Source organism: Esox lucius, chromosome 24 (assembly GCF_011004845.1).
Source record: "Esox lucius isolate fEsoLuc1 chromosome 24, fEsoLuc1.pri, whole genome shotgun sequence".
NCBI classification, from domain to species: Eukaryota; Metazoa; Chordata; class Actinopteri; order Esociformes; family Esocidae; genus Esox; species Esox lucius.
In genome coordinates this window covers 4,050,693-4,122,781 of record NC_047592.1, presented here as the reverse complement: position 1 = coordinate 4,122,781, position 72,089 = coordinate 4,050,693, and the positions used below count along the sequence as shown (strand labels likewise).

Sequence of the window (72,089 nt, the reverse complement as noted above, 5' to 3'; positions counted from 1 at the left end):
TGTGCACTGATAGTACACATTTAGGGAGATTACACAGAAGAATCATTCATTGGATAATAATGTGTGACTTAAAGGAAAACACGGGCCGGTTAGAAATGATAAACTCTGTTCCCAGTGTATATGGGAGCATTTGTTTCGGGCACTTCAATCCTAGGAGGACAAAAGGGCAGGAGATCTGGCACCCCAACATACCTGTGAACACACTTAAGTTTGGCAGTTTGTTTCTGACATTTCACCAACCCCTCATGGATTACTGCAAAACATGGATTTCCTAATTACTCAGCAATCACTGTGGTATAGTGAATTACTCTGCCATCTAAATGGCTTTATTCGTTACAACGGACAATATAATTTTTGCAGCTGAAATTGAAAGTCATAGATGAATGTGCTGTTGCTGTAGTTCAGTACATACACTAGGTGGGAGCACTTTCTAGATATCACCATTAAACATGGCGTTACGGTCACTGCTGTGGTGCAAAATGTCCAACATATTCATTATACTAACTCTCCTTGGTTGTGGAGCCTCGACTAATGAGCAAAACCTCAGACACATCAGCAACCTCTGTCAGTGTAATGTTTCCATTGCATATGTGAGTAAAATTATCAAGACATTATTTAAATGTCCTTGAAAATGTATTGTTGCGCTGGTAACTCTTGTTAACGTGGCAGCTGAAGATATCAGGTATCTGCAACACAACCAGGAGGACTTTGGACAGGGACAGCAACGGGTCTTACAAGCCTGGTCCTTCTCAGGTGAGGGTTTTAAAAAGTAAAAAATGGCAGGAGACGAGGAAAATTTAGACAATGCAATACATGTGGAAAAGGAGAACTGACCCTACTCAGTTCTCCTTCTCATTAAAATATAGGCATCACTTTCTGATAACCATGCTTTTGGCAATAATTCTCCTGTTGATAAGCTTTTCATCTAAGTATCAAACTAGGGTTTTAAATTGTTTTAATTTTAATTAATGTTGAGGTTTTTTTATATACATATATATATATATATTAATTTTTTTTTCAGATTTTATGTGTTTTCATTTCAGGCAGCAAAATGTGAAAATTTTGAAAGGGGGTGGTGACAATTCGATACCCACTGTATTCAGCTGCTAAAGCCATTGTAAATACATTATTTCTGCTGTTCCTCATGCTAGATAAGAGGGAGGAACTTACCAATTCTTTAAAGGTATTGTAGCAAAAGGTGCCTTAACCAGACATTAATGTTGAGAGGGTACATTTAGTTTTATTTTTCTCATAAAAATATTTCCTTACATAAAACCAAAGTACTCTTACCTTAATTAATTTAGAATTTTGTTTAAAAATTATAATGATAATAATATCAACCAGAACGATGTCTCAATGTTTCTTATGCAAATCAATAATTTGAGAGCATTGGTCTTCAAGGGACTGTACAGTTTCTGAGTCAACATTATTGACAACGTGACAACTGCTTTTCTCAAGTACTTAATGTGCAACCGAAAAATGTACTTCCCTGCTTCAAAACTGCGTATGTCGGATCAATGAGTTAGAAATATTCATTACCTTTAGTGCAAATCATATTTTGCAGTAAATATATACATGGTAAATTTGGAAAGTAAATAGACCCTTGAAAATAGTCTGTTTCTGTTTTTCATACGGCCATATTCTAAAATGAATACATTCATTTTCTCTCATCAATCTACACAGCAAAGGATTTGTTTAGTGTTTGCAAGTTTATTAATGTCACCAAACATTATAAACACTGAAAAGTTGGCTTAATTGGTAGAAGAATATCATGAGTAAGTATTTCTTTGAAATCAATTCATTATAATTTTGAAGAAAAATAGTAGCAACTTTGTGCTAAAAAGACAGACACAAGTCTCTTTTGTTTGATGCACAATTAAAAATATTTTGAAATTATTAATGCAATTGAGGTATTTTTGTTTTGCAATGAATAATTTTTTGACAAAAACAATAATAATCCAATACAAGGAAAAATATGAATATTAAATTATATATACAAATATAAATCGAATAGAAATTAGACATTTTTATAAAGTTGTGTGTACAGCTTGTGTGTCAATAATAACCAGCACAACAAACTAACAGCATTTGTATGACCATCTGGACCAGAGGGTTTCCAGAACCTCTCTTGGCCAGCAGACCACTCTTGAAACCTGGTTCTGATCTTGGAGAGAACCACTAACCAAAAAGCAACATGTTTTTTGTTATTTTATTCCAAGTTCAACATTACAATGCATCGTGGAATGTCTTGTTAAATCTAGATTTGTTCCAGGAAGAACAACTGTAGGATGTCCTTGGACCTTTCTACCACACAAAGAGCACAGGAGGAGGGAGAGTTTGGAGGAGAGCAGAGAGAAGGTTCAACAGCACCATGACGATAACTAGCTGATACCAGTTAGGAAGGTACTGACCTGACTGCTTCTCCACTCGTTTTTCTGACCGTGTGGATAGATAAAAAGTTTGAATTAATTTTAATTAGATAACAATGCAAATTAATAAAATAGAAATGTGGCTTTGTTAGAGATAGAATTATCTACAGAACTGTGCAAATGTCTTAGGCTACCTGAGAAATTAGTTTTAAGCTATCTGGCTAGTAAGTGTGTATTTGCTCATAAAAATAACACAACTCAGTTGATCTCTCTAAACACAGCCCAGTTGATCTCCTTGAACACAGCCCAGTTGATCGCCTTGATGACAGCCCAGTTGATCTCCTTGAACACAGCCCAGTTGATCTCCCTAAATGCAGCCTGGCTAAATCAAACCAGGTTTTTACAGGAACATCAGCTGGCTGAAGCAAAATGGAAAAATGATTTGGCTGCCACAGTGAAACCCCCCTTTTACTCATATAATCCCAAACGTAACCTTCAAAACCTCAATTTATCCCTAACCATAACCCAAGCAAATGGTTATGAAATGCTTTATTATAACATGGAATTGGTCTTTGCTGATTATTACAACCATTCATTGCCACTTCACCATGAATGGAATGCAGTTAAAACTGAATGATTTTGCCCTCTGATGGGTACAGGGATTTGATCTCTAAACCTTCAAAACCACTTCCAGCAACATCTGAGACACATGGGGAGCTATGGCTCTGGTATATTTAAACAGTGATGACATGGGGTGTGTTATTATTCTGACATATTTAAACAGTGAGACACGGGGGGAGCTATGGTTCTGGTATATTTAAACAGTGATGACACGGTTTGAATAACGTTTAATTACCGTTGAATAATAGACGATGCAACCCTGCATAAACCCAGGTCAGGCCTGTTGGTTCTGTTGTCAGGTGTTGTCACATACAAGGTCACTGTAGGTCAACAGGTCATCCCTAGGGTCTCAAGTCAGAAGACCAGAAACGTGAAAGATAGAATCCATGAAGACCATAGATCTTAACTGCATTCTATGTACGGTAACCTGGTAATGAACGGTTATAATAAAGAGCAAGGATGATTTCCATGCACATTTAATTGTACAGGACTCTGGAAGAAAAGTATGGTAGCTGATTTTAAAATGATTAATTGCTTTTGACCTTTGACTCTTGAGTCCTGTGACCACGGGTTCGGTCGGGGTTATGGAAATAGTTTTTAAAAGCGGTTCATTTCCGGCAACCTAATATTTCAACAGTGGTTTTTCAGTGAGATACATTTCAGGGTGGGATGGATTTATGACTTCCAGGGTGTCAGATGTATACATATTTCATACTTAAGTGTTTATTCATACTGTGATTGTTCATACTGTAAGTGTTTTTTCATACTGTAAGTGATTGTTCATACTGTAAGTGTTTTTTCATACTGTAAGTAATTGTTCATACTGTAAGTGTTTGTTCATACTGTAAGTGTTTGTTCATACTATAAGTGATTGTGTGTATGTTTAACTAGTGACGTCCATTCAAGCCTCGTTGGCCCGTCACTATGTTTACCAGATGTTCCAATGCTGAATAAGAAGCCTAGAGATGTTACCTCCAAGGAGGGTGGTGGATTTTAGCTCCTCCCATGGAGCGTGTTACAACCTCTGTGTCTCGTCTGAATCTGTATGGAACAGTCCAGTGTTTGGGCGGAGCTAAATATGTCATCTAAATTACATGATCCATTCAGTCCAACATTGCTGAGAAAAATATAGATAATCATTTTAAAAACAGACAAATACTTAGAGCATGAAATTCAGTGAAAATATCCTGTAATATATCTCTGATCCAGTAAACTCATAATCAGCATCCTCAGACCATATCGACCAAAGGGACACATATCGACCAAAGGGAAGCTTATCAAACAGGGGCTCTTCAGACCCCAACTGAGGTTATACGAGTGGCTTCAGATGTTCAAGGCTGTATTCATAATTAGTTTTTTGGATTTCACTGTTGAGGCAGAAGTTAACGGTGCTAACAGTGTTTTCTGAGAGTTTTGGTTCAAAAACTAGATTATGGATATTAGTGTGTGTAGACTTCAGGGTTAGTAAAGCACATTTCCCTGCATTAAGGCCTGAGATTAATGCCCTAAATGAACGGCCTGAGATATAGGAAGACACACACCAGGGGACTATTTTTAGGTGTACTATATTTTTTATTTGACTTAATCTCAATCTGTTTGTCATTAACAGGGGCGGACTGGCCATCTGGCAATTCTGGCAAATGGGGGGCCGGACCATCTTTTTTTGGGTGGGCTGGTCAATGTAAAACATCTAAATAAATAACTTTTACAAGCCGGTGGTACAAAAGACAGGTTTTTATGACTTGCTCAATTTCACTGTGTTTGTAATAATCCATATTAGCATTTGTCCCAGTGGGCAGCGGCCAGCCTGTTCCCAAGATGGACCGACCCGATCAGAGGTTCCTCAAATTGGGACTTTCATTCAAAATCAAAGGCCTCATGAGAGAGTGCAACACGAGCTGACAGTCAGTAAAGCTAGGTCAATATTGTCTGAACAGATAACGATAGCTAGATAAACTGACGGTAAAAAAAGGAAAGGCGGTGCTGAAAAAGTTTGAGAAAGCAAAAAAAGAGCGCTTAAATCCAACGCAGCCAAAAGTGTAACATTTACGTTTTAAAAGGTTTAAGTTTGTCTGTTTGAGTGCTGTGTCTGAGACTGAGACAGATGAAAGATGAGTTGCTGTTGAAGCTGCAGCGACATTAGTGCAGAGTTTGGAAGAATACAGCGAATAGCCAGATAGCACAAGTAATTTTCAAGCATTTCAAGCTACTTCTTCCATTTAGCCCCAGTATTTGTATTATTCTGCTTAGGCAAATTAATGTAAAGCTCCCGTTTATCAACATTTCATTGTTTTGTGATAATTGGTTACTTGGTTAGCTAGCATGTTACTGAATCCAATGACTGAAATATCAGCAAATAAGGCAGCATTTGGAGTAAACAAACTAGAAAACTATCAATATATTCCAACACATTGAAAATGTAACCTTGAGCAATAGCTGTCCACTACTGTAAACATTTATACAGAACTATACATTGCACACAAGTATCTAGTCTTAAAATAAAACATTGTTTAAATAATAAAACACTAATAGGGTGGAACATGGAACATGGGCTTCCACGAAAGGCACTCATTTGTAATAGTTGTTGTATAGCCTGTTAGAAAAGGTGTTATAAACCACTGGATTCCTTCTCCTTTGGTCTGAATGGTGTGTTCATCTATTCACTACTAGAATGTTGCTGGGCCCAGTGCAGACAGCCCAGCTTCTGCACCAGAGACAAGAGCAGTGGAGGTAGGAAGACAACATGGAGAGACACACTGACACACATGCTGCCAGTTTCTTAATATTGTGGCTCAAAATAACCCTTAATTAAAAAATGTAATGTCCTCTGCCTCAAAGGTGTTCCAAATTGTGTTAAATTAATTCATTATTGATGTGTAATGGAAACTCATTGCCATGACAATTGCTTTTTTCAAGTACTTAATGTGCAACCGAAAAAAACAACTTCTCTGCCTTAAAACGGCGTATGTGGCATCAATGAGTTAGAAATATTTAACACCTTTAGTGCAAATAAGATTTTGTGGATATAAAAAGTCTACACACCCTTGTTAAAATGCCAGGTTTTTGTGATGTAATATAATTAAACAAAAATAAATCATGTCAGAACTTTTTTCACCTTTAATGTGACCTATAACATGAAAAATTTAATTAAAAAACCAAATGAAATTTTTGAGGGGGAAAAATAAAAAAACTCACAATAACCTGGTTGCATAAGTGTGCACACCATTAAACTAATACTTTATTGAAGCACCTTTTGGTTTTATTGTAGCACTCAGTCTTTTTGGGTAGGAATCTATTAGCATGGCACATCTTGACATGGCAATATTTGCCCACTCTTCTTTGCAAAAGCACTCTAAATCTGTCAGATTGCGAGGACATCTCCTGTGCACAGGCCTCTTCAGATCACCCCACATATGTTCAATTGAATTCAGGTCTGGGCTCTGGCTGGGCCATTCCAAAATGTTAATCCTCTTCTGGTGAAGCAATGCTTTTGTGGATTTGGATGTGTGCTTTGGGTCGTTCCTCTTCATCTTCAGCTTTCTAATGGACGCCTGAAGGTTTTGTGCCAAAATTGCCTGGTATTTGGGACTGTTCATAATTTCCTCCACCCTGAGTAAGGCCCCGGTTCCAGCTGAAGAAAAACAGCCCCAAAGCATGATGCTGCCACCACCATGCTTCACTGTGGGTATGGTGTTATTTTGGTGATGTGCAGTGTTGTTTTTGCGGCAGACATATCTTTTGGAATTATGGCCAAAAAGTTCAACCTTGGTTTCATCAGACCATAACACATTTTCCCACATGCTTGATGTTTGTTTTTGCAAACTTCAGCCAAGCTTGGATGTTTTTCTTTGTAAAAAAAGGCTTCCATCTTGCCACCGTACCCCATAGCCCATTCATATGAAGAATACAGGGGATTGTTGTCACGTGTAGCACACAGCCAGTATTTGCCAGAAATTTCTGCAGTTCCTTTAATGTTGCAGTAGGCCTCTTGGAAGCCTCCCTGACCAGTTTCGTCTCGTCTTTTGGAGGGACGTCCAGTTCTTGGTAATGTCTCTGTTGTGCTATATTTTCTCCACTTGATGATGACTGTCTTCACTGTGTTCCATGGTATATCTAATGCTTTGGAAATTGTTTTGTACCCTTCTCCTGACTGATGTCTTTCAACAATGAGATCCCTGTGATGCTTTGGAAGCTCTCTGCGGACCATCGCTTTTGTTCTGAGATGCAATGAAGAAAATTTCAGGAAAATCCTACTAGAACAGCCGAAGTTTATTTTGTGATTAATCAGAGTCACTATAAACGATGGCAGGTGTGTAATGACTTCTATTTAACATGAGTTTGAATGTGATTGGTTAATTCTGAACTCAGCCACATCCCCAGTTATGAGAGGGTGTGCACATGTAGGCAAACAGGTTATTGTAAGGTTTTTATTTTTCATTATTCCCCCTCCAAGATTTCAGTTTGTTTTTCAATTGATTTGTTCACATTATAGGTCACATAAAAAACATTTAAAAAAACTTTGTCTCATTCTTTTATATCACAAAAACCTTTTAACAGGGGTGTGTAGACTTTTTATATCCACTGTATATTTATATATATATATAATATGGTGAATTTGTATATACACATATATATATGGTGAATTTGAATATATATACATATATATGGTTAATTTGGAAAGAAAATAGACCCTAATAAATCGTTTCAAATGTTTTTGTAATATCTAGTTCATTCTTATAATAAAATTAATTAAATATTTTTTCCCTCTTCAATCTACACACAAAAGAAAAGGATTTATTTAGGTTTTGCAAGTTTATTAATGTCACCAAACGTTATAAATACAGAAAAGTTGGCTTAACTGTTAGAATTATATTATAAGTATTCCTTTGGAATCTATTCTTTATTATTTTGATGAAAAATAGCAAATTTGGGCTATAAAGAGAGACACAAGCCTCTTTTGTTTGATGCACAGTTAATGAGATTTGGAAATTATTTTCTAGATTTAATCCAGGAAGAACCACTCTGGGGTGTCCTTGAACCTCTCCACCGCACAAAGAGCAGCGAAGGAGGTTGAGTTTTGAGGAGAGCAGAGCAGTCTTCTACAGCACCATGACAATAACTAGCAGATACCAGTGAGGAGACTGTTTCTTCACTCCTTTTTCTGACCATGTGAACAGATAAAAGGTTTGAATTAATTTTAATTAGATAACAATGCTAATGAATGAAATATAAATGTATTTTTGTTAGAGATAGCATTATCTACAGTACTGTGCAAATGTCTTAGGCTAACTGAGAACTTTGTTTAAAGCTATCTGGCTAGTAAGTGTGTATTTGCTCATAGAAATTACGTTTGAATAAATACAATAAAAAGTTACAGTAATAAAAAGTAATACAATAAAATGTCTGGTTTTGTCTGAAAAGTAATTGATATCTTGTTAGATGGCTAGACAACATCAAAAATACAGAGGACTAAAATCTGTTAACATCGAGTGATCAGTAGAGTGACAATGTGAAATGTAAAATGCATTCAGCCAGTGTAATATGGGAAAAACAAAGTTGGCTTGAAAAGGACAAATCTTTTTAACAGTAAGGGCTAGAATTAAGCTGTTTTCACGGATTACTGAGAGCCTTAACCAGGCTATGAGATGACTATGTGTATGACTGGAACAGAGTCTGTCTGTCTTTCTTTCTCCTCGGAGCTCAGCGAGCGATGTTGTGTAGTTCTGTTTTAACAAAACAAAACAAAACCATCCATTTCATAATTTCTAGAATGTTCTCATGTCAGTTGCATCACTGACTATGGCCAAACATCATAATAATATTTATTGCCTATGATGGTTATCTTAGATGAATGTTGTTTTACAAAAGGCTTGTACACACAACTCATTATTTTTGCCGGACTGCATAAGCGGAGCCGACCAAGAAAAGAGAATGTCTCTTACTGACTGACTGAGTATCCTTTAAATATGTAATGATGTATGGTGCAGTGTTGCAGGAGCAAGGAACCAGGTGCAGGCAGGGATAGTCTGTGGTGATATTTTAATTGAATAAACAAACACTGAGCAAACAAAACAACAAAAGAAAAGGGCTGACTAAAGCAGCAAAACATAGGTAGGCCACAGGTATAACGTACTTACAATTAACAGCAACATACACGACAGCAAACATGACAATGACAATGACCCACACTGTGGGGAGCAGAGGGGAACATTTAAACACATACAAAGTAGTAGATAGGGACCTGGTGTGCGTGATTAAGACGTGACAAAACAAGTCCAGGATGTGATCAAATGTGTAATGGGAAACCGAAGGTACACGGAACGGTGGCGCTGCTGCTCACCTTACCGTGACAAAATAGCTGTTAAACAGCGTTGTGGTTCGAGAAATGGACATGTAAACTATAGGTCCCGCGTTTGGATCTCCTCTCAGGTAAAGCGAAGTACGCATTGTGAATTATTCTATATAGTAAAAACCTTCGCTGGCTAAAATCTCCAGTGACTACATTATAGTAAGCCTGAAATAAAACAGTTAACGATTATATTGCGACTGTTTCTGGTAGATTTTCGCATCCATGCATGTGTTTTGGGTCAGGATAGACAAACACATTTGCTGCCTACAACATACAGTAGTTACGTTATTTTATGCCTTAACTAAATCTCTATAGGGCTATATTGCGACTGTTTCTGGCATGGAAAAGTTAATCTTCAGTCTCGCTAGAAACTGCTCAATTCGTATGATTATTCCCAGGAAGTTAGTAGATACTGGTAAAGCCTATTACTGACTAATAAGCCTTTCAAACGGCCAGTGACAAACGCCATACAGTTCATAGATGCTATTTGTGGTGGAGGTAAACTTAATAAGAAACGTTAGTCAGTTTAATTGTATCAATGTCATTCACGAATGGCCAATTAGCTGTTAAAACGGCCAGTGGCAAAAGAAGATTTGTTCAGGCAAGACAAGAGGCTATTTTGACACACAAAATGTACAGCACTTTAATGAAGTGGTTAACAACACAACATACCACTTGGGCGACCCGAGTTCAAATCTTGAAAGGGCAACACTTTCTAATTCAGGCCGGCTGAACTAGGCTTGCCTGGTTTCTTGTTTACCTAAAGGTATTTTCTGGGAATATAAAATGCATTATATTGGGTAAATACTTTATTTATGCATATTCATGTTGAAGTCAGAGTGCATGATTGAATGAGTAAAAGACATGGGGCATTTGTGTGTGTTTTAAGTAAACAATGAATGTTCATTGAACTCAATTCTGCTTTTAACTTTTGTAACTTGCCAGTGAAGAGGGGGACGGTGCTTTTATAACCAGACAGTTCAATCTGGAATTGAAACCAAAAACAATCAGGTAGTTTTGTTGCGAATTGTCAATCCTCATCTAAAGGACATTTATATAATCTGATCCAATCTGGTACCAAAGTGTTGTGTCGATTTAGACTTACAGAAAATCTTGAGGTTTTTTAAAGCCTCAGTCAGCAGACCCTTTAATCCAATGAGACTCTCGCAACAGACCCTCTAATCCAATGAGACTCACTCAGCAGACCCTCTAATCCAATGAGACTCACTCAGCAGACCCTCTAATCCAATGAGACTCACTCAGCAGACCCTCTAATCCAATGAGACTCACTCAGCAGACCCTCTAATCCAATGAGACTCACTCAGCAGACCCTCTAATCCAATGAGACTCAGTCAGCAGACCCTGTAATCCAATGAGATTAAAAGGTGGTGTATTCATTTTTTTTTTTACTTCTATTGGTCACCTGTTGGAATATAAACCACAATCCTGGTGCTGTAAAAGCCATACTGGTCCAACTGACCTACCAGGGACCAAATCTAACTGTTTATCAGACATCTGTCAGACAGTTTGAGATGACATTTGGTTTCCCATTATTTGTACCAGTCTGTTAGAGTGCAACAATGTTTTCACAAGTGACTGTTATTTATGAGGGGCCGTATAAGACATTATTCATTCTGGTACTCTCACATACATACATTCTCCTTTCACACGCATATATTTCCACTCTCACACATACATACATACATTTTACTTTCACATACAAACATTTTCACCCTCACATATGTACATTCTCCTTTCACATACATATATTTTCACTCTAACATACATACAGTTTTTTCTCTCATAAGAATATATTTTTAACTCACACATTCATACATTTTACTCTTATATTTCTATATTTTAACTCACACACAAATATATTTTTCTCTCATATTTTAAAATTTAACATACATATTCATACATTTTTGATCTCATGCACATGCAGTCACAATTTTAAATAATATATGTATATAAGCAGAAAATGTATGCATGTGTAAAGAAAATATATGTATGTGAGAGAAGAATGTATGTGTGTGAGAGACATAGTTTAGTGGAAACGGAAGGAGTATAGTTGAAACGGATGGCAGAACATTTCTCGCGCTGTGATTGGCTGTCAACCTCACCCTGTGATTGGCTGAGAAACTCGAGCAGAGTCTTGTTCAGGTCGCGACCAGCATGGACGGAGATGAGACGAACGCTTTGCAGCGAGCCATTGGAGTTTTAAGAACTATTTTAACATGCTCTGATACTATTTCTTCCATTGAGCAGCAAAGGACATGCTCATCTGCACCTAACGTTGTTCACAGCATGGAAGAAAGTGAAATGAGACTACTTTTCAGACCAGGGGGCAACTCATCCTATATGGAAAATAAATATATTGAAAGGAGAATGTATGTATGTGAGAGTGAGAATATATGAATGTGAAAGGAGAATGTATGTATTTGAGAGTGAAAATATATGAATGTGAAAGTAGAATGTATGTATGTGAAAAGAGAATGTATGTATGTGAGAGTGAAAATATATGTATGTGAAAGTAGAATGTATGTATGTGAAAGGACAATGTATGTATGTGAGAGTGAAAATATATGTATGTGAAAGTAGAATGTATGTATGTGAAAGGACAATGTATGTATGTGAGAGTACCAGAATGAATAATGTCTTATACGGCCCCTCATATCTATGCAATAGGGAAGTCTAAGGGAAACAGAACCAACATCAATACATGGCTCGCAACCAGTATCTGCACTTGGTCTGGGACTTTCATAAATCAGGAACTGGATGTACATATCTATACATTTATGAAATAGGCCTTAGTACAGTACAATGAATAAATAACACTTTATGGTAAAGGTGTATAGGCCTTAGTAAAGTACGATGAATGACCATATAAAGCATTATAATAGATACTGATGAAGTTGATGAAGAGGAGAGAGATGATTGTGTGGAGGAAGTAGGTTAGCAGGGTAGTAGGATGGAATCATGAATGAAGTGATTGAAATAACCGGTATGACAGTATTTTGTTGATGACGTCTGTGATAGGGCGCAGATGTATACTGTAGTCCATATCTTTTCTCTAAAACCAAATTATAACAAATATTACAATCAAATTCAGTGCACATGGAAAGCCATATTTATTTTTTTACTTAACTTTAAGGAATGGTTACCCTCTGTGTATTGGTTCCCCCTGCAGGTGTCCTGTGTCCTGAGAACACACATGCATTCCAACTTTGTGGAAAACACTTTGTAAAGGCCTATGAACCCTACTGGTTAACATCAAATATGACAAAACAAAACAGGCACTTTTCTTGGATGCCTAATAAAACATGTTATATACCATGTGATGGTAATTCCATCGATCAACACTCTTAAAGGAGTAAGAAACAGAGAACAAATTCTCTTGGCACAATTCAACAGTTTATTAATTATTATTTGCAAATAAGAGAGACGCGTCAAACGCCTACAAACATAATCGTCCGAGGAGTCTCTGACTCCATACATGCACAATCCGTATTTATTTCAAATGTTAGAAGGGGTGTGGTAAGTTGTTGCCCATCTGTCTTGTGTAACATTTACCCAAAGGGCGGGCTGTCCCCCCACCTTATCCTTCTCAACTCCTGAGGAGACACAATGTCTGGACAATCAACAGAGGCACTAAAGGCTTATACAGATTTATGAGTACCCCTCTAATCCGCTGGTGCCGGTCAAGGATGTCTCCTGATCAAACACCAGATCCCTCTCGGCATCTTTAACTAGTAACTCATTCATACATGTATAGGACCAAGAATACATCAGTTCAAGAATTTCCACAACAACCAATAAAGTGCTTTTTCAAATACGTTTTCAATTAGATAAGCCTGGTCATTAACAAAAAACATCCTATTATTTGGGGGGGGGTGGCTTATGGGGGTTTGGAAAAGAAGCACTAAAAGGATGTTTTCCCTAAACTCTGTGGCTGCGTCCTGCCTCCTCGACCGTGACATTTGCACATCACTGCTTTGTATTTCTTTACGTTTTACACAACGTTTTTAGAAACGGGATGTGAGACGCGAGGGTAGCGAGAGGGTAAAAAGGAAAACAACAAGAACAACAGCAACATGTAGATCAGTTTCCCTTTTCTTTATCAGCACAAACAAACAATGACAGCACCACACGCTCACACACGAATAAGTTACGATGATCCATGTGGTGCTTTGAGAACAAGGAACTTAAATACACAACTGGGGATGAGGAGCAGGTGTCTTTGAGGAGCGCTGCTGCCATCGTCTCCTGCCGACGGTTAGTACACCATCTAGGTGGAGCGCCGGAGAGGGAGAGGGCACGCAGCGCCACGCAGCGCAACCGTCACACGTGGTTGTATATTAAAAGGTAAGATAGGTCAGTCTTGTAGTAAATGCCAAGGAAGATATGGTTCAAACAAGGTATGAAAAATGTGAAAGCTATTGTTTGAATATTTGCAATGTGCAATTCACATTAACAAGTTATCTGCACAACATTTACAGTTTAATGACATTTAAATAATACTTTGATAAACTTTTCTATTCACATTTGCATTGGAAAAGTGTTCCACTGACATGGGTTGCTGATGTGTCTGTGATATTGCTCATTTGTCGAGCTTCTGCAACCAAAGAGACCCATTGAGACCCATTTGGACCCATTGTAGTGAACTCGTATGACATTTTGCATCACAGGGGATGTCTGTTGGTCATCAGAAGGACTACCAGCAAGAACCGTGAGGTCCAGTGAATTATTGTACCATCTAAATTGCTTTTTTGTTATATCCAACAGTATAATTTATGCAGCGTTTATAAGCTGGTCTAATGAAAGTGGAAGTAAAGTAATAGATGAATGCACTGTTGCTGTAGTTCAAGTGGTGGGATTACTTTCAGGATATCACCTTAAACATTACCCAGATGTCTCCTGTGGTGCCAAATGAATGATTCATCTGTGTAATCTGCCTGAAGATGCACTAAAAGTGGACATGGACAGCATATCTGGCATTTATGGCCTGACCTCTATGATGGTGCTTTTTAAAAGCCCTTTATCAGGGAAATGTATGCAAATTCAAATGGTTATTTAAACTGAAAGGAAGTCTCTGTAAATCTATATAATGTCACCTGTTCTGACTAGGCTCATCAGTCTACCAACTGGTCTCTGTTACTTCATCTTTGTCTCTGAGGTGTTCAGTCTTCAGTCTACCAACTGGTCTCTGTTACTTCATCTTTGTCTCTGAGGTGTTCAGTCTCCAGTCTACCAACTGGTCTCTGTTACTTCATCTTTGTCTCTGAGGTGTTCAGTCTCCAGTCTACCAACTGGTCTGTTACTTCATCTTTGTCTCTGAGGTGTTCAGTCTTCAGGTGATGATGGGGGTGTTAAAGCTTCTCTCTGTTCTCTTTCTTCTTTCTCTCCTACGTCCTGGACTCTCTCATGTGGTGGAAAAGTTCAGCTCTGTCCCTCAATGTGAGGATTTCTTTCTGGAGAAGACGACTCCCAATATTCCAGATATTTTGGTTAATGGGGAGGTCCCAGACAAGGAAAGATACAAACCAATCTGCCAGACCTTCAAAAACAGCTACAGGTTTGCGACTCTCTACGACACGACCAACAGGATCCCTGTGTTCTCAGCCTACAAGTTCACTGGTGATAGAGGAAAGAGACCAGTTCCATCACCATGGATGATAGAGCCCCAGGTAGGTCTCCTTCAAATCACATTTGAATGTGTTCACTGTTGCATTACACACATTTAAATGGTGCACCTTGAATGTTGTTATATTTACAGATTATCAGGAGTATAGAGACGAGTGTTTTAATGTGACTTTTAAATTGCTTAATGAAACCAAAAGAGAAGGGTTTATAATACGTGTTGTTAACTGATTAATCAATGGATGTATGGTTGTGGTTTCTGTAGCTTGACGAGCAGTGTGGTACATACTATAAAACATGTATCTGTTTATTTTACTGAACATCAGCCCAGTTTTACAGAGGCAGAGGTGAGACTTCATAGTGAATTAATGTATTATTGTTATTTCAGCTCAAAGGTGAGAATGCAGATAAATCAATGTCTAAGGAGTCTCAGGGTGTCCAATATAAAGATCAGGCTACAAACCAGGACTACATTAAATTATTTGAAAATAAAGGTGTGAATAGAGGTCACCTGTTCCCTAGTATGCACGCTGATGGTAATGATGCCAAGGAGTCCACCTTCACCCTGACCAACATCGTACCCCAAGTAGAGTCCTTCAATGGAATGTAATGGAGGAAAACGTACATAATATTATGCAAAAATCTTGTAAGGGTGATAAAAAACAAATAGAGGCCTATGTGGTGACCGGAGCAGTGCCCAGTAAGGACACAGAGGAGAAACTGGTGAACATCCCAACTCTCATGTGGACCGCCTACTGCTGTGAAAACCCGCCCAATCAGTGGCATTCTGGAGCACACTGGGGTGAGAACACAAAGAATGCTGAAACCAACTGTTTACCAGTGGCTGATCTGCATAGCATGCTTACAAAAATCTACAAAGGTGATGTCCAGGTGTTTCCACAAAAATGTCTAAAACCGACTGAGTCTATTTTACAGAGAGTGTATAACTTAGTACGTGCCTCAGCATGGGATATTTATAGGGACATTGCAGATACAGTTAGATTAGGATAGCCCACTCAGGAGTAGGCTGAGAGAATGGGTTATGGTTATAATGGTTAAAGGATGGCTACTGATTTGTACTTGTTTTATGTTTTGTTCAATACAAAATGCTAGCAATCATGCCTGCATTCAAATACAAGTTGTTTTCATAGTGTGGAGTGATGTAGTTGTCTTATGTGTGAGACAACTACATCAACAAAAACGTTTAGGGAATTTGCTTCATTGTCTTTTACAAAATTGTTCAATATTTTCCACTGAAAATTTCCATCACTCAAATTTCATCTCTGTTAACAACATGATCCCATGTTCCAAATGTGATTCCATCGCTGTAACCAACATGATGCCATTATGTTCTAAATGTAATTCCATCCCTGTAACCAACATGATGCCATTATGTTCTAAATGTAATTCCATCCCTGTAACCAACATGATGCCATTATGTTCTAAATGTAATTCCATCCCTGTAACCAACATGATGCCATTATGTTCTAAATGTAATTCCATCCCTGTAACCAACATGATGCCATTATGTTCTAAATGTAATTCCATCCCTGTAACCAACATGATGCCATTATGTTCTAAATGTAATTCCATCCCTGTAACCAACATGATGCCATTATGTTCTAAATGTAATTCCATCCCTGTAACCAACATGATGCCATTATGTTCTAAATGTAATTCCATCCCTGTAACCAACATGATGCCATTATGTTCTAAATGTAATTCCATCCCTGTAACCAACATGATGCCATTATGTTCTAAATGTAATTCCATCCCTGTAACCAACATGATGCCATTATGTTCTAAATGTAATTCCATCCCTGTAACCAACATGATGCCATTATGTTCTAAATGTAATTCCATCCCTGTAACCAACATGATGCCATTATGTTCTAAATGTAATTCCATCCCTGTAACCAACAGGATTCCATTATGTTCTAAATGTAATTCCATCCCTGTAACCAACATGATCCCATTATGTTCTCAATGCAGTTTAATCAATGAAGCAATAAAGCCATCATTAATGAAGTCTGACTGTGATGTTGTGTCAGTAGGGTGTGAATGTGGCCAGAGGCAGTGTGTATACAACCACACACAGACGTTTGTTACAAGTATTTAAATTTCACAATGTACAAAACACAAAATTACTCTGAATATTTTACAACACAACTTATTATTCAGCAGGATGCATGTGAAGCCCTGGACCAGAGCTACTCATTATACTGTAGTACAACAATTACAGTTAAGATGTCCCAAATCACATCCAATATTAGATTGGGCTAGTACTGTAAACACCCATTGGGTGTTTAAACAAGTCAACTAGAGCCCATTGATATCTATTTAATCCAGTACACTTTGAGCCCATTGGACTCTGTTTAAACTAGTGCACTAGAGCCCATTGGTCTCTGTTGAAACTAGTGCACTAGAGCCCATTGGTCTCTGTTGAAACTAGTTCATTAGAGCCCATTGGCCTCTCTAAACTAGTGCACAATGCCATTGAGGATTATTACAGCCACAAGCCACAGGGGGCAACAGACAAAACAACAAAAAGATCAATCACATTAATAATGCCAATCTTGTGCGTGTTGGTTTCATTGTCTACCCCAGTCAATGAAAATGAAAATCCCAGTGTTTAAAGACAACTTATGAAATGGTTTTGGATCCATCAGCAGACTTCCTTGGTGTGATGGTGGGTAGAGGGTTTTCCAGGTTCAGTGGCCTTAAAGGGATATGAAAGGCGTGTCCCAAATGAAACCCTTCTCCCTATGTAGTGCAGAAAGGAAGGGGCTAGAACCCATTTATTCTACTGCATGGAGTTTGCATGTTACCAGCCCAAGTGTCTAGGGCCCATCACTGAGGACGTCTTCACTCAAGAACCATAGGGACAGAGGGGGCTAATGTAGGAAACAGAGTGTCATTTGGGACCAGTCTTTGTGGTTAAGGTGAACCTGACAGGGGAATGTTTGTACAGTCAGGTGTCCAAAAAGCACCCTACTATTTCTGACCTCTATATGTTCCTATACACCCCCCCCCCCCCCCCCCCCCCCAAAATAAAATAGAATTAGACGTGATCATGTTAGGAAATATAGACAATCTCCTTTTTAGGCCTTATTGGTGATGAGTTGTGATTAGTTTTAATTCAACAATAACGTATATATCTGGTTTAATCATGTTCTGGCCTTCAGACATCGTACACCTATAAAAAACACCTGCTGGTATCAAAGGGCTACATAGGGAATGACTGCTGGTATCAAAGGGCTACATAGGGAATGACTGCTGGTATCAAAGGGCTGCATAGGGAATGACTGCTGGTATCAAAGGGCTGCATAGGGAATGACTGCTGGTATCAAAGGGCTGCATAGGGAATGACTGCTGGTATCAAAGGGCTGCATAGGGAATGACTGCTGGTATCAAAGGGCTGCATAGGGAATGACTGCTGGTATCAAAGGGCTGCATAGGGAATGACTGCTGGTATCAAAGGGCTGCATAGGGAATGACTGCTGGTATCAAAGGGCTGCATAGGGAATGACTGCTGGTATCAAAGGGCTGCATAGGGAATGCCTGCTGATTGTTTGAACAGATTGTCATTTTGGACACAGGCACTAAGAAGGATTAGTTATTCCAGACAGAGAGTCTGGGCATTTCACTGGTCTGTTAATATAAAAGCGATGTTCCTTCCTTCTCTCTCACACACTTTTCTCCCTCCTTTCTTCATGTGACATGTGGTAGAGGCTGACTGATCTTCAGGCAACCCCAGTAGATCATTCTGCACATGCTCAGAAGAGACAGAAGAATCAGGATGACCCAGGCAGCATAGATCTCTCTGCGCAGCTGAGCCGGCTTCCATGTTCCCACCTGGAGGGAAAGGAAGAGAGACAGAGGGACGGAGAGACAGAGAATTAGAGAGAAGAAGAGATAGAGAGTCAGAGACAGGGGTTAAAATAATACACATTGAAACATACCTAAAACACAGAAAGGTTTCTTTCTATTCTTGTGAGGACCTGAATCTGAAATCACATAATACATACTACAACTACACACTAGATAGCATTGACATCATGCCAACTTTGAATATTTAGCTAGATAGCATTAAGCACTGTGTTAAACTGCCCGTGTGTCTCTGTTACACCACTTACATCCAGTGTGTCTCTGTTACACCACTTACCTCCCGTGTGTCTCTGTTACACCACTTTCCTCCCGTGTGTCTCTGTTACACCAATTACATCCCGTGTGTCTCTGTTACACCACTTACCTCCCGTGTGTCTCTGTTACACCACTTACATCCCGTGTGTCTCTGTTACACCACTTACCTCCCGTGTGTCTCTGTTACACCACTTACCTCCCGTGTGTCTCTGTTACACCACTTACCTCCCGTGTGTTTCTGTTACACCACTTACCTCCCGTGTGTCTCTGTTACACCACTTACCTCCCGTGTGTCTCTGTTACACCAATTACATCCCGTGTGTCTCTGTTACACCACTTACCTCCCGTGTGTCTCTGTTACACCACTTACATCCCGTGTGTCTCTGTTACACCACTTACCTCCCGTGTGTCTCTGTTACACCAATTACATCCCGTGTGTCTCTGTTACACCAATTACATCCCGTGTGTCTCTGTTACACCACTTACCTCTCGTGTGTCTCTGTTACACCACTTACCTCCCGTGTGTCTCTGTTACACCACTTACATCCCGTGTCTTTTCCTCTTCTGTCTCGTGTGGTAGAGAGGTTCAAGGATCTCCCAGAGTGTGATTGGTTCTTCCTGGATCTAGTATAGATGTCTAGATTTAACAATACATTCTATGATGCATTGTAATGCTGAACATTGAATAAAAGATCAAAAAAATATTTATATTTAATTAATTAGTTGTTTTGGTTGGTGCTCCTGTCCAAGCCCTGAACTAGGTTTCAAGAGCGGCCTGCTGGCCCAGAGAGGTTCTGGAAAACCTCTGGTCCGGATGATCATACAAATGCTGTAAGTTTGTTGTGTTGGTTATTTTTTTAAATAATTATATATTTTGTTTTCTGTAAGGTTTTACCTGGTATTGGGTTATTACTGTTATTACTGTGAGTATATTGACCCCTGTGGGTCCTTGCTTTTGTGTATGTCTGTCAGGTGGAGTTTGTTTCCCCAGGAGTACACATTTTCTGGAGTTTGTTTTTCTCTGTCCTCTTGGTGACACCGTAACCTTTTTATATTCAAACCTGTTTATATTCACGTCTTTTTCCATAATTTACTATAAGACTTTGTGGTCCAATGGTTAGCTGTGTGCATTGCATAGTGGAATTAAAATGTGGGTTTGTTTCCCGAGCTCAGGAGGTCTACGCTTTCTGTAGAGGACAGAGAATACTATGACAAAGTTAAGGCTACTGTGCTTTGTGCCTGTGAACTAGTGCCTGAGGTGTATAGACAGACATTAAGGAATCACACCAAGTCTCTGAATCATACTTCTGTGGAGATTTCTAGGGAAAATTTAAACTCTATTTGACAGACGGTGCAACGCCAGTAAGACACCAGCGTTGTCTCACTGTGCCAGTTGAGGTTACTAAAATTGTTCAAAGTCTGTCAACCATTGACCAGAGTAACGTTAAATGAACAAAAGGTGGCGTTGATAACACAACCGGCAGTGTTGTGTTAAAAAACATAAACATGTTTTTGGTTTCTCCAGTATGAAATGGTTAACAGCTCCTTCCGTTGCTTGTCCTCTGGGATGTCGTGTGACACTGGGCGTCTCATGCACAAGAGTTTCTGTTTACACAGGTTTGGTTATAAGGTGTTCTCAGCGCTCAGCCCCAAACGTTAAGGGATGTGGTTGGCATCTCTGATTCTGTTCCTGCCCCATTAGTTGCTTACAATGACTGGGGTCTCACAAATTCTTTCATAATCAATCTCCTAATGAGAAAATGTGGGCCCAGGCTGAAACCAGTGTCAAGGCCTTACAGTTAAATATTAGCCGAGGACCTGATTGCCTGTTGCCTGGTGGATTCCAGCCTTGACAAGTGTTTCTCTGTTGCTGTTGTTCCAGAGGGAGTTTATCAAAAGAACATGGCTTATTTTGTTGAAAGCGGACGTCTTATTGAGTCCTCACTCAGAGTGTGGTTGAAGTGTTGTCTACTGAGTAGTTGTTCCAAACGCCTTTCACCAGAACATTCTGACTAAATGTGCCTCTTAACCACCCGTTGCGTCACCTCTTCTTTTAACGACACTCTGTCAGCGTTTGGGGACTGAGGAGACCAACTGCTACTTTCACAGTCCATTTATTACACTGGATTTTGCATAGCAGTTATGCAAGTTTCTAATCAATAGCCAATTGGTCTTGGTTTAAATAAAAACAGAATACAATTCATACAGTAGATTATTTTATTTTCCATGAGGCATACTTTATTATCCAATGAATGGGTAATCCATGAATATAATCTCCCAAAGATGGACTAAAAGTGGACATCATATCTGGCATTTATAGCCTGACCTCTATGATGGTAGTTTTTAAAAGCCCTGTACCAGAGAAATGTATGCAAATTCAAAAGGTTATTTACACTAGAAGGAAGTCTCTGTAAATCTATATAAAGTGTCAGTGTCCTGACTTGGCTTATCAGTCTTCAGTCTACCAACTGGTCACTGTTACTTCATCTTTGTGTCTTAGGTGTTCAGTCTTCAGTCTACCATCTGGTCTCTGTTACTTCATCTTTGTCTCTGAGGTGTTCAGTCTTCAGTCTACCAACTGGTCTCTGTTACTTCATCTTTGTCTCTGAGGTGTTCAGTCTTCAGTCTACCAACTGGTCTCTGTTACTTCATCTTTGTGTCTGAGGTGTTCAGTCTCCAGTCTACCATCTGGTCTCTGTTACTTCATCTTTGTCTCTTTGGAGTTCAGTCTTCAGTCTACCAACTGGTCTCTGTTACTTCATCTTTGTCTCTTTGGAGTTCAGTCTTCAGTCTACCAACTGGTCTCTGTTACTTCATCTTTGTCTCTGAGGTGTTCAGTTTTCAGTCTACCAACTGGTCTCTGTTATTTCATCTTTGTCTCTGAGGTGTTCAGTCTTCAGGTGATGATGATCGTGTTTAAGCTTCTCAAAAGCTTCTTTTTCTTCTCTCTCTCCTCACTCTTGGAGTCTCTCATGTGGTGAACCATTTCTCTCAGTGTAAAGAATTCTTTCTGAAAAAGGAGACTCCTGATATTCGATATATATTGAAGGATGGGAATGTCCAAGACCCGAACCTCTACAAGTTAATCTGCTAGAAGTACAAAAACGACTACAGGTTTGCGACTCTCTACGACACGACCAACAGGATCCCTGTGTTCTCAGCCTACAAGTTCACTGGTGCTGTGAAAGGGAGACCAGGTCAAGCCTGGATGATTGAGCCTGACGTAGGCCTCATTTGTATACATTCAAATTCTGCATTTGGTAACATACCTCTGATATTTAAAAAAATATATAATATTTAACCTTTATTTTTACTGGGGAGGTCATATTGAGAACCGATGTCTCTTTTGCGGATGAGACCTGCAGTTTTTAATATGAAGTGTTGGGAGCACCCCCCCACCATGAAGAAAACAGGAACACACAATTCATAAGACACAAACACTTTCTTCATGGAAGGATTCCTCTATTATCATTTTGAATTGCCATTGAGACACCAATTAATTCTGTTTAAAAGTATTTTAAGTAAAAAAATGCATATATTCAAATTATGTTTATGTATTCCAAATGTAAGATGCACAAAATGTAAAGGCTGATATACCTAACTCAGTGGAGATTTAGCAGAGAAGTAATGTATGGTGTTAATTTCTGTTAGAGAGCCTTAAAAACAGAATGTGGGAAATGTATGAATGTACTAGACTTCAAAGAGGGCCAACCTACTTTCCAATATGAGTGCAATGATGTGTACAGAAACAATCACTTGTAATAAAGTGTAAACCACTATGATAAACTATGTAGAAAGGTTTAAAATCAGAACTAGAAACATTCATATCAATAATGTCAGCATAATCAATAACCTGCACCAAAGACAACTAAACAATTTGTTTTCTGCTAGATAATGTAAGTCATGACCTATTTCTATATAGAAAGACTATTTTCATCCTCAATATTCTAACAGGTTTATGTAAATGTGTCACGGTAAGGTGAGCAGCAGCGCCACCGTTCCGTGCCCCTTCGGTTTCCCAACACATTTGATCACATCCCGGACTTGTTTTGTCACATGTCTTAATCACACACACCAGGTCCCTATCTACTACTTTGTATGTGTTTAAATGTTCCCCTCTGCTCTCCACAGTGTGGATCATTGTTATTGTCATGTTTGCTGTCGTGTGTGTTGCTGTTAATTGTAAGTATTACCTCTGCCTGCACCTGGTTCCTTGCTCCCGCAACACTGCTCAGTCATTACAAAATGTTTCCCAATAAGTAATATGTTCATCGGTCCATAAGCCCAGGTATTTGTATGCAGGGAAACGGTCAGTATGAGCACCATCGAGAGTAATCAAATCGGAACCTTTTTAGATTTAGAAAATAACATTCATTTGTTTTGTTTTTTTAGAATGTAACACCAACTTCAAGGCAAAAATATATTTAATGCACTTATTTCAAGTGTGGATGGAATGTAAACATATTTCTAAATAAGTTCATACATGACATTAGGAATTAATTACATCATGATCTTGTTTTGGAATTTTCTAGCTAGCTTGAAGGGAAGAACAGTAATGAGAACATGAAGGTCACAAACATCCAATCAACAAACCAGGCTGTGGACGCAGACAATGAAAAAAACACATTGCATATGGACAGAGGTCACCTTCTTCCATGTTCATATACTCCTGATATAGATGCCAAGAAGTCCACGTTCACCCTGACCAACGCTGTTCCCCAGGCAAGTTCCTTCAACCAAGTCAGCTGGAGGAAGATGGAATGCAGTGTCAGGAAATTCCTTGAGAACAACTGTATAGATGCCAACAGAAACTTACAAGCCTACCTGGTGACCGGAGCGGTTCCTGGGAATAACTATCTGAACAACAAAGTGAACATTCCGTCTTCCATGTGGAACGCCTTCTGCTGTTACAACAGCAATAAAAAGGAGTGGATCGCCCAAGGATACTGGGGTGAAAATGACCAGAGTGTCAATCCTTCACTGATAACCTTAAAAGATCTTGAGGAAGAATTGGCAACGGGCTACAGTACAAATCCAAACCCTGTCAAAGTGTTTCCAGACGAGTGTCCCAGAAATGTAAAAGACATTAAGAGGAAGAGACGACAAGTGAAGGAGGACGAAGGAGAGAAAGGTGGAAAAGAGCCAAGAACAGAGATGGATGATTGTTGTGAGGAGGATGAATGTGACTGTGACTGTGATGAAATGTGATTGTGACTGTGATGACATGTGATTGTGACTGTGATGACATGTGATTGTGACTGTGATGACATGTGATTGTGACTGTGATGACATGTGATTGTGACTGTGAGGACATGTGATGAGGTTTCTGTCTGTTTCTCTCTGTAGAGATCACAGAATTCTGTGAGTCACAGTTGATTCCTATTTTAAGAGTGGTTTAGATAAATAATAAGAGTTGTAATGGTTAATTAACATTGTATTTTATAGTTGAGAAAAAAAAAATCTATACTGCCAAATTAAATAAGGGAAAAGGGTCTCTCAGTACAGTGGAAATCTGCCTTTGCTGCATTTATGTTTCATTGTTTCATACTTATTAAACTGATTGATTATTGAAGACTAAAACATAAATAAATGTGGATTGTGTCTTTATATCTCTGTAATGGTCACATATCATTCTATGAGCCAGTTTTGTCAAGAAACAATTAAGTAAACGTTCTTCAACGAGATCTGAGTTCCACTCCTGAGTCAAACATCCTAAATTTATACACCTCTCTCCTCTGCTGACCAAACTTCTCATTTCACATCTTTCACACAAGTCAAGCAAGTAGAAAATAAACATTTCAAATAGATATTTCAATTCACTATATATATGACACCAGTACTCAAATTAATATTCAGCATGTCAGGGTCTGATTATATTGTAGTAAAAGCAAAACCAGGTGGTTTGAACACTGAATGCTGATTGGCTGAATGTTGTAACACACAAGATCGTAACTGTTTGTACAGTTTTTTGGTCTCTTTGGTACAATTCACACAACTATCATTGTATCCATCAACATTGTATTGTGTCCTAAATGTTATTCAATCACAGCATGTTTCCAAATCCATTCCATCGAAAAAAATGAAAAACTGTTGTGCTGATTAAAGAAGAATATAAACTGTAGTAACTGTTTGTGTGTTTAATTACAGGCTCAAAATGACCAGAAACAAAGAACATTCTTCTGAAAATCATCAGTCTATTCTTGTTTATGTGAGAAACGTACAACGTACAATGTTGTGTAGAAGTGAATAAATGAACGCTTGTTAGTAGTTAGTGTAGGGTATATTGTGTCAGAATGGTGATTTATGGCCCTGGGGGGGCGGGACTTCCATATTGATGTGACAGGTGGGCGGGACATCCGGTTTGTAGGGTGGGACTTCCGTTATGACGTATGCTAGGGTGGGACTTCCTGTATGACGTATGTTAGGGTGGGACTTCCGGTATGACGTATGTTAGGGTGGGACTTCCTGTATGACGTATGTTAGGGTGGGACTTCCAGTATGACGTATGTTAGGGTGGGACTTCCTGTATGACGTATGTTAGGGTGGGACTTCAGGAGTGACGTATGCATGTCCGGTGACTTTGTGATTTATGATTACATTGATGTGTCAGTGTTTGACGTTTTACAACGCTTGATGAGCAAACCAGATTAGTGTTATAACAGGTGGGCTATGTTTGATGATTAACAAATTGGGCTTAGGGTTCCGGAATGTTAAATTCCCAGGCAGTAAATAAGTTTTGTGTATGGTGTTTGGTGCTAAACAAAAGGGGGCCAGGGTTCCAATGCCTTGTGGTACAGATGTAAACTTCCATGTTTTGCAATATGGTGTTTTTCCACAAACACGGAGAGACGTGTTTTTCTGTAAGATATAAAAAAGGGGATGGGAATGGACTTACGAGTTTGGATAGTTTTCAGCCCAACATTGATTTTAACAAGAAATGGGCTTCAAGGTTATATCTGCCCAGAAGTAATGGTCCCTAAATAACCACCAACACAAACTGTAGTATATGCAAGTCAGAAACCATCCCGTGTCTCACGGTTTGTAGTCCAACACAGCATTACAGCAAACTAACATCGCATGAGCAATGCTATTATTTTGAAGGAGTCTCCACGGCCCAGGGCCAAACACACATTTCGCAAAGGTGGATTGTGTAGCGGTTGGGTTTTAAAATATTGTTATAAATAAAAACAAGTGTATGTATGAGCAATTGTGAGTTTTGTAATACAAATGGTTAAGTCAGCATTAACTTCTAAGTTGCATTATAAGGCAAAAAGTTACAAAGTTACCAGCAAGGTCGCGTATAAATTTGCATGAACAACGGCGAATCGTTGACAGGTAAGGATAGGTTATTTCAGGTAATTAAAACATTCGTAAAGGCGTCTTTTGAAATTGTACAACAGAGATCAACGCAAGATTGTTTTCCACACATTAGTAGAAATGTTTAATAATAGGCAACGTTGGTTAAAATAAAAATACTATAGTATTTGTGTTAGTATGGGGTTATGCTGTCACTTCCGGGTGAAGATTCTCTTAATGAACAACTTGTGAAATCTGATTTTGTATTGCTGCATTATGGTCCTGTGTTTGTTAAATGTTGAACTGAATAATGTTGATATGGTGACAATAGCAAGCGTTTATATGTAAGCAGATGAGTTTATCGTTAATATATACAATTATATGACGTGATGTCACGGCTGAGCCGCGAAAATTAACGAGAACGGCTTTTCTACCCGTGAGGATATAGCAATATATTTGGTTGCCAAATGGCTACAAAAATCAGGAATAATCGTTAAGTTTTATCCTGAATTTGTATCATTGCAGCATGTATAGTTCTAACACAATTTGAATCTAACGTGAAGAACGATGACATGTAACCAATGACAAAGTTAAGAGGCGTGACTTGCTGGAGTAGCCCCGGCTGCGATGTGAAGACAGTAATTAAACCCCGCAGCATCCACAAAAGACAGCGGTTGTTTCAAGAGTGGAGTATATCGATTCTGTTGTAAGTACAAGTTATTTTATTTGAAGTAATTTATTTGAATTGTGATGCAACTTTTTAAGAATTTGTAAATCAATTTTACGATTGCGCAATCCATTCATTTTTAGCTGTCTTTCATGTTGCCTGTTTACATCTCCGGTTTAGGTTGAGCGGATTTGAACACCGACCGTGTTTGGTAAACAAATTTTTGGACCTCCAAATCTTGGTAAGTAGACTTTTGACATTATTGTTAATCAGCTTTAATTACCTGTATACGCTTGTTAATCCTATTTGTATTTAGTTCAAGTGACCGGCATCTGCGTCAGTTGGACTGGGTGGTCAGACTGTGATCTTACACAACCTGAGCAGATACTTTGTGTAAGTTTAATTATTTACAGACATTTTTAGTCTTGTTCTAAAGTGTTATTAACAATTATGACTATGTATACTGACCCTTGGTACAACATTCTATATTCCAACAGATTGAGGACAGCCGGGTGATGATACAAAGTACATTACCACAATGGGGTCAGTTACGGACACCCTTCCTTGTGGCTGCACAGCGTGAGGGGATTTTTGTTTTCTTTCAGGCTTGAAAGCTGAAGGTAATACAGCCAACTCTTCAAAACTGCGCTGTATGTGAATGTATGTTTGAGTTAGAATATTTAAATCTGAAAAGTGGATTGTTATTTACACATTAAACCAGAGAAATGGCGAAAGATAATGCCTACAACCTACCAGACACGGAACAGCCAACAACCTCTACACATAATCAATCGACCACACCCCAAAATACAAATGAACCAACCGCTACTTTGTTACACAGCGATGCGCACAATAATCCTCAGATACAAGGCTTGTTAACCGAGCTTAGTAGCCCCCATTTTTCAAACGATCTAGTTGACACTCCTTCGAGCTCTCTGATGCAAACTCAGTGCAGTGATGGCGATGTTAGAGTTATACAGCGTAATGCGTTTGACAATGTTGAATTACGACAGTTGATAAATTTACAAAATACTGGTGAAGTTGGTGATTTTGGCACATTCTACGCAAGTATTATGGCAGGCTTGGATACTTTGATTGTTAGAGCTTCAGACTTTGTACACGGGCCTGGTGATCGTCTGCAGATTGAGTTGATTGGTGAATCTCTGATAGACCCTGTACATGTGACCATGAGAGTGGATGAATATAATGAACGCACGTTTGGTAATTTACTTGAAAGTGTTATGCAGAGTAATGCCGAGATTATGATTGATGAATCACTAGAACTGGTGGTACAAATTGTCAAAAACCACGAGGGTGGTGCCCCGCGACGTAAAGCTTAAACATTGTTGATAGATCAGATTATCAATAAAAAAAGAAGACATTTATATGTGGCTGTGAATAATGATTCTATATGTTGAACCCGCAGTACACATATCCTGAAGCCCTGGTTAGTGGTCGTGAGCTACATAAGGGGGCTGGTTTAGCTTTAGATGAATGTGTGTCATTCACAGATATTGTTCGGTTTGAAGAAATGACAGGGTGTAAAATTGTTGTCTTTCACCGAACACGGGATGGGCACTTTACCAAGTTTCAAAACAGCGAGGACACCCACCCTAGAACTGTCTTTATGTACTTACACGATAACCATTTCTACGGTATCATGAATCTGAAGGGTTTTCAGGGTGTGTCTTATGTTTGTGACTGGTGCTATACCAGTTTCAACACACGTGGTGATCATGGTTGTAAACATAGCTGTAGTGTCTGTCTTCATGAAGATTGTCATACCCAACCCCGTAACACAAAGCAGTGCCCTGACTGTAAACGGATATGTTATTCAGATTTTTGTTATAGCCAGCATAAACGTTTGAAGCACCACAAAAGTGTGGATCGTTGGGTTAGCAGGTGTGACCAGAAGAAATACTGTGTCGATTGTGGTCGCTATTACAATGTCAGTATTACCAACTATAAAGTGCACAGGTGCATGGCTAACACATGTCCCAATTGTAATGTGGATCTGGCTTTTGAAATGAATCATCAGTGTTTTATAAAACCCTCCAAGCCCGAGGACCCCAGTGAGCGCTACATATTTTATGATTTTGAGACTATTGCCAATCCGGTGAATGGTGTACACACTGCAAATGTTGTGTGTGCAATAAGCTTTGATAACAAGACGTGGTGTTCAGCCGGAGATGGTTGTGTCACTGCTTTTTTTCAAAAGTTTAGGCAACCGAAATATAATGACTACACATTTATAGCACACAACTCTAAGGGTTTCGATGGTTACATCTTGATACAGTACCTTGCTAACAATGGTATTGGCACGACACTTATTGCTAATGGTATCAAGCTCATGACTTTTACAGACAGCACATTCAATCAGAGATACATTGATAGTCATTGCTTTCTACCTATGAAGCTGTCAGCCTTGCCACGTGCTATGGGTTTTAAGGATTCAAAAAAAGGCTACTTTCCTTACAAATTTAACATAAAGGAGAATGAGAACTATGTTGGCCCCCATCCGGAACCGCATTACTATGGTGTGAATACCATGATGGCTAAAGAAAAAGATGAGTTTTTGCAATGGTATGCAACTGTTTTCGCAGACCCCTTTGTCATGCAGGATGAAATAAAGGCTTACTGCGTGAATGATGTGGTCATCTTGAGAGAGGGTTGTATGCGCTACAGACTCGAGTTCCTGGAGTGTGGTGGTGTTGACCCATTCCGGTCAATTACGATTGCTTCGGCTTGCATGAAAGTCTTTTGCAACAGATTCCTCACCAAGGACACCATTGCATTGGTCCCCTCAGACTACAACCGTTGTCAGAAGACATTCTCAAACAGCTCAATCCAGTGGCTTGAATATGTGGCCTCTGATAAGAATATATCAATACAGTACGCCCTGAACAGGGGTGAAGTGAAAATCGATGCCTACCACGTTGATGGATATGCTGATCGTGATGGTTTTAGCACGGTCTATGAATTTCTATGTTGTTTCTGGCACGGTCCCCCAAGGGGTCATTGTTCAACCAGCATCAATCCAATGACAAAGATTCAGTATGGGTTGATGCACCAGCAATGGTTGACAAAGCTAGAGGCTTTGAAAGAACAACACAACGTACATGTTCAATACATATGGGAGTGTGAGTGGAACCTTTGGTGCTCCAGAGCGCCTTGACCCTCGGGATGCTCTTTTTGGTGGTCGTACTAATGCTATTCATCTGAAGTTTACGGCTCGAGAAGGGGAGACTATTCAGTATAACGATGTCTGTAGTCTTTACCCATTCTGCAACAAGACAAAGACTTATCCGATTGGGCACCCAGACATAATCTTTCGAGATTTCAAACCACTAGACAACTACTTTGGTATTGTTAAGGCTACAGTGTGTCCACCGAAAGGCCTTTATCACCCCGTTTTACCACACAGGGTTGGCGGTAAGCTGTTCTTTCCATTGTGTAGATTATGTGCAGAGTCTGAAAACCAGGTAACTGATTGTTCACATACTGATTCAGAAAGATCTTTAACCGGTACCTGGGTTTCTATTGAGCTGGTCAAGGCTGTTGAGAAAGGTTATCGCATTGTGGAAATATTTGAAGTCTGGGATTTCACCAGGACATCAGATGATCTTTTTGCAGATTACATGAGAACATTCCTGAAGCACAAGCAGGAAGCTAGTGGCTTCCCACCATCTGTGGTTGACGATGAGTCTAAAGACCGGTATATCCGTGAATATCATGAAAAGGAGGGTGTGCAGCTTGACAAGGAAAACATTGTTGTAAACAGTGCTAGGTGATCTTTAGCTAAATTGGCAATGAATAGTCTTTGGGGTAAGATGGGTGAGCGGACTAACCTTATGAACACAATGTTAATTACAGATCCGGAGGAGTTGAGCCACTACCTTTTTTCCAGTGAAATGGATGTTGGTTATTTCTCATTCATCTCAGACACTGTTGCGATGGTACAGTGGCGTTACACAAAACAGACACCAATCAAACCACGTAACGGCAACATTTTTATTGCCGCGTTCACAACCGCTTATGCTAGACTCGAGTTGTATTCACTCTTGGAGAAGTTGGATAGACGTGTACTCTACACAGACACTGATTCCGTGATCTGTGTCACACGCCATGGGGATTGGGTCCCCCCACTGGGCCCGTTCTTGGGTGACTTGACCGATGAGTTACCGGATGGTGACAGCATAGCTCAATTTGTTAGTGGTGGGCCAAAGACATATGGTTACAAAACCGTTAAAGGTCTGACCTGTCTCAAAGCAAAAGGCATTACGCTCAACAGCTACAACACAACCATTGTTAATTTGGAGACGCTGACACGACAGGTTGACAACTTTGTACGGGGTGAGGGCGGTGATGATGATCATGTCCTTGCTAATGCAGACACAATTGCTAGAGATAAAAGAACATTCACGTTGAAAAACCGAGTAGTGTCTAAGCGTTTCAGAGTTGTGTACAACAAGCGTGTACTGCTCCCTGATTACAGCACAAGGCCTTATGGGTACTAAACCACAGTCTAGGATGGATAGCGGTTTTGACCCGCGACTACAACACCTGTTCAGCTGTGTCATTAGTGGCCCCAGTAACTCTGGTAAAACATATTTTGTGAAGATGTTGTTGGATAATGCAGAGGTTGTATTCTCCAAAGAAATTCAAAATATCGTCTGGGTTTATTCATGTTGGCAACCGCTGTATGACGAACTGTTGAAGGTAAGGGAGATACATTTTATAGAAGGTCTACCAACATCGCTGTGTGATGACAATCTGCTACCGATTCAGAAAAACAACCTTTTAATTATTGACGATTTAATGAAAAGTGCATCAGAGAGTTTGGAGATGGAGAGAGTTTTCACACAATATTCACACCACCGTAACCTGAGTGCAATTTACCTCGTCCAAAACATGTTTGTTAAAGGCAAATCTAGTAGAACTATTAACTTGAACACAAACTACCTCATCTTGTTTAAAAAACCCAGCGACAATCAGCAGATTAGTATTTTAGGCAGACAGATATAACCCGGTCTTTCTCGATTCTTCATGGAGAGTTTTAAAGATGCAACACATCCACCTTTTGGTTATTTACTTATTGACTTTAAAGCTACAACACCAGAAGACTACCGTCTGAGAACAGGGTTATTTTCAGGGGATTGGCCTGTCGTGTACGTTCCTAAGAAAGTTTGATCATGTCTAAACGCATTCGTAGAAATTTACCACTTTTGAAAATGATATTTAAGGCACCGGCAAGTCAACAAAAAGTTATTTTAGTATCAGCATCCACCGACCTCATTCTATCACTCTGTGAAATAGCGCTTAATCTAAGGCGCGGTAATATACCCTTAACCGAGTCGCAGCTCCGAAAAGTAAAGAGACAAAAAGCCAAAATTATATACATGTCTAGAAAGAACACTTCAGTTGCACGGAAAAGAAAAACCATCAACCAATCTGGAGGTTTTCTACTGCCGTTACTAAGCGTTGCAGTTCCATTCTTAACCAGTCTAATTGCATCGAGACAGGGTTAAACAACATGGAGCATGCTCAGAAAATGTTTCTGGTGCCACAACATCAGTTAGAAAAACTGCGGGAATCCAAAACGACTATCACCGATGTAAGACAATCTGTTGAGAATGATTTGGACTCATCGATTCGCAATATACTGTTGAAGCCTGATATGGATTTACATGAGAAAGTTAAAAGATACTCTGCCATTTTACAAAGATTTTTGACTGTTGTGCGCCAGGGGGAGCTTGATACAAACACACTGACTTTAAGTCTACCCGGGTCTGAGACAGGGTCTGATGTAGTAAACATGAATGAGAATAAGCAAACTGTTGACCGAAATGTTGACCTTGTTGATGACATTTTGGACAATGTGCCTGCGAGGCGTAGAAAGAATGTTGAATATATTCTTAATAGAATGCACAGGTCTAAAGATTTTGACTTCATGGAATTCAAATGGTGAATTCATTTTCAAAGGAGAGATAATCAAGGGCTCGCACCTATTGGATCTTGTTAAAAGTGTGACAGCTACCAATAAAATTGCTGACGATAGAAGACCGTTGGGGTGGGGTGTGTTTTTAGAGGCCATGGCATGTCTCAACATGCCTTTTACAACTATTCCAAATGCGCATGTAAGACGTAAAATCAATTTGTATAAACAAAAGTCTGGTGACACAATGGATGATTTAGCCACACCAACAGCAACTGGTTTTCAAACAACCAAAGCTTTCTTTGAACCTCATACCACGGACCCCGCAAAATGGCTTCCATTTTAATGTGTTTTTATTTTATTTGTGATACATTGTATGTTTGTTTTATCTTGAATAAATGTTGTATGAAAAATAATATGTAAACATTGATGTGGTTTTACAAATGTTTTTATTTTTGAATAATAAAGTTGACATACATGTGATTGGCTTTTCTATTTCTTCAACAACCATGGCACAAATTAAAGGTTTCACAAGATTGAGCATGTTGTATGCAATTAAACATTTGCTTATCACGCTTACTCTGGTACATCTTAGCTACAAACTTTGAGACTAGGGCATCATTTTCTCGTAAATCATCAGCATAAAAAGACATAAAATCTTTATAACTCAGACCTTTTGTCATTAGAAAGAGAAAGAACAAACAATGCTGTCCACACGTGGTTGAAACCAGGTCCTGTACTTGTTTTGAACTGTATTCCACATTCTCACAGGTTTTCAGAAAGGCCTTGATTGAATTGGGAAAATATGTAAAATCCGGGGGGTTTCCAAAACTGTCATAAAACCTTCCAATGCCATCATCCGTTATGTAAATAGCCAGCCAGTGCTCCCCAGGTTGATTGCTTGGGTGTGTATTAACAATCATCATTGATGCAACATCTCGGACAGGCACCCTAGGTAGTTGGTCACTTGCCAGCACACCATAGAAATGGGTCCTAGATGAAAATTGGTTCACCACACTGGTCAACTCTGCGGTATTCATTTCCACACAGTTCTCCTAATAGTAGTCAACCATGACTTGTCGCTGGTTTGACACTTCGATAATGGAGTCAAAGATTGAATAAACTAAATTAATTGTGTGGGGTAGTGGTTGTCTGAACCTCATCTCAAGTCGTACATTCCCTGACTTGATCAAGGATATGTGCTGACCACATTCCTCGTCTGGCGCGCAGTTGAATGCATAAAGGGCATAGCCGTGTAAGAAGTCCGACCTGTCAATAGCCAAGGCTTGGTCCATTAGGTGTTTTCCTGAAGCTAAGGCCAATTGGTAAAATTCACGCACTGCTGACCCTGTTGTGTAATTTGGTTGGAATGGTTTGCTAGGAAATTGCTGACCATCTACATACATAGCCATAAACTCCAAATTATAATGTTTGAAATTAAATGGATTCTTTGTGTAACTTCTGGTAAAACTGTCATTGTCCACCAATCCGATTACAATACATTTTGGCAGAGGTCCTAAAAATAGGTTTTCCTGGTTACAAACACGACCCCCCGCCGGTAAACTAAATGTCTTCATGCACACTCTTTCAATTGGGTACTTGGCATTGGTTGAGAGTAGCGCTTGACCGTGTCCAAGTTTCACGGCTGGCGAAACGGACACTTTCTTGACAAATAGTGATGCTGATAGTATATGCAAACGATAACGCACATCCCCGACCCCCATAAGGCAGAACTCATCTTTACTGCGCACCATCCTAACCTTTATGTCAACGCCGTTTAACATAAGTTTCTCTTGAAAGAAGATATCGCTATGAACAGGGCCGATCATTTCAAATGTTGTGCTATCCGCCGAATAGGCTGCCCTTTTCGTAAGTCCATCGTTCTCGCCTGCAGGGCCCGTAACATCCATGTGACCTGCGGCATCCTTGTAAAACAACCCAGCTGAAAACTGTGTCTTTAATGTATCACATCCATAATTCAGAATGCTCTCTATAACGGCTCTGTAGGGGTATGTGTTGCTACTCTGGCTAATTAAACGATCACCCAAGGAGACATCCACTTGTGAAAATAGGGTGGCTATCGGATAGTTGATAACCCCAACACGTGCTCCGGCATCAATATTAGTTCCGTCCGGTTTAGTGACTTTTACACGTAGGTACAGCAAAGTATTGTTTAGATCAACGTAGTCTTCGCCATTCCTGCCAATAAAGAACTCCAGAGGGGCTGCGTCTGATATTGCTGATAGGGTCGGTATTTCAATGTATGTATTTTTCTCAATAGATGTCTGTGTGAAGGGAACTGTGAATAAATCCAACTCTGTCTTCATACATTCGCCAGACATACGGTGTAGGAGTGCCATCTTTCTAAAATATATTCTTAATCAGCTTAGCCGTGTTCCCTTTGAGTGTCCTCCGAGGTGTATGTCCTCTTTTAACCTTGGCTCTTGTTTTTGTCTCATTCTTGCGTTTTTTACTCTTGGGTAGGCTCCGCCTACCAGGTGGTCTCTTTCTAACACCTCGAGACATAACCATTAATCCAGAACCATCCTGCTGTTTTGTTTGTCATGACATAACACTGTTGACAACATCGCCGACTATATTCCTAGCAGCATTCTTCAGATGTGGTTTTGCTATGGAGAACCCACGCTTCAACAAAGGTATTGCCATCCGGAAAAGCCCTCGGAAAAGGCCCCCTAGACCGGCCCCATACATTGCTGAGCTACCATGATACCCTGGTAAACCGTTACCGGCCTGTGTTGTGTAGTATTCAACATACCTTCGAGGATCATCATAGAGCTTCTGCGGTTGCATCTTAAACTCTAAAAGATTGTTTGACGGGTCTGAAGTGTAATTTTGCAATCACCTTCCCCACTACAAATGAAACCAGCTGGTTTTGATCAGATTTTACTTCAATACAGATCTCATCAAATTGTCTCTTACTAAGAGGTACGTAGTGTGGCTTGTCGTACGTCACTGTGACAACTTTGTTCTTTCTCCCTGTAATATGTACAGTTCGCAGCAGTGGGACATGACTGTCACCAACACATTGATAATCAATTATATCTGTGTAGATGTATAGGGTGTTAAACCCCGCCAGAATATCTGTGGGGTATGTTCCGTACCATGTGGCGGACCACCGCTCGCCTGGTTTTAACCCCAATATCTGTTCCAGTTTTGCACTAAATTTCAAACTAAACTGGGGCTCACCTTTTAGAAACACTCTATTTTTAAATTAATCGTACCCCACCGATAAACCATGTGTTTTTATATGACTGTTGAGCTCTATCACTAGTTTTAATATGCTGCTGTAATAACCGGTGTCGAGTTCCTATTTCCAAGTTTTGTCGTTTTTCAAGTCAAGTAGTTCAAATGCGTTTTCGCCCCGTGTAAAAGTTTTCCACGTATGCGGGTATTGGAACTCTATCAAAGATACTTCCCAATCGCCTTTCAAATCTATACCTTTGGCAAATTTAGTGGTATAGCACGAACTCGTGTTGCTTGGATAGACATGTCTCGATGAGTTACTGGGCAGCGTTATGTAGAAGCCACCGTCACCCATGCTGATCGCAGTCAATGTAAATGACGTGATCCAGTAAATCCTGGAGTTTTATCCAGTTTCTAGGTCAACCACTTGTTCCGATGGTATCCAGCTGTTGAATTTCTCAGGCCAACCAAGCCACTTCACAAGACACATTTTCCTCCCTTTCTGTACTTTCTCATTCAAAACTGCTTCCACTTTAAAAGTTTTATCCTTAGCCACGATTATTTTCAGCAATTCCTGTTAATAAAAGGTCCCAACTATCACATCACCATCGTAATCTTTTATTCTATATACAGGAGGTACCCGAGGAATGCATTCTGTTATTGTAAAATATTCATCTGTGTACCCTTTTTCATAGCCTTTTGTAAATGCACCTCTCAGCTTTGAGAGTCTCACAGTATCCCCAACCTGGAACTTGTAGCTTTGATTACCATTTCTCGTTAATGTTGTGCCATACAGGTTCTTGAGAACTAATCTAACATTTTCTTCACAAACGTCAGCAGGCTTCATCTTAATAGACCGATGGTAGCTATGGTTGTACCCACGAACTAAATCTTGAATAACCTCAACATAGCGGTGAGTGTTGGCTGCTGTCAGATACCTCCACATTCGTGATTTAATTGTTTTATTAAACCTCTCAACGATACTCGCTTTGACATCATTTCCTGTAGCAAAATGTTTTATGTTGTACTTCTTCATCAACATTTCAAAATGTGAATTAAAAAAATCCTTCCCCTTGTCCGTTTGGACTTTTTGTGGTGTTCTTCCTTCTTTTAATATGTCTTCAAATGCTCGCTTTACCTCTATAGCGCTTTTATTTCTCAGCATGCGAATCCATGGGTATTTGCTTAAAAAAATTTCATGTTATCGTTTTCCACACTGTAAGCACTCATGTCAACCAAATCCAGCTGAAATTGTGAATTTATGTCATGAACAATAACTCTATTTCTTTTAAAATGTATAGCTACAGGCCTGTGTAGCGTGTATGTATCCTGGGCGAGCAGCCAGTCATCGGCCTCACCATTTTTGAGGATCTCCCCGGTTTTTTCCAAGTATGCTCTTTTCAAACCCTCTCTACCCACATAAGCACCAGGGTTTGCCGGGTCATAGTAAATATTTTTCATAACCTGTTCAGTAGAGTGTTCAAGCAATAATGAGTATTAATACATGTTTAACAATGTTTTATTTGAGTTTTCGAAATTACACAACCAATATATTCAGAAAAGTTACACAAACATTCAGATTTCTCATAGTCTTTGTTTATTTACATGTTTACATGAGAACTGAAGCTACCCTGGCCTTAGACAACAGACTCTTTGCTTTCATCACACCATGACCCCGCTGCGTCGCATACAACATCCTCATTAAATTTGTCCATGTACTCATCCCTGTTCTCACTCAGTCTCTGTGTGATGTTCGGCTCCAACTTGAGCTCGTGCAGAAAGTTCTCAGCGGCCTCGTGAACAGTCATCGGTGTGTGAAAACCAGATGCGTTCAAAGCCTTGACCAACACATGTTTCAGTCGCGGTGTTAAAACTGTCGCCACAATGTCATCATAATGGGCCTCAAAAAAATACTCAGGCGGTTTGAGACATGAATGTCTTGTCTGGCTCGGGTGGTCCACTTCGCATCCGATGCATGCTTTGTGTAGAATAGCCCCAACAACGTTTTCCAGAATCGCTTTGATGATCTTAAAATTTTTTGGTGCAAGTTGTTTGTCCATTTTGTGATAACTCTTGTTAGCATTTGAAAGTATGACAGGTTAAGAGGACCTAGTTGATCACCAACCCTGTCAATCCAATGGTAGTTTCTTGTTGGGTATGCCGGTGGAATCGAGCTGTCTGGGTCAGGGGTTCTGTAGAAGGCTTCAGCGTTGTCATCCCAGGCGTCACACAGCCAGTCCTCAGCCTTGGGGTCTTCAATCACAGCTTGGTTGTAATCTTGAGACATGTTTCGTAAATTCTTCCGACTGCTTGAATGTCACAGGCGGTCTGTCGGTTTTTATGCTGTGCTGATGGATGGTGATTGCTTAAGGCGGGGCTTCGGGGTCTTAGGTCAGTCGATCAGCCCGCAGTCACAAACTAACCCGCTGATATTTTCCGGAAATAACTCCAATCTGACAGAGTCATACTCTTTCAGCCCCTCGACAACTTTAAACAGTACATCTACTGTATTATGTGGGCCTTGTTTTGGCCCCAAATAAAACACTTTTCGAAAGGTGCCCCATAAACTGGCATTAAAAACCATTTGATCAGTCACACCAGCCTTAAACACTTGGCCTTCGGGTAATTCATAAAATGCAACCTCCGGTTGTTCTGGGTTGAAGATGTATCCCCCGACCTGTCACATCAATATGGAAGTCCCGCCCCCCCATAAATCACCATTCTGACACAATATACCCTACACTAACTACTAATGCCATTAGATCTGTAGTGATCAGTCAGGACCCTGTTTAACAGCCCATCCAAAAGCCAGCACAATGTTCAGGACAGATGGAGCAACGTCTGGTCTCCCATATATGGACCTACCCTATTAAATACAACACAAAACCATGAAATCCCCATAGACACACATTGGCAGTACAAGTTGTACTGAAGAGCTTAGTGACTTTAAACTTGGCTCTGTCATAGGATGCCACCTTTGCTACTAGTCAGTTACTGGAGTTTCTGCCCTACTAGATCTGCCTCGGTCAACTGGAAGTGATGTCATTGTGAAGTGGAAGTGCCTAGGAGCAACAGCCCAACTACAAAGTGGTAGATCACCCAAACTCACTGAGCCCCATCTGAATCCCCATGAGTCCGTTCTGTGTCGCCCCCCCCCCCCCCCCCCCCCCCGTTACTCTACATTAGGAACAGCAAAACAAAGCCTTGTTGAATCAATGAGGCTTTCCAGCCAACTGTTTCACACAGTGGCTTGATTCTCCAGGCCTCCATCACACAGCATTACACTGATGCCACCTGCTGGTAGAAATAATTAATTGCAGCCAAATTAACTTCCCTCCAAATGACGGATCATCGGGTCAAACTGAAGCTTCAAAATCATCAACCTCTCAATGGCCTGACATTACAATAAGGACTATAGCATATAATGATTATCTTTTGAAGTAACGGCCTGTTCACACAATTCATGTTTCTTTCCCTAAATTGAAATTTTTCTAAATACATTATATTGGGTAAACACTTATTTATGCGTATTCATCTTGAATTCAGAGTGCATGATTGAATGAGTAAAGCATTAAAAACACAGGGCATTGTGTGTGCTTAAAGTAAACAGTGAACGTTCATTGAACTCAATTCAATCTTTGACTTTTGTAGATCCCCAGTGAAGAGGAGGGGACAGTGCTTTTATAACTGGACAGTTCAATCTGGAATTGAAACCAAAAACAATCAGGTAGTTCTGTGCCCAAGTGTCAATCATCATCTAAGGGACATTTATATAATCTGCTCCAATCTGGTACCAAGGTGTTGTGTCGAAAATCGTGAGGCACGATGCAACGCCTCACTCAGCAGACCCTCTAATCCAATGAGACTCACTCAGCAGACCCTCTAATCCAATGAGACTCACTCAGCAGACCCTCTAATCCAATGAGACTCACTCAGCAGACCCCCTAATCCAATGAGACTCACTCAGCAGACCTTCTAATCCAATGAGATTGTGGGCAGAAATATAATTTTTTATTTTTGCCTCCTGTTGGAATATAAACCAGAATCCTGATGATGCAAACCCATGCCGTCCCAACTGACCAACCAGGGACCAAAGGGAACTGCTCATCGGACATCAATCAGAGAAAGTTCCCTACAACTCAGGAGTTTGTGAATTCAATAGTAGATTTTAATGTTGGTCTGCAGAACAACCATCTTTCAAGCCTTAGAAACACATGTATACAGTTTGGTTATACAATGATATCAGGCCCTCACATTATGATACATTCTTGGTGGAGTCTTCCCAAATCTTCCACCACAGGTTCACAAACCTCTGGGATCCGCCCCCAAGCCATTATTCATCGTTGTACAACATATTCTCTGATGTCAATCATTCTTTGACCTCTGAACTCAGGGCTCATTTTCACAAGGGATTCAGGGACAAGCCACAGGTCATTCTGACCTCCATATTAAATATATTGTTGCTCATTAGTCTCAAGAGTTCAGTACGGAGAAAGACAGGTCACAGCTGTTAACATTCACACACACAGAGAAATCCAATATGTGTGCCTTATTGTTCATCAACATCTCTTTCTTAACAATTAAATGTGGAAGAATCAAAGACAATTACACTGTTTGGAAAAACTATAATATGAGGCATTAGGCTCAGGTAACCTGGTTAAATGTTTTATTAATCAACACCCAATTAATATGACAGAGATCACATAACAAATACACATAAACAGTTGTTCTGTCTACTCTTCATCAGGTTAATGTGAAATAACATCATGGTTTTTTGAAAACCCTCTATATTTCCCCCCTTTAGTGCTTCATTAAGCCCCACAATCTAGACCTGGAGATGGTAGGTGAGGAGGAGAACTCAGTCCTGACAATAGAGCTGAAATCAACTCAATTAAAACAAAACAATCTCCTCTGTCAACCATCTCTCCAGAGACTGGAAGACAAACCTCTTCCTCCCTTTTTGACTGAGATGAAGCAAAGACTTTACAACATAGTCAATCAAGTGTGTGAGTGTGTGTGTGTGTGTGTGTGTGAGAGTGTGTGTGTGTGTGTAAGCATGTACAGATATCATTCAGAGCTTTGCAAACAATGTTGCTACAAATGATTACATATAAAGTAAATTAAGCACATATATTACACAGATATGAATCAAAGGAAACATTCCAAACATTACATTTAACCAAACATCAATCAATATCATAGAAAATCAATTAAAGACAGTATGATAATTTAATAAAAGCAGTAACAGTAATTCCTCACTGTTCATTTTCCTGTCCCATTCTTTTCCCTAAGAATCACCTTTTATTTAAAACTCCTCTTTCTCTTACAGTTCCTGTCTCAAATAACTGTCCAGACTTTGTTCATATCAGATCCTGTTTTAACATTATGCTGTCTTGGTCTATACAATACCAGATATATCTGAGATGTTCTAGTGCCACACACACCTTTCTTGGCAACATAATGGGATCCTCTTGGTTACAGTGATGGAATTACATTTAGAACATAATGGCATCATGTTGGTTACAGGGATGGAATTACATTTAGAACATAATGGGATCCTCTTGGTTACAGGGATGGAATTACATTTAGAACATAATGGCATCATGTTGGTTACAGCGATGGAATTACATTTAGAACATAATGGCATCATGTTGGTTACAGGGATGGAATTACATTTAGAACATAATGGGATCATGTTGGTTACAGGGATGGAATTACATTTAGAACATAATGGCATCATGTTGGTTACAGTGATGGAATTACATTTAGAACATAATGGCATCATGTTGGTTACAGGGATGGAATTACATTTAGAACATAATGGCATCATGTTGGTTACAGGGATGGAATTACATTTAGAACATAATGGCATCATCTTGGTTACAGGGATGGAATTACATTTAGAACATAATGGCATCATGTTGGTTACAGGGATGGAATTACATTTAGAACATAATGGCATCATGTTGGTTACAGGGATGGAATTACATTTAGAACATAATGGCATCATGTTGGTTACAGGGATGGAATTACATTTAGAACATAATGGCATCATGTTGGTTACAGGGATGGAATTACATTTAGAACATAATGGCATCATGTTGGTTACAGGGATGGAATTACATTTAGAACATAATGGCATCATCTTGGTTACAGGGATGGAATTACATTTAGAACATAATGGCATCATGTTGGTTACAGGGATGGAATTACATTTAGAACATAATGGCATCATGTTGGTTACAGGGATGGAATTACATTTAGAACATAATGGCATCATGTTGGTTACAGGGATGGAATTACATTTAGAACATAATGGCATCATCTTGGTTACAGGGATGGAATTACATTTAGAACATAATGGCATCATGTTGGTTACAGGGATGGAATTACATTTAGAACATAATGGCATCATGTTGGTTACAGGGATGGAATTACATTTAGAACATAATGGCATCATGTTGGTTACAGCGATGGAATTACATTTAGAACATAATGGCATCATGTTGGTTACAGGGATGGAATTACATTTAGAACATAATGGCATCATGTTGGTTACAGTGATGGAATTACATTTAGAACATAATGGCATCATGTTGGTTACAGGGATGGAATTACATTTAGAACATAATGGGATCATGTTGGTTACAGGGATGGATTTTGAGTTATGGAAAGTTGTAGTGGAAAATATTGAGGTCTGAACAATTTAGGAAAAGCCAGTATTTGTAATATAAACCTAAAATATTAACAGTCGAAGTCATTCATTTGAATCAGCTGTGTGAGTGCTACGGCAAAAACGAAATGTGTACTGCCTTGGGTCCCAGGACCAGGATTGGGAAACACAATAGTAACAGTACCCCTCCATTGTTAATGTTGGGAGCAACAACCTGGGAACCTTTGTAAAGTCTGGCTGGGGAATTGTCCTTTGGATATTCCTATGGGGCCCGTTAGATGTTGGACTAACAGTTATAATAATGAAACAATTTAAAATCAAACCAACTTTTACAGTCTCACACCAGCTGGCTGAAGCAAATTCGCTAAATATTTTGGCTAGCCATTCCTGTCTGCAAACACACACATAAGACAACTATATCACCCCACGCTATGAAAACAACTTGTATTTGAATGCAGGCATGGTTGCTAGCATTTCGAATTGAACATAAAACAAGCACAAATCATTGCTGTCCATGTCCTTGTCCACCTGGTCATACTTCTGACCTAGTCTAAAATCAAAATAGACTCTGGATTTAGCCCAGAGAAATGTACTTATTATTCCAATTGGAATCTTAATATCTCACTCGGCATAGCCAGGAGAGGACTGGTCACCCCTCTGAGCCTGGGTCCTCTCTAGGTTTCTTCCTAAAATTCGACCTTCTTAGGGAGTTTTTCCTAGCCACTGAAATTCAACACTACTGTTGTTTGCTCCTTGGGGTTTAAGGCCGGGTGTCTCTGTAAAGCACTTTGTGACAACTGCTGTTGTAAAAAGGGCTTTATAAATACATTTGATTGATTGATTGATCAGATAGTTAAGCCATCTTTTAACCATACCGTAACCCATACTCGTTGCCTACTTCTGAGTGGGATCATTATCCAAATGTATCTCCAATTAACCTAATAATATTACATGCTGAGTCATGCGCTAAGTTATACATTTGTTTTAAAAAAGACTCTTTCAGTTTTAGACATTCTTTTGGAAACAACTGGAAACCTTTTTTGTACACGTCTTTAAGCTTGCTATTCAGTTCTTCCACTGAGAGAGGAACGGTTCTACCATTCTTACCCTTCTTTCTGTTCTCACCCCAGTGTGCTCCAGAATGCCACTGATTGGTCTGCAGGTTATGACAGCAGAAGGCGGTCCACATGAAAGATGGGATGTTCACCCGATCGTTCAGTTTATTCACTGGGTTGTCACTGGGCACCGCTCCAGTCACCACATAGGCCTCTATTTTGATATTATTATCCTTACAAGATTGTTCCATTTTCTTTTTGACGTTTTCCTCCATTTCCTCCCAACTGCCAACATTGAAGGTCTCCACCTGGGGTACGATGTTGGTCAGGGTGAAGGTGGACTCCTTGGCCTCATCATCATCAGCGTGCATACAAGGGAACAGGTGACCTCTATTTACAATATTAGAGTTTTTGTAGTCCTGGTTTCTAGCCTGATGTTCATATTGGATATTATTCACATCCTCAGACATTGATTTTCCTGCATTTATATCTTCAAGCTGAAATAACAATAATACATTAATTCACTATGAAGTCTCACCTCTGCCTCTGTAAAACTGGGCTGATGTTCAGTAAAATAAACAGATACATGTTTTATAGTATGTACCACGCTGCTCGTCAAGCTGCAGAAACCACAACCATACATCCATTGATTAATCAGTATTATAAACCCTTCTCTTTTGGGTTTCATTAAGCAATTTAAAAACTACATTAAAACACCTGTCTCTACACTCCAGAGTGGTAGGCTGATAATCTGTAAATATAACAACAATCAAGGTGCACCATTTAAATGTGTGTAATGCAACAGTGAACACATACAAATGTGATTTGAAGGAGACCTACCTGGGGCTCTATCATCCATGGTGCTGGAACTGGTCTCTTTCCACCGTCACCAGTGAACTTGTAGGCTGAGAACACAGGGATCCTGTTGGTCGTGTCGTAGAGAGTCGCAAACCTGTAGGCGTTGTTGAATAACTGGCAGATCGGCTTGTAGCGTTTCTGATTCGGTTTTGGGACAGTCCCTTGAACCAAAATACCTGGAATATTTGGAGTTTTCCCATTCAGAAAGAACATCTCGCAATTATTTCTGAAGCCGCCCTCCACATGAGAGAGTCCAGGACGTAGGAGAGAAAGAAGAAAGAGAGCAGAGAGATGCAACACCCCCATCATCACCTGAAGACTGAACACCTCAGAGACAAAGATGAAGTAACAGAGACCAGTTGGTAGACTGAATACTGAACACCTCAGAGACAAAGATGAAGTAACAGAGACCAGTTGGTAGACTGAAGACTGAACACCTCAGAGACAAAGATGAAGTAACAGAGACCAGTTGGTAGACTGAAGACTGAACACCTCAGAGACAAAGATGAAGTAACAGAGACCAGTTGGTAGACTGAAGACTGAACACCTCAGAGACAAAGATGAAGTAACAGAGACCAGTTGGTTGACTGGAGACTGATGAGTCTAGTTGTCAGAACAGGATGTTTTAAATAGTTTTCAGAGACTCCTCCTTCAGTGATGAAAACTGGACAAGAGGGTTGAATTTGAATAACATTAACAGAATATGAGATCACTTCCTCAGGATTCTAGTGAACACTGACACACACACACACACACACACACACACACACAATCATTTACACATTGACAAGCACACACACACACATGTTCATGTACACGTGGAAACAGACACACACAGTAATGAGCCAGTGGTTGTGGGACATTTATTTTAGGTACATGTCTGAAACTTTAAAAGGTGCATTTTTTAGGTTACCCATGTAAAGCTTTTATAGATGCATAGCTTGACTTGGGATACAATTATTGCAGGAATGGACAAGTCGCACATTGGACTATTTTCATGGACATGTATGTGTTAATAAGGAATGCCCTAAAAAAGGAACCAGAACGCTGTTTGCCTAAAATTAGAAGTACCAGAACTCAGATTCCGGACTGTTTTGGCTCAAGTCAACCACTGAAAAGATGATTTCAGATTTCACTCACACAGTATAGCTGCAGATGGGCGCTAGAATATGCATATGCTACCTAGGCTTTTATTTTGAAATGACTGTCTGAAATTAATGGTAATGGTAACAAGAACAATTCATTGGACTTAAATGGCACTTTTTTATACACACCCAAATAGGCTCTGTGCACCAACGTAGTGAGGAACTTCCGCTTTTGTCTAGAAGTCGGTATTGCAGTTTCCGGTTTACTTACTAATACTCATCCACATTAGTAAACACCTAAACTCACAACAAGATGAGTGATGCTGTTGTACGGGGAAAAAAGAAATATAATGTACGTGACTCATTTAAGTTTCAAGTTACAAGTGGGGCATCATTTTAATCAGGAGAATGTCCTCTTTTTAATAAAATATGGCTTGCGCCAATCAATGACTTCAAACGCTAGACTAGAAATAGTCAGAAAAGGCGATTTTTTATATACTTCCATGTAACACAAGTTTAAGCGCAATTAATACCATATAGGACTGGATGTTTACTTCCTATGCCAGTTGTTATTTTTCAGTTTCGTTGTGAAATGAGGTTACAGTGGTCAAATAAAAGAGGAGATCTGTTTTGGTGCTTTTTTGAGGCTATGGAATTTTAAGTTTCATTCAGGTTAGAAGAGGCTGAACGAAGGTTTGTTTCAATTCACTTGCTATGGGGACGCGCTAGCATTCCAGCTCAGCCAGCGTTCTTTTGCCGTTTTTGAGGCTAGGGAGAATTTGTATGCTTTCTATTGTCCTGCCTAATACTACACTGAAAAGGAACAAGTCGCAAACTAGCTTACACCACAGTAAACGCTTGTGGTTGTGCAGATAACTCAATACGTAGAGTTTGAATCCCTTGTTCCGCTTGCTTGTTGGAGCAGGGGACCAGGCATCAACAATTCGATGGACATCACTAATGCTTATTTTAGGCAGGTCTTGGAGACATCTACTAAAAACTGAAATTTTGGGCGACGCGGGTGATCGCCTTAAATAAACCGGAAACTGATATGCCGACATCTGGCTAAAGCGGAACTTCGTCCATATGCTTGTGCACAGAGCCTATTGCTTTGCTTAGTAAGGAGGGAAGATCAGCTTATCCAGGCAATGAAAGAGGGAACAAACACCACAGATCAGCTGTCAGGTGAAGAGGTGATTAGTGATTTGTGCCGATTAGGGATGAATGGGATGATGAGGGATGAATGGGATGATTAGGGATGGGGGGGTGATTAGGTATGAGGGGGTTGATTAAGGATGATGGGGGTGTTTAGGGATGAGGGGGGTGATTAGGGATGAATGGGATGATTAGGTGGCCAGGATGAATGTGGCCAGGAATGTACCAGTGGGTGTGTTTAATACTCGGGTTTGTATACACACAAAGCTATATCGTTGATGGCGCGGTTTATAAACGGCTTATAAACAGAGAATTACGGTACACACGTATAAACGTGATTCATTACAATATTAAGTGCATGATTTCTCATATAAACACAATATGAAAAACTTTACTTTTTTGTAACTAGGAAATGACAACCAACCACAATCAAAACAGCATTCCCATTTGGACCAGATACCTGGTCCAGAGTGCAGAAATCAAAAGCTGAATATCAGAGCCAATCACAAATAAAATCATAAATATTTCTGTGGAACAATATCCTCCCACTACAAAATATGTTGTGGACTTTTTCTGAAGTTATAACGCAAAAAATACTGAAATAAAAAAGATAAACGTGTGTGGCACCTTTATCTATTAATATTAAAATACTGAATTTATTATATTATAATTCTGAGGGTGGGAGGGATTTATGACTTCCAGGGTGTAAGATGTTTAGATTTTTCATACTGTAAGTGATTGTTCATACAGTAAGTGATTGTTCATACAGTAAGTGTTTGTTCATACTGTGATTGTTCATACTGTAAGTGTTTGTTCATACTGTGATTGTTCATACTGTAAATGATTGTTCATACTGTAAATGATTGTTCATACTGTAAGTGTTTGTTCATACTGTAAGTGATTGTTCATACTGTAAGTGTTTGTTCATACTATAAGTGATTGTTCATACTGTAAGTGTTTGTTCATACTGTAAGTGTTTGTTCATACTGTTCTTGTTCATACTGTAAGTGATTGTTCATACTGTAAGTGTTTGTTCATACTATAAGTGTTTGTTCATACTGTAAGTGTTTGTTCATACTATAAGTGATTGTTCATACTGTAAGTGTTTGTTCATACTGTAAGTGTTTGTTCATACTGTTCTTGTTCATACTGTTAGTGATTGTTCATACTGTAAGTGATTGTTCATACTGTAAGTGTTTGTTCATACTATAAGTGATTGTGTGTATGTTTAACTAGTGATGTCCATTCAAGCCTCGTTGGCCCGTCACTATGTTTACCAGATGTTCCTATGCTGAACAGGAAGCCTAGAGATGTTACCTCCAAGGAGGGTGGTGGATTTTAGCTCCTCCCATGGAGCGTGTTACAACCTCTGTGTCTCGTCTGAATCTGTATGGAACATTGCAGTGTTTGGGCGGAGCTAAAATCTCATCTTAATCTGCTTATCTGGTATTGGGTCGCGGGGGCAGCAGCTCCAGCAGGGGACCCCAAACTTCCCTTTCCTGAAAAACATTTGCCAGCTCTGACTGGGGGATCCTGAGGCGTTCCCAGGCCAATGTCGAAATATAATCTCTCCACCTAGTTCTGAGCCTACCCGAGGTCTCCTCCCAGCAGGACATGCCTGAAACACCTCACTAGGGAGACGTCCTGGGGGCATCCTTACCAGATGCCCGAACCACCTCAACTGGCTCCTTTCGATGCAAAGGAGCAGCGGCTCTACTCCGAGTTCCTCACGGATGGCTGAGCTTCTCACCCTATCCCTAAGGGAGAAGCCAGCCACCCTTCTGAGAAAACCCATTTCAGCCACTTGTACTCGCGATCTTGTTCTTTCGGTCGAACCTAAAATATGTCATCTAAATTACATGATCCATTCTGTCCAACATTGCTGAGACCAATATAGATAATCATTTTAAAAACACACAAATACTTAAAGCGTGAAATTCAGTGATAATATCCTGGAACATATCTTTGATCCAGTAAACTCATTATTACTGATGAGCATCCTCAGACCCTATTGACCAAAGGGAAGCCTATCAACCACTGAGGTTATATGAGTGGCTACAGATGTTCAAGGCTGTATTCAGAATTAAACACATAGCTTGTGGTGGTTTTTAGGATTTCACTGTTGAGGCAGAAGTTAACGGCGCTAACAGTGTTTTCCAAGAGTTTTGGTTCAAAAACTAGATTATAGATATTAGTGTGTGTAGACTTCAGGGTTAATAAAGCACATTTCCCTGCATCAAGGCCTGAGATTAATGCCCTAAATGAACGGCCGGAGATATAGGAAGACACACACCGGGGGACTATTTTTAGGTTTACTAAATTTTTATTCTGATCCCACTTCATCTCAATCTGTATGTTATCAACAGGGGCGGACTGGCCATCTGGCAATTCTGGAAATGCCAGAACATCTTTTTTGGGGTGGGCTGGTGAGATTTATTACATAGGACGGGTTTAATGACTTGCCCATATTCACTGTGTTTGTAATCATCCATATTAAGCATTTGTCCCAGTGGGCAGCGGCCAGCCTGTTCCCAAGAGGTTCCTCAAATAGGGGCTTTCAGTCAAAATCAAAGGCTTCATCAGAGAGAATTCAACACGAGCTGATAGTCAGTAAAGCTAGGTCAATATTGTCTGAACAGAAAACGATAGCTAGGTAAACTGACAGTAAAAATGGTGGGAAAGTTTGAGAAAGCAAAAAAGTCCAACACTGCCAAAAGTGTACAATTAACTGAACACTTTTTACGATAGCTAGATAAACTGATGGTAAAAAAAGGAAAGGCAGTTTAAGTCTGTCTGTTTGAGTGCTGTGTCTGAGACTGAGACAGATGAAAGATGAGTTGCTGTTGAAGCTGCAGTGGGGACAGTAATGCAGCAGAGTCTCAGAGTTTCTAACTACTTCTGCCATTTACCTCCAGTGTTTGTATTATTCTGCTTAGGCAAATTAATGTAAAGCTTTAACCGGTTATCAGTATTTCATTGTTTCATGATAATTTGTTACTTAGTTAACTAGCATGTTACTGAATCCAATGAGTGAAATATCAGCAAATAAGGCAGCATTTGGGGTGAACAAACTAGACAACTTGCAATATACTCTAATATGTTGAAAATGTAACCTTTAGCAATAGCTGTCTACTACCGTAAACATTTATACAGAACTATACATTGTACACAAGTATCTAGTCTCAAAATAAAACAATGTATTAAAAATAAAACACTGAATAAATGCATACATACAGTATGTAATGAATTCTTAGGTAGGGTGGAACTCATTTGTAATAGTTGTTGTATAGCCTGTTATAAAAGTGTTATAAACCACTGGATTACTCATGTTCTCCTTTGTCAGTCAGTCACCCTTAATTAACCCTTAGGATGTGTCACACACACATAGATCACACTACACACCCACCCTGAGACCACACACACACATAGATCACACCACACACACACATGCACTCACAGCTCACACCAGCACACACAAACAGTTTAACATACTTTCATTCACAAATAACTGTATAAAGGATTTAAACATGTTAAAGTCTGTTACTCACAAACAAACACACACACTACTATTACTGCTGCTACTATTAATGGTTGTTGTATATTTTGTAGCATTTTGTATATTATTCTACACATTCCTGTTGTCTATGTATATGTTCCTATTGCCTTTCATGCTGTTATCATTACTTGTTTGTATTCATGTGTATTCCAGTGTTGAGAGCAGTCTGTGAGAAAGACTGCAATGTTTACATCTTAAACTCTGGGCATGTGACAAATAGACTTTTACAGCCAGACACTTGTTGCTAAATTACTAAACAGTGTTATGGGTCAGTAGGAACATATCAGGCATGTAACTAGGATGTTGCTGGAATCAGTAAAGCCAGAGTCCCCTGGTCTTCTAGTACCAGTGCTGTGAGGAAGGATGCTAATGTAGCCTAGCAGAGACAGGGAGGAGTGTGGTAGAGGCAGGAAGAAAACAGTGATACACAAATGTACTTTGGGTTTGATATTAACTCTGGAGTAGAGGGGAACACATATGATAATAATAATAATGACATGTAGATACATTTAAACTCAACTGTACATTATAACAAGGACAATCAGACAGACAGGCAAAGTTCACAGAGAGTGACAACTCTGTTATTATTAATGCAGAGATTCCACAGTTATAAGTCAGTCCTGCAGAATCGTCCAAATTATCTTACCTCGAAAATTATTTTGAAAAACAGCTCTTACCAGACACAACTGCGAAACTGGATAGTTCTTGAAGTATCCCGGGCCAAGTATAAGACAGGTACAACATAATTCTCCTTTTGTGCCCCTCAAACTTGGAATGATCTACAGGATGCCCTTAGGTTGAAGGATACTGAGTCTATAGCAGATTATAAAAAGTGTCTGACTGAACATTTTACAGTAAATAGTACTTGCTGTTTTTAATTGGATTTATATCAGTTTAAAAAAAAAATCGTATTCATGTTTTTAATGTTTGTTGTTGTAATACAGGGCACCACTGTAAATGAGACCTCGGTCTCAGCTGGTTTTCCCTGAAATAAAACGATGTAAAAACATGTCCTATTTATTTTCCTTTGAAAAGAGGTCTGTCAGTACTATCATGTGTTCTGTCAAGGTTAACTCAATTACTTTCATGCCCATAATCTCACAGCATGTAAAACAGAGAGACCAAATTATCTTAATTCAATACCAGTTTATTATGTTTGCAAAGAGAGAGAAAGGGACACCAACACAGGATTAGTGACATTTTCTGAGATACAGTTTCTGAGGTATGGGCAAGAAGGTGTGATAACATCTCACAAAACAACTCACATTTCATCAATACATTCTTATCTGGTCTCAACCAGTTGGGCTTATTCTTCTCATCTGTTTTGCTCTCCACCCTAGATTTTACCTGAAAGCAGGTTGGCCTCCTGCATTTTTCAAATACCACTTGACTGTTGCTGTCCACCCATGTCTTGTCACTTCCCTATTTATGACATCGTTTAACATATCTTGCATTTTTCTTGCTTCTCTAAACACAGACTCGGTACCTTTCTGATCAGTCCGATACTTTACTAGTCATTCTCTACTTGCTTATACATTTGTAGACTTCATTAATACATCAGCCAATACATTTCCATAACCCTTTTCAGCCAGGCTTTTGATTGGTGATTATAATAAACATCCTTTGAAATTGTATTAACATTTCCAGCTGCTTCCTGATGTCTTCATTGTTTTTGTTTTACTGGTCTAAATATTAAGCCTGTTACAATTATAATTTTTTTCATTACAATAACATAAAATGTATAAAAAATACAGTGAAGACACTGTGAATGTTGGCAAATGAATTCAGCACTATAGGTAGAAACAGCTGATTTTTTAAATGAAACATCCACATAGGTGTACAGAGGCCCATTATCAGCAACCATTACTCCTGTGTTAATGTGGCACGTTGTGTTTGCTAATCCAAGTTTATTATTTTCAAAGGCAAAATTATCATTAGAGAACCCTTTTGCAATTATGTAAGCACCGCTGAAAAATGTTGTTGATTAAAGAAGCAATAAAACTTTAGACTATTTATACATTTGGAGCATCAGCAAATGTGGCAGGTCAAAAATGGCCAAGAACAAAAAACATTCTTCTGAATCTCGTCAGTCTATTCTTGTTCTGAGAAATGAAAGCTATTCCATGGGAGAAACTAAAGATCATCATACAACGTTGTGTACTTCTCCCTTCACAGATCAGCACAAACTGTCTCTAAACAGAATAAAAAGAGGAGTGGGAGGCCCTGGTGCACAACTTAGCAAGAAGACAATTGTTCATTTGTCCATTCACCATACTTGTCATTGTGCTGGCCCATCGTAACTCTGAAGGACAGACAATGGTTTACTACCCGATCTACCCAGTAAATCTGTGTGGCGAAACATCTGTTTTATCTCAGTTAACGTGCCCAGCATGGGTTGATAAATTCATCAGTCCTGTTACGCATGCAGGTACCCTGTATCTGTGTGTTTTCCCCTCCTTCTGCCCCAATCAAAGCTGCCCCTTAGGTTCCTGATTGTTGTCATTGGTGTGTCCCACATGTATGTCATCAGGGCATCTTCTGAGCGCTGAGATGGACCAATCAGTGAACACTCCTCCTGACTGCACCACCTCTATTGTCCAATACCCAGTCACATCACACATCCCTGGTTTTATAAAATAGTCAGTTGTTTCCCCCCCAGACTCTTTTAGCTTTTCCTAACATTAGGATATACAGACATTAACTTATTATACCTATTCATGGTGACGGGAAGAACGACTCATTCTGAAACACATAGTCAAAACTGTTTGTTCTGAGGCTTTACCAAATGCTCAACATTTACTCAACAGTGACATCTGCAGGTTTGAAATAATAATGTTCATGTTCATGTTCAATGTTCATACAGACGTATTTTCCCATAGTGCCAGAAAATATTTTGTGGCTCAAAAGTTTGGTGCATGTGCCAATTGAAGAGTGAAAGTAAAATGTAGGGTTCATATCCTGCTTTCCTCTTGACTTTCCAGCTTGCTTTTCATTTAACCTTTCCTCCATTATCATGTTTTGGATGATAAACTGCGTCACACTATCAGAGATCGATTGTTCGATTGTTCGACGAACTGCATTGTGGGATTGTTGACGTGCTGTACTCTGCCTGCTGTTACCTACCTGGCTACCTGCCAAACTTTTTCGAATTTACTCGATATAAACTAATTGGTCAAAATTCTATTTTAGAGTTTTTCCAACGCAATATTTATCTGTTGACCTCTTACCCAACTTTTCTACACCGGGACTCTTTTTGGACATAATTAACAGAACTACTCACCCCTGAACACCGGAGGCTAAGTATCATTACAATGCCTTTTCACTGTAATTGTTGTAGCAACAACACGGAGGAGAATGTTCGTCTTAAGTTAAAGATAGCAGAGTTAGAGGCTCGGCTTCTGACGCAAATGCCAGGCAAGGATTATGCTAGTGTAGAAATAGAAAAATCTGCGTCAGTGCCACCAGGTAGAAACGATAGTTTTGTTAGCCCCCCGGCACAGCTCCTGCAGCCGGGCAATAACTTTCTCTTGGTCACTGGGAAGAAATGCCGTCGACCAGTTAAACCTGAATCGTTGCTAAAACCAACTGAGACTTTGAACAGGTTTTCCCCACTGGAGTCGGAGTCAAGGCCCGAGCCGTCTTCGGAGGGGAATGGTCGGCAGGCATGTTCTACCGGTGGACTTGAAAAACTGAAAACTTTAGTCATTGGCGATTCCATCACACGCAGTATTAGACTAAAGAATCAGCCGGCGATCGTACATTGTTTACCGGGGGGCAGAGCCACCGACGTAGCCGCAAATCTGGGGTTGGTGCTAGCGAAGTCTAAAACTGGCAAGTATAGAGAGTACAGAGATATTGTTATCCACGTTGGCACCAACGATGTTAGGATGAAACAGTCAGAGGTTACGAAGCAGAACATAGCATCAGCGTGTAAATTAGCTAGAAAGATGTGTCGGCATCGAGTAATTGTCTCTGGCCCCCTCCCAGCTAGGGGTGGTGACGAGCTCTACAGCAGACTTGCGCAGCTCAATCGCTGGCTGAAAACGGAGTTCTGCCCGTCGCAGGAGGTAGAGTTTGTAGATAACTGGCCTTCTTTTTGGGACTCTCCCAGAAATAGGGCCAGGCCTGATCTGCTGAGGAGTGACGGACTCCATCCTAGCTGGAGTGGTGCTCTTCTTTTGTCTAGGAACATTGACAGGAGTCTCACTCCTATAGCTTTAACATGAGATAGGGTGCAGGTCAGGCTGCAGGCTGTTAGCCAGCCTGCTAGCATAGTGGAGTCTGTCAATAGCATAGCCAGAGTAGTTAGTACAGCTTTACCTATTGCCACTGTGACTCGTTCCAGGCTGAGAAAAGTTAAACAAGGTAGTGCTAACAAAAACAACCTTATTAAGATAAAGCCTTCCTCCACCTCGGTCAAAAATAAAAATAATTGTATCACTTCGCATCTCAAAATGGGACTCCTAAATATTAGATCTCTTGCTCCAAAGGCAGTTGCGGTAAATGAATTAATCTCTGATCATAAACTAGATGCTATTGGTTTATGTGAAACGTGGCTAAAGCCTAATGAATTCACTGCCTTAAATGAGGCCTCTCCTCCTGGCTATACTAGTGATCATATCCCTCGTGCGTCCAGAAAAGGAGGGGGTGTCGCTAATATTTATGACAGTAAATATAAACTTACTCTCAAACATATCACAGAGTTTCATTCTTTCGAAGCTTTACTCATGAAAGTTAACCAGGCCGATAAATCATTTTACATAGCTACTATTTATAGGCCCCCCGGGCCATACACATTGTTCCTCAATGAGTTTCCAGAATTCTTGTCTAACCTTGTAGTGATGGCAGATAGTATTCTAATTTTTGGCGATTTCAATATCCATATGGAAAACCCCAATGATCCTCTTCAAAAAGCCTTTCAAGCCATAATCGACTCAATGGGTTTCATCCAACATGTCTCAGGTCCAACACATTGCCACAATCATACCTTAGATTTAGTCCTGTCACGAGAAATAGATATTGTAGATCTAATAATTTACCCCCAAAATCCTGGATTATCGGATCACTGTCTTATTACATTTACCGTTAAAACAAGAAATCCACTTGCCCCCCAAACAATGAGTTTCAAAAGCCGTACTATAAATTCTCGGATTACAAATAAATTCCTTGATATTCTTACTAGTTCGCTCATAAATGACAGAGTAAATAAATCTGTAAATGATCAAATCGAGGATCTAAACTCAATACTGCGAAATACATTAGACATAGTTGCACCACTAAAAACTAAAGAAATACGTAATAAGAAACTTGCTCCTTGGTACACCGACAATACTAGAGCACTTAAGCAAGCCTCCAGAAAATTGGAACGAAAGTGGCGCTCCACCAAGTTGGAAGTATTTAGACTAGCCTGGATAGACAGTACAGTACAATACCGAAAATCACTCACGTCTGCTCGATCAGCTTATTTCTCCAACCTGATTGAGGCAAACAAAAACAATCCAAAATTTCTCTTTGATACAGTTTCAAAGTTAACAAAAAAGAAAAGCATAGCAAGTGAAGTGGGTCTTCACTTTAGTTGTAATGAATACATGAACTACTTTGATGAAAAGATCGTCACCCTTAGAAAACAAATAACTGAATCCTTAAATAGTTATGGTCCTAAAAATCTCAGGTGTCCAAAAAATTTCCGGAACCTCCCTGATCAGGTGTCTATGGGGACACTTGAGTTTTTTGATACTGTATCGCTCGACACATTTACAAAATTTGTAATGAGTTCTAAACCCACAAACTCTCAGCTAGACCCGATTCCTACAAAATTACTTAAGGAGTTATTTCCTGTGCTAGGTCAGCCAATGCTGAACATAATAAATTGCTCCCTTTCCTCCGGATGCGTACCAAACTCATTAAAAATTGCGGAAATTAAGCCTCTTCTAAAAAAATCTAATCTAGATCCCGACATATTAAACAATTATAGGCCAATATCGAACCTCCCGTTCCTCTCAAAAATCTTAGAAAAATGTGTTTCCCAACAACTGAATGTCTTCCTAAAGACAAAAAACATTTATGAAATATTCCAGTCTGGTTTTAGATCTCATCATAGTACTGAGACTGCACTCGTGAAGGTAACAAATGACCTTCTAATGGCCTCAGACAAAGGTTCCGCATCCGTCCTGTTGCTTCTTGATCTTAGTGCTGCTTTTGACACTATTGATCACTCCCTTCTCTTAGAGAGACTGGAAACCAATATTGGGCTACGTGGACATGTTCTAGCCTGGTTTAAATCTTATTTATCTGAAAGATATCAGTTCGTTAGTGTGGGTGGCATATCCTCTGACAAGTCAAAGGTATGCTTTGGAGTTCCTCAAGGCTCGGTTCTGGGCCCATTACTTTTCTCACTATACATGCTCCCTCTGGGCGATGTAATCCGAAATCACAATATTAACTTTCACTGTTATGCTGATGACACACAGTTATATATTTCAATGAAGCATGGAGAAGCCCCTAAATTAGCTATTTTAGAAGCATGCGTTTCAGATATTAGGAAGTGGATGACAGAGAATTTCTTGCTCTTAAACTCAAATAAAACAGAAATGCTCCTTTTAGGACCCAAAAAACAAAGAGCGTTGTTAGCAGATCTCACTGTGAACCTCGACGGCTGCATGGTCGTATCCCAAAAAACTGTAAAAAACCTTGGCGTCACCCTTGACCCTGACCTCGCTTTTGAAGAACATATAAAATATGTCTCAAGAGTTGCTTATTTTCATCTTCGAAACATCGCAAAAATTAGAAACTTTCTATCAAAAACTGATGCAGAAAAATTAATTCATGCTTTCGTTACTTCTAGATTAGATTACTGCAATGCTCTTCTCTCTGGTTATCCAGACAAATTAATAAATAAACTTCAATTAGTGCTGCACACAGCTGCTAGAATCCTAACTAGAACAAAAAAATTTGAACACATTACTCCTGTCCTGGCATCCTTACATTGGCTGCCTGTTAGGGTTAGGGCTGATTTTAAGGTTTTACTCTTAACCTATAAATCAATACATGGACTTGCTCCTACTTACCTTGCTGAAATGATCCAGCCATACATACCTACACGTAACCTTAGATCGCAAGATGCAGGCCTTTTAATTGTACCTAGAATTTCTAAACAAACAGTTGGCGGCAGGGCCTTTTCTCATAGAGCTCCACTCCTGTGGAATGATCTGCCAATTAAGGTTAGAAATGCAAACTCAGTGCAAACTTTCAAGTGTCTACTAAAAACTCATCTCTACAGCACGGTTTATAATTAGGTGTAGCCTGGCCCGGGGGCGTGAGGGTGACCAGTAGGCTTGATACTGTCCACCCTTGCTGTCTTGCCAGGTGGGCTCTCGTCGCCACTGGGATGCCCTCCCTCCAATGCCCTTCGGGGGAAGAGTCACTGGCTTGTTGTTGACTCTCTATTGCGCACTTGTGCAGTTGGGCTGTACGCTGCTAGCAATACTCGGCCCTCATTCAGGGGGGTTGCGGTTGGTGGGTGTCCCTTTGGTTGATGCCTGGCAATGTGGTTGGATTGATTTCCTGCCTGTTGGGCCCTGTCCGGGGCCTCCCCCGGGTAGGGCCACAGTGTCACCGGACCCCCCCGTCTCAGTTTCCAAGGTGTTACGCTGCTATATTATTGTGCTGGGGGACATGAGGGATGTACTACTAACTTTTCTCCGTTACCTCCAATTTTAAATTTTAGAAGGAGATGAGGTCCTGGTCCACACCGGCGGATTACCTGGTTTGGGGGGACCGTTGCTGTTCCTGTCCTTGTCCACCTGGTCATACTTCTGACCTAGTCTAAAATCGAATATACTCTGGATTTAGCCAAGAGAAATTTATTTATTATTCCAATTGGACTCTTAATATCTCACCCGGCACAGCCAGAAGAGGACTGGTCACCCCTCTGAGCCTGGGTCCTCTCTAGGTTTCTTCCTAAAATTCGACCTTCTTAGGGAGTTTTTCCTAGCCACTGAAATTCAACACTGCTGTTGTTTGCTCCTTGGGGTTTAAGGCCGGGTGTCTCTGTAAAGCACTTTGTGACAACTGCTGTTGTAAAAAGCGCTTTATAAATAAATTTTGATTGATTGATTGATTGATAAAGGTGTGTGGGTGAGAAGGGTTTCATTCCATTTTCCTATTCCTTTTGCAGTAATTGAGACATTATTTGGACGACAATAAATATTGTTTTTAAATGAAAAGAAAATCAAAGGACGTCCAGATTTAAACCGGGGTCATCTTGGTCAGTAGTTGGTGACACCACACCACAGCACTACTGAAGTTATTCAACATGAAACATTTCTAGTTCAATTTCTTAGTAGAGCTCGTTGTTTGAAAGTATCGATACAGGCACTCTGGCGCCGGAGAACTGTGTAAACATGCGCTTTGCAACAAGCAATTTTAAACGAGTTTCAACTAACCGTGCTAATTTCAAACAACTGTCACATAGCTAACTCTCCCCATCTTTGTTTGACGGTAACTATGGTTGTCTGTCTTTTGTTCTCACTGTTCCTCTTCACTGTTACAATGTGGATGATTTATGTTACGGGTCTCTATATTATCCCAACCCACTCTCTTCCTTTTGCGTACATATAACACGGGTTCACACAAGTCTTTTCGTGAGATAATATTTTTATACCGGTGAGTTACATAGCGGTCCAACTGCTGTACTGTTAGCAGTTTTAAACCTATTCATGTGTATTGTGTTCTTACCTCCTGTTAACAGTTTTAATTTTATTTGTCTGTGTTTTCTTGTTACGTCCTGAGTTCAATTTGTCCCTCAGGTTCCTGTACTGATCTAGTACTAGTGGCTTGAGTTGGGGTGTTCTGGCGTTTAAATTAACGCAAACACACATCGTTTTTGTAGCCCATTCAATAGGCAAAAATAGTTGTATTTTTCCAAAACCTTGTCTCAGTGATAAGTCATCTTTTTTTTATCAGTTAATCTGGTTGCCTTTTCACTATCCATTAAGTGTAATTGTTCTTTTTCTATGCTTTCAATTTGTACAGTTATGGTTATAGACACACTTCACCACCCAACACTCGTATTTTGAGTGTAATTAATTTGCCAAAAACAGACAAAACACTAAACAAAGTTGAAGATGAATTTGACTGATAGCATTATTATTATTCTTTTATTCTTCAAATTTTCCATAGATATTATGACAAAATCGTCCTTTTGAATTATTTTGGCCATGATAATCGTGTAGTGAAAATCTGATATTGTGACAGCCCTAATTCAGAAGAGTAAACAAATACAAGCTTATCTGAAGATCAACGTGATCCTGGGAACAGCAACGAATTGAACATCCTTTCTTTCATGTTGACAACAGCACTACAAACATATTGGGGGGTGCATATTGGGCTGGCGTCATCCTGGGGGAAGTTATTGGCATAGTGGATTTCCTTGTTCTGCTGCATTCCTGCAACATCCTCTGGCATGTTGGCTCACATTGACTTCCTGGTTAAGAGAGGGGGGTGTAAAGAAGCGGACAGGTTTCAGTGAGACGTTCCCGACTCCAAAGGGAGTAGCGGTGGCACATGGTTGGAAAGTGGAATTGGGAGGAAAACTGACAGGGAAAACTGACCGGGAAAACTGACAGGGAAATCCTTGGGTGTGCTGCAAGACATGTTGAACCCATCCTATAATGACGGCATTCCCAGATTTTTGTCCACAAGATATTATTGTGAATGAAGAAGAGGTGGAGCAAAGTAAAAAGAGTGAGAGGAAAGAGGGAAATTATAAAGGGGATGAGGAATGCAGTGAAGCAGAAGACTGTGATTTTGACTGTGCAACTTATAAATGTCACCCTGTAACATTTTTGCAACGACAAAAACATAGCGAGTATTTTTTTTTCGTGCAATTAGTTAAATGTGATGAGTGTTCTGTGGTTGATGTGTTTTCAACATGTGGTCATGATGTTCATGTTCCTTATTAAATGACATTCAATGAGAACAGATCAGTGTGACAGTGTGGATGGTTTCCTCAGTATATTACATTTAATGGGAAAATATTAATATCACAGGGAAGAGCCCACATAGTCCCCCCCCAAAACATCCTGACTCTTTACTCTTAATAAAACCAACACTTCCTTATCTGACCCCCAAAACATCCTCACACTTCACTCTTAATAAAACCAACACTTCCTTATCTGACCCCCAAAACATCATGACTCTTCACTCTTAATAAAACCAACACTTCCTTATCTGACCCCCAAACATCCTGACTCTTCACAGGTGACAAGCCCACAGAGGGTGACCAAACTCCCCAGTCCAACCTCTCGCTGGCAACAATGTGTCCTCACATTGAGGAAACTGCCACAGGCTCTGGATTTGTAACCGGGCTGTCCGGCGCTATCAGGATCAGTTATTGCCACTCCGACCTCAATCCCTCCAACAGGGGGAGAATGCATTTTGAAATGTGTAAAGGGAGAACCACAGGGGATGTGCTCTAGAGACACAAACAGGTCTACCTCTGCCTTCCTGAACCGGCTCCACAACGTGTAAATCCACTTGTCATTTTGAGGACCTCCTCGGGACAAGAGGTCTACGCCCTCACTGAGGCCACCCGGAATGTGTGAGGCCGTCAGCAAGTGTAGGTGTTCGTGAGTCCAACTCCACAATTCCTCCACCAATGATGGAGTAGAGGAGATCTGACTCCTCCTTGGCGATTGATGTAGGCCACCGTCGTTCTGACCACACCAACACACTACAATCCCGTTTCATTGCAGAGAAGTGGCGCAGGACCAACAGAACCGCTTTCAGGCTGTTTCTATGTACATCTGACCGAGGCCACACCCCACTTATCACCTGGCTCTGACACGCCAGCCAACCAGTCATCAAGGCATCTGTTCACATCAGAATGTGAGACCCTGCCTACAGGTCGAATACTGAGAAGAGCGACTAGACACTCTGCCCACAGGTCGGAAACAGAGAAGAGAAACTAGACACCCTGCCCACAGGTCGAAAATTGAGAAGAGAGACTAGACACCCTGCCCACAGGTCAAAAACAGAGAAGAGAGACTAGACACCCTGCCCACAGGTCGAAAACAGAGAAGAGAGACTAGACACCCTGCCCACAGGTCGAAAAAAGAGAAGAGAGACTAGACACCCTGCCCACAGGTCAAAAACAGAGAAGAGAGACTAGACACCCTGCCCACAGGTTGAAAACAGAGAAGAGAGACTAGACACCCTGCCCACAGGTCAAAAACAGAGAAGAGAGACTAGACACCCTGCCCACAGGTCAAAAACAAAGTAGAGAGACTTGACACGTTGCCCACATGTCGAAAACAGAGAAGAGAGACTAGGCACCCTGCTCACAGGTCGAAAACAGAATAGAGACTAGACACCCTGCCCACAGGTCGAAAGCAGAGAAGAGAGACTAGACACCCTGCCCACAGGTCAAAAACAGAGAAGAGAGACTAGACACCCTGCCCACAGGTCAAAAACAGAGAAGAGAGACTAGACACCCTGCCCACAGGTCGAAAACAGAGAAGAGCCACTAGTAAGGCATCTATTTGTGTGTCTGACACACTTACCACCATGGAGAAAGTGTCCAACTGGAGACCCAGATAAACCACTTGTCAACATGGCCATGGTGCACTCTTTGCCCAATTCACTACAAAACCCAGGCTCAACAGGTGCAGAACCAGAGTGGCAGTGTGCATCATAGCCAACTCAGCTGAGCTTGCCAGAACTAAAAAGAACAAAAAAAACATATCCCAGTCTTTTTTTTTTATTGGCAAGTCTAAGATGGCCAAAAGAACACAGACACTGGACAGAGGAAGAACTCTGCCTAAAAGGTCAGTATCCCAGAGTCGCCTCTCCACTGTTGATGTTGAGACTGGTGTTTTGTGTGTACTTTTTAATGAAGCTGCCTGCTGAGAACCTGTGACGCGACTGTTTCTCAAACTAGACACTCTAATGTATTTGTCCTCTTGCTCAGTTGTGCATCGGGGCCTCCCACTCTTTCTATTCTGGTTAGAGTCAGTTTGCGCTGTTCCCTGAAGTGAGTAGGACAAAATGTTGTACGGGATCTTCAGTTATTTGACAATTTCCCGCATGGAACAGCCTTCATTTCTCTGAACAAGAATAGACTGACAAGTTTCCTTAAGAAAGTTATTTGTTACTGGCCATTTTGAGCTTGTAATTGAACCCACAAATGCTGATCCTACAGATGCAGAACTAGTCTGAAGAAGCACAGATTTATTGCTTCTTTAATCAGCACAACAGTTTTCAGCTAGTATACAGGTGCTGGTCATAAAATGTGAATATCATCAAACAGTTGATTTATTTCAGTAATTCCATTCAAAAAGTGAAACTTGTATAATGTATACATTCATTCCACACAGACTGATATATTTCAAATGTTTATTTCTTTTAATGTTGCTGATTATAACTGACAACTAGTGAAAACCCAAAATTTAGTATCTCAGAAAATTTGAATATTGTGAAAAGGTTCAATATTGAAGACATCTGGTGCCACACTCTAATCAGCTAATCAAAACACCTGCAAAGGCCTTTAAATGGTCTCTCAGTCTAGTTATGTAGGCTACACAATCATGGGGAAGACAGCTGTCCAAAAGACGACCATTGACACCTTGCACAAGAAGGGCAAGACACAAATGGTCATTGCTAAAAAGGCTGGCTGTTCACAGAGCTCTGTGTCCAAGCACATTAATAGAGAGGCAAATGGAAGGAAAGATGTGGTAGAAAAAAGTGTACAAGCAATAGGTATAACCACACCCTGGAGAGGATTTTGAAACAAAACCCATTCAAAAATGTGGGGGAGATTCACAAAGATTGGACTGCAGCTGGAGTCAGTGCTTCAAGAACCTCCATGCACAGATGTATGCAAGACATGGGTTTCAGCTGTCGCATTCCTTGTGTCAAGGCACTCTTGAACAAGACACAGCGTCAGAAGCATTTCGCCTGGGCTAAAGACAAAAAGGACTGGACTGCTGCTGAGTTATGTTCTCTGATGAAAGTAAATTTAGCATTTCCTTTGGAAATCAAGGTCCCAGAGTCTGGAGGAAGAGAGGAGATGCACAGAATCCACGTTGCTTGAAGTCCAGTGTAAAGTTTCCACAGTCAGTGATGGTTTGGGGTACCATGTCATCTGCTGGTGTTGGTCCACTGTGTTTTCTGAGGTCCAAGGTCAACGCAGCCGTCTACCACGAAGGTTTAGAGCACTTCATGCTTCCTGCTGCTGACCAACTTTATGGAGATGCAGATTTCATTTTCCTACAGGACTTGACACCTGCACACAGTGCCAAAGCTACCAGTACCTGGTTTAAGGACCATGGTACCCCTGTTCTTAATTGGCCAGCAAACTCGCCTGACCTTAACCCTATAGAAAATCTATGGGGTATTGTGAAGAGGAAGATGTGATATGCCAGATCCAACAATGCAGAAGAGCTGAAGGCCACTATCAGAGCAACCTGGGCTCTCATAACACCTGAGCAGTGCCACAGACTGATCGACTCCATGCCACGCCGCATTGCTGCAGTAATTCAGGCAAAAGGAGTCCCAACTAAGTATTGAGTGCTGTACATGCTCATACTTTTCATGTTCATACTTTTCAGTTGGCCAACATTTCTAAAAATCATTTTTTTGTATTGGTATTAAGTAATATTGTAATTTTCTGAGATACTGAATTTGGGATTTTCATTAGTTGTCAGTTATAATCATCACAATCAAAAGAAATAAACATTTTAAATATAGCAGTCTGTGTCTAATGAATGAATATAATATACAAGTTTAACTTTTTGAATGGAATTACTGAAATATATCAACATTTTGATGATATTCTAATTTTATGACCAGCACCTGTATACTTAACTTGACAATTAATTCCTGTTGTCTATGGTAATGTATATTTCATGAACTGAAAAACTAAAATATTGGGCAGAATTAATGATTTGTTTGTGCATTCGAACACCATATCGACAAAACATCACACTTGGAAACTGAGATGGGATGGATTTGGAAACATGCTGTGATAGAATAACTTTTAGGACACAATACAGTGTTGATGGTTCCAGTGACATAGTTTTATTTACAAAATAACAGGATCCTTTTGTTTACAGCAATATCATTAAATTCAGGCACAAAAGCATAAGGGGTATATTATATCACTAATTATATTATATGCCAGGATACAGAACATTAGCATGGTAAGCTGGCAAAAGATGATTTTAGTGTGAAAGATGTGAAATGAGAGGGTGGGTCAGCAGAGGAGAGAGGGCTATAATCAATAAATCAATCAATCAAATTTTATTTGTAAAGCGCCTTACAACAGCCAAAAGGTGCACAAGGCGCTTTCCATTAAAAGCTTCAGTAGACAACAGAATATAAACAATATTAAAACATATAAAAATATAAGATAAATAAAGAAAAATGTATATGTACATATATATACACATACACCCGCATACGCATATACACACACATACACACACATACACACACATACACATACATACACACAAATACATACACATACATACACATACACACACATACACATAAAATACATAAAATGAGCAGTCGAGTCAGAGATTACGTGTTAAAAGCCTGTCTGAACAGATGTGTTTTCAACTGCGCTTTAAAAACACTGAACACGGTGATGTTTCGCAGCGATGGTGGTAAAGCGTTCCACAGAGTTGGGCCCTGAACTGCAAATGATCGGCCTCCAAACTTTTTGTATTTGAATTTGGGAACGACCAGAGAGGTGTGTTCAGAGGAGCGGAGAGCTCTAGCAGGTTGGTAGACCGTTACTAATTCGGCGAGGTAGGCCGGGGCCAGACCATTGATGGCCTTGAATACAAACAGCAGGACCTTGTACTCCACCCTAAACCGCACCGGAAGCCAATGGAGCGAGCAGAGGACTGGGGTGATGTGTGAGCGTTTGGAGGTGTTTGAGAGGAGACGTGCTGCTGCATTTTGTACCAGTTGAAGCCGATTGAGGAGTGATTTATTAAGTCCAGTGTAGAGGGCATTACAGTAGTCAATCCTCGAGCTGATGAAGGCATGAATGGCTTTTTCAAGGTCAGCTTGGGACAAGAACGTTTTGACCTTATTAAGAAGCCTTAGCTGGTAAAAGCTCGCCTTAACAACCGCACTAATCTGTTTATCAAATTGCATACTTTTGTCAAAAATAACACCCAGGTTACGCACAGTGGGTGCAAACTGGGGTGTGAGAGGGCCAAAACTAGGAGAACTGCAGGGTGAATCCGGGCTAAACAGAATGTATTCAGTCTTACCTTCATTCAAGTAAAGGAAATTCTGAGAGAGCCACAGTTTAATGTCCTGAATTGAGTTATGGAGAGGTTCAAAATATTCAAAATGTTTGACTCAGGGCTGGAACTTGGATTTTGTTGAAGAACATTTTCTTAATTCTCTCTTGACATAACTGGCTCATTGGATAATATGTGACCTTTACAGAGATGTAAAGACACAATCCACATTTATTTATGTTTTAGTCAAGAATCAGTTTAATAAGTATAAAACAATAAATGCAGCAATGGCAGATTTCCAGTGTACTAATTGACATGTTGTGGATCTATACTTAACATGTTTTGTTCTGGTCTTAACTTGAGACTCACTCACAAAAACACATTTAATTTGGCAGTATAATTCTTATTACTCAACTATAACTTGCAATATTATTTAACCATTAAAACTCTTATTATTTAACTAAACTCACTCTTAAAATAGGAATCAACTCTGACTCAACAGAAAGAAACAGACAGAAACCCCATCACATTTTATTACAATCACATTAATTCATTCACGTCATCACAATCTAATTAATTCACGTCATCACAATCACATTCATTCACGTCATCACAATCGCATTAATTCACACGTCATCACATTCATTCATTCACACGTCATCACATTCATTCATTCGCACGTCATTACATTCACAATCACATTCATTCACGTCATCACAATCAAATTCATCCCCCTCACCACAATCATCCATTTCTTCTCTTTGCCTTTTTCTGTCTTTGTCTCCTTCCACCTCCTTCACTAGTCGTCTCTTCCTCTTAATGTCTTTTACATTTCTGGGACACTCGTCTGGAAACACTTTGACAGGGTTTGGATTTGTACTGTAAGCCTTTGCCAATTCTTCCTCAAGATCTTTTAAGGTTATCAGTGGAGGTTTGACACTCTTTTCATTTTTACCCCAGTATCCTTGGGCGATCCACTTCTTTGTATTGCGGTTGTAACAGCAGAAGGCGGTCCACATGGAAGACGGAATGTTCACTTTGTTCAGATAGTTATTCCCAGGAACCGCTCCGGTCACCAGGTTGGCTTTTAGTTTTCCGTTGGCATCTATACAGTTGCTCTCAAGGATTTTCTTGACACTGCATTCCATCTTCCTCCAGCTGACTCTGTTGAAGGAACTTGCCTGGGGAACAGCGTTGGTCAGGGTGAACGTGGACTTCTTGGCATCTATATCAGCAGCATATTGACATGGAAGAAGGTGACCTCTGTCCATACTTAAATTGTTTTTTTCGTAGTCTGCGTCCACAGCCTGGTTTGTTAAATTGATGCTTTTGACCTCCATGTAATCATTATTTTTGTTACCTTCAAGCTAGAGGGAAAATTCCAAAACAAGATCATGATGTAATTAATTCCTAATGTCATGTATGAACTTATTTAGAAATATTTTTTCATTCTATCCACACTTGAAATAAGTGCATTAAATACATTTTTGCCTTGAAGTTGGTGTTACATTCTAAAAAAAACAAACAAATGAATGTTATTTTCTAAATCTAAAAAGGTGCTGGTTTCATTACTCTCGATGGGACTCAAACTGACCGTTTCCCTGCATACAAATACCTGGGCTCATGGACCGATGAACATATTACTTATTGGGAAAACATTTACATAAACCTGTTAGAATTTGGAGGATGAAAATTGTCTTTCTATATAGAAATAAGTCATGCCTTACATTATCTAGCAGAAAACAAATTGTTTAGTTGTCTTTCGTGCAGGTTATTGATTATGCTGACATTATTGATATGAATGTTTCTAGTTCTGATTCCAAACCTCTCCACATAGTTTATCATAGTGGTTTACACTTTATTACAAGTGATTGTTTCTGTACACATCATTGCACTCATATTGGAAAGTAGGTTAGCCCTCTTTGAAGTCTCATACATTCATACATTTCACACATTTTGTTTTTTAGGCTCTCCAACAGAAATTAACACCATACATTATTTCTCTGCTAAATCTCCACTGAGTAAGGTATATCAGCCGTTACGTTTTCTGCATCTTACATTTGGAATACATAGACATAATTTGAAAATAATTTTAAACTGAATTAATTTTTGCCTCAATGGCAATTCAAAAGGATAATAGAGGAATCCTTCCATGAAGAAAGTGTTTGTGTCTTATGAATTGTGTGTTCATGTTTTCTTTTTGGTGGGGGGGTGCTCCCAACACTTCATATTAAAAACTGCAGGTCTCATCCACAAAAGAGACCTCGGTTCTCAACATGACCTCCCCAGTAAAAATAAAGGTTAAATATTATATAGATTTTTAAATATCAGAGGTGTGTTACCAAATGCAAATGTTGAATTCATACAAATGAGGCCTACCTGGGGCTCAATCATCCAGGCTTGACTTGGTCTCCCTTTCACAGCACCAGTGAACTTGTAGGCTGAGAACACAGGGATCCTGTTGGTCGTGTCGTAGAGAGTCGCAAACCTGTAGGTGTTTTGGTACTTCTGGCAGATCGGCTTGTAGCGGGTCTGGTTCTGGACCTTCCCATCCTTCAATATAGTTGGAATATTAGGAGTCTTCTTATTCAGAAAGAATTCCTCACACTGAGAGAAATTGCTCACCACATGAGAGACTCCAAGAGTGGGTAGAGAGAGAAAAAAGAGAGCAGAGAAAAGTTTCATCACCCCCATCATCACCTGAAGACTGAACACCTCAGAGACAAAGATGAAGTAACAGAGACCAGTTGGTAGACTGAAGACTGAACACCTCAGAGACAAAGATGAAGTAACAGAGACCAGTTGGTAGACTGAAGACTGAACACCTCAGAGACAAAGATGAAGTAACAGAGACCAGTTTGTAGACTGAAGACTGAACACCTCAGAGACAAAGATGAAGTAACAGAGACCAGTTGGTAGACTGAAGACTGAACACCTCAGAGACAAAGATGAAGTAACAGAGACCAGTTGGTAGACTGAAGACTGAACACCTCAGAGACAAAGATGAAGTAACAGAGACCAGTTGGTAGACTGAAGACTGTAGTTCCAAGTCAGGACAGGCTGCTTAAATAGTTTATCTGAGAGTTCCAGTGTCTTTGAAAAGGTTTGAATTTGCATGAACTTCTTCCTGGAACATGTTAGCAAGAACATGTTGACTTTTAACAAAATTACCATAAATAGATTATCTGTGAAATTATAATGTATATATTTTTTTATCTTTAGCCCTATGGGTTTCTGCAGGGAATTATCACAATGTGACTCTAGTTGTGACTTTATTTACAGATTTTCAGGCACCCCAAAACCCCTCGACCAACAAATAGATGGGACCAACAACAGGGTCAGAGGTCAGCGATGAGTGACAATGCCCCAGGAGGCCACCCTGACAACATTCCCTAAACATTTTCTTGCTGAAATATTTACTGTGATGATGTCTGGGAGAAGATGAGTTTAAGCTACTTAAACAATAAAATGTCCGTGGCCTGCGATAAAATACTTTCCAGGGTAACTTACCCTCAAATAAAAAACACAGAAAATGTGTCCAGTGTGCCCTACAGGCCAGTCCTCCTCCTCCTCCCTCACTCCCCACCAGGAGACCAGGAGGCCTGAGTCCTCCTCTTCCTCCCTCACTCCCCACCAGAAGACCAGGAGGCCTGAGTCCTCCTCTTCCTCCCTCACTCCCCACCAGAAGACCAGGAGGTCTGAGTCCTCCTCTCCCTCCCTCACTCCCCACGAAGGAGACCAGGAGGCCTGAGTCCTCCTCTTCCTCCCTCACTCCCCACCAGAAGACCAGGAGGCCTGAGTCCTCCTCTTCCTCCCTCACTCCCCACCAGAAGACCAGGAGGCCTGAGTCCTCCTCTTCCTCCCTCACTCCCCACCAGGAGACCAGGAGGCCTGATCACCATGCAGTTTCCATGGAATCGGCCTAATGTCAACATGATTCATGTTGACATACTGAAGATGCAAATATAAACTTCCCCTTAGAAAATAGAATCAATATGTCTTCTAACCACGCTGTCTCTCCCCCTACTTTCACTCCTGCTGTCTCTCCCCCTGGTCTTTCTCATGTTGTCTCTCCCCCTAATTTCACTCCTGCTGTTTCTCCCCCTGGTCTCTCTCATGTTGTCTCTCCCCCTGGTCTCTCTCCTGTTGTCTCTCTCCTGCTGTCTCTCCCCCTGGTCTCTGTCCTGTTGTCTCTCCCCCGGGTCTCTCTCCTGTTGTCTTTCCCCCTGGTCTCTCTCCTGTTGTCTCTCCCTCGAATTTCACTCCTGCTGTCTCCCCCCCTGGTCTCCCTCTCCTGGTCTGTTCCCCTAGTCTCCCTCCTGGTGTCTCTCCCTCTAGCCTCCCTCCACAGCTTTTGTTTCCCCCTAGTCTCCCACCTGTTGTTTCTCCCCTTAGTCTCCCTCCTGTTGTCTCTCCCCCTAGTCTCCCTCCTCTGCTCTTGTCTCCCCCTAATCCAACTCCTCTAAGAGGCACTGTCTCTTATTCCAACAATAAGGGTGTAGTATATGGCCATTATACCACAGATGAGGCCTGTTATTAAGTGCAACTTACATACGATCTCATCAACCATAACGTCAAAATAACACCCAGTTTTCTACTAGTCTCACTTCTATTTCTCTCAATGGTACATGCAAAGGAATATGGCCACTTGAGGCTGGCTGCAAAAGGGCGCAATCTCCATAGATCTCTATGGCAAAATGCCCAACTTTACAGCAGAAATAAACATGTTTACAGCCTGATTCAAAAATGATTTTGGTGTATATTGCTTATTTCCCCCTTTTTGACCACTGTGGGGAGGAGAATCTTTTGACAACGAATCTGTTGAAATTATATGAAGTCTTGTGATTAGCGGGGCGTGGCCTATTGAGTGAGAGGTGTGGTGCTGGCACCCTCACTCGTGTCACTCTTAGCGGTGTCCTTTTGCTATCGCCTCAGCTTACATTATAACCAGGAGAATCAGACAGACAGACAAAGTTCACAGAGAGTGACAACAAAGTTGAACAGGTAGAACCAAACAAACAAGTGAAAACAAGGAAAACATTCTGTTGAATGAGGGTCAAGACAGTGACAACTGACAAAATGCATAGAAAGACAATACATAACAGCAGTATAACAGACTCAGATGCACAGACACTGGTTTTTAACATATTGTACTGTATGTGTGCATTTGTTATAAACATGTGCTCTTTAAAAAGTAGTGAGCATCAAAGCCATAATTATAATATATTGGGAGGGACACACATCCACCCCAATATTCAACTATGCTCAAAATGCCCCCACCCCCCAATATTTTCGTATAAAAAAAACGAAGAAAATACTCTATACTACTGTCAACCATGCATTGTCATTCAAAATATTAATTAGCAAATGTAGTCATTATCATAACGGAACTAAAAAAAATGCCATTATTATTACTAACAGTTCTAGCATAATGGTGTACTGCAATTCTGCTTGTTGTTTGTCCAAGTGGTGTTGCCGTACCCCAGCAGAACTGACTGCTGTGGGAAAGTATAACCGAATGTCAAATGCTGTAATGTCTCTCTATTTCATTACTTTCAATTATATTATTTGGAAAGTGGAAAGCTATAATGGAATATGAGTGTTAAGTATGTTTTGATAGTGTCAGTAAGTGCATGGAAACCAATGTTTTTGTTGAAAACGTGCCGAATTGAGAGCTACTCTATTAACCATCACTAGTAACGTTAGCTTTCACAGCTAAGCTACCTGGAAAGTCAGTTAGTGTCTGTTTGAATGAAGTTGATATGAAGGAGGTACAGTGATGTGAGTAGAAGAAGACCTGAGAGTACAGGTGGGTATGTTGATATGAAGGAGGTACAGTGAGGTGAATAGAAGGAGACCTGAGAGTACAGGTGGGTATGTTGATATGAAGGAGGTACAGTGAGGTGAATAGAAGGAGACCTGAGAGTACAGGTGGGTATGTTGATATGAAGGAGGTACAGTGAGGTGAATAGAAGACCTGAGAGTACAGGTGGGTATGTTGATATGAAGGAGTGATGTGATTAATAGAAGATGTTCTGGTAATGATACGAGTGACAGAGTTCTGAACCAGTTGAAGTTTTAATGTACGTTTGAGAGGAAGACAGAAGAAAAGAAAGTTACAGTAATAGGTAAAGGATGTAACCAGGGTGTGAATGAGAATGGCTGTACTAGTGGGTGTGAGAGATGGACGGAGACGATTGATGTTACGTAAAAGGAAGTATGC

At 40.1% G+C, this 72,089-nt stretch overlaps 1 protein-coding gene across 1 annotated transcript; it reads right to left on the bottom strand.

Moving 5' to 3' along the window:
• Nucleotides 1-18,690: 18,690 nt before the first annotated feature.
• LOC117593969 lies at nt 18,691-70,436 on the bottom strand. Its single transcript, XM_034290782.1, has 7 exons — nt 70,418-70,436; nt 69,590-69,757; nt 68,246-68,502; nt 66,606-67,200; nt 44,793-44,986; nt 44,105-44,383; nt 18,691-18,834 (listed from the first exon to the last, which is right to left on the bottom strand). Exons 1-7 carry the CDS (start codon nt 70,434-70,436, stop codon nt 18,691-18,693), a joined length of 1,656 nt encoding a protein of 551 aa, XP_034146673.1.
• Nucleotides 70,437-72,089: the final 1,653 nt, after the last annotated feature.

What these genes read in the sequence shown, in the direction of transcription:
- LOC117593969 (XM_034290782.1), bottom strand. An exon ending in CCTGGATGATTGAGCCCCAG is followed by an intron (nt 67,201 to 68,245) that starts GTAGGCCTCATT and finishes GATTACATGGAG; the next exon opens with GTCAAAAGCATCAATTTAAC. An exon ending in TGAATAAACTGAACGATCGG is followed by an intron (nt 18,835 to 44,104) that starts GTGAACATCCCA and finishes CTTTCCCTCCAG; the next exon opens with GTGGGAACATGGAAGCCGGC.